This window comes from Bos indicus x Bos taurus, chromosome 29, assembly GCF_003369695.1.
Source record: "Bos indicus x Bos taurus breed Angus x Brahman F1 hybrid chromosome 29, Bos_hybrid_MaternalHap_v2.0, whole genome shotgun sequence".
NCBI classification, from domain to species: domain Eukaryota; kingdom Metazoa; phylum Chordata; class Mammalia; order Artiodactyla; family Bovidae; genus Bos; species Bos indicus x Bos taurus.
The window spans coordinates 13331001-13403089 of NC_040104.1; the positions used below are offsets into that span (position 1 = coordinate 13331001).

Consider the following 72089-nt stretch of genomic DNA (forward strand, 5'->3'; position numbering starts at 1 on the left):
GTGTTTCCTGTCTAGAGAAGATCCTTTAGCATTTGCCAAAGATCTGGTTTGTTGGTGCTGAATTCTCCCAGCTTTTGCTTGTCTGTAAAGCTTTTGATTTCTCCTTCATATTTGAATGAGATCCTTGCTGGGTACAGTAATCTGGGTTGAAGGTTTTTTCTCTTTCATCACTTTTAGTATGTTCTGCCATTCCCTTCTGGCATGAAGAGTTTCTACTGATAGATCAGCTGCTATCGTTATGGGAATCCCCTTGTGTTATTTGTTGTTTTTCCCTTGCTGCTTTTAATATTTGTTCTTTGTGTTTGATCTTTGTTAATTTGATTAATATATGTCTTGGGGTGTTTCGCCTTGGGTTTATCCTGTTTGGGACTCTCTGGGTTTCTTGGACTTGGGTGACTATTTCTTTTCCCATTTTAGGGAAGTTTTCAACTATTATCTCCTCTGGTATTTTCTCATGGCCTTTCTTTTTGTCTTCTTCTTCTTGGACTCTTATGATGAGAATGTTAGGGTGTTTGACATTGTCCCAGAGGTCCCTGAGGTTCTAATCATTTCTTTTCATTCTTTTTTTCTTTTTTCCTCTCTGCTTCATTTATTTCTACCATTCTATCTTCTACTGCACTTATCCTATCTTCTGCTTAGTTATTCTACTGTTGGTTCCCTCCAGACTGCTTTTTATCTCATGTATTGCATTATTCATTATTAATTGACTCTTTTTGTTTCTTCTAAGTGCTTGTTTATCGTTTCTTTCATCTTCTCAATCCTTGTCTCCAGGCTATTTATCTGTAACTCCATTTTTTTTTTTTTTTTATCTGTAACTCCATTTTGTTTTCAAGATTTTGGATCATTTTTACTATCATTATTCTGAATTCTTTTTCAGATGGACTCCCTATCTCCTCCTCCTTTGTTTGGTTTGGTGGGCATTTATCATGTTCCTTTACCTGCTGAATATTTCTCTGCCTTTTCATCTTGTTTAGGTTGCTGTGCTTGGGGTGGCCTTTATGTATTCTGGCAGTTTGTGCTTTCTCTTAATTGTGGATGTTTCTTCCTGTGTGTGGGGTTGGACAAGTGGCTTGTCAAGTTTTCCTGATTAGGGAAGCTTGCATCGGTGTTCTGGTGGGTGGAGCTGGATTTCTCCTCTCTGGTGTGCACTGCAGTGTCCAGTAGTGAGTTCTGAGATGTCTGTGGGTTTGGTGTGACTTAGACAGCCTGTATATTAAATCTCAGGTCTATGTTCCTGCATTGCTGGAGCATTTGCATGGTATGTCTTGCTCTGGAACTTGTTGGCTCTTGGGTGGAGCTTGGTTTCAGTGTAGGTATGAAGGCTTTGGATGAGCTCTTATCATGTAATGTTCCCTGTAGTCAGGGGTTCTCTGGTGTTGTCAGGTTTTGGACTTAGGCCTCGTGCCTCTGGTTTTCAGTCTTATTCTTACAGTAACCTCAAGACTTCTCCATCCATACAGCACTGATGATAAAACATCTAGGTTAATGGATAAAGGATTCTCCACATTGAGGGACACCCAGAAAAATTCACTGAGTTACATGGAGAAGAAAAGAGGGAGGAGGTAGATAGAGGTGACCAGGAGGAGAAAAGGGGGAATCAAAAGAGAAAGAATAATCTAGCCAGTAATCAAATCCCTATGTGCTCTCCACAGCCTGGACACCCAGAGCGGTTCATGGAGTTACATAGAGAAAAGAAGGGGGAGGAAGGAGATGGAAGAGACCAGGAGGAGAAGAGAGGGTGTCAAAAGGAGAGAGACAGATCTAGCCAGTAATCAGTTCCCTAAATGTTCTTGCACAGCCCAGAATACCCAAAGAGATTCACAGATTTGGGTAGAGAAGGGAAGGGGGAGGGAAGAGATAGAGGTGACCTAGGGGGAAAAAAGGAGATTCAAAAGGGGGAGAGGGCAATCAAGCCAGTAATCACACCCCTAAGTAAAAATGTGCACTGGAGACTTGATTCTTAAAGGTAAAAAATTGATTACAAATACCAAAAAGCAAAGATTAAAAATCTAGAGTAGAGGTTAGACTCTCAAAAGTACAATTAAAAAAAAAAAAAAAGAAAACAAATTCACAAAAATTATAACTATATAGGAAGTTTGCTTTAAAAATAGGGTCTTTTTTTGCAAGGTAATAGTAGGTTATAAAAATGAAAATTAAAGGAGTAATAGAGGACTTAAAAATGAAAAAAATAAGAAAAAATTTTTGAATGATAGTAGTAAAAATATATCTAGGAATTTCTCTGGAGCTGTTGCGGGCAGTGTGAGGTCAGTTCAATTTCACATAGTTCCTTGTTTCAGCTATACTTCTCAAGATCTATAGGCCCCTTCCAATGTAGTCGATGCTAACTACAGGGTTTTAATCTCTTGCACCTGTCACTTCCAAAGCAGTTCCCTCTGTTTATTTTGGCTTCTTCTATTTGCAAGTCTCTTCAGTGTCTAATTTCTACCCTGACACAAGGGGGTGAAGGTGATCACTTATTTAGGCTCACTTGTTCAGTCGTGCTGTGGGGAGGAAGGAACACTGCAAATAAGTATCACTGGCATGAGTGGGGAGTGCTCACAGTGTCTTGGCCACGTTGAGTTTGCCCCCACTCACGGTGCATGTGCTTTCCCAGTCTACACTGCTCAGTCTCCAGGTTGCTCTGCAGGGGAACTGTCTAAAGAGGTCCCTGGGTTGCATGCATTTCCCTGGTCTAAGCCACTCAGATTCATGTTCTCGGGTACTCCACAAAGGTGCAGACTCAGTTGGGCCTACTTTTTGTATCTGTCCCAGGTCCAAACAGCTCAGGTGACCAGGTGCTTGGCATGCACACACTCTCCAGGTGCAGTGCATCTTATCGCCTCCCCTGTCCCAGCTTCTCAGTTTCCTGAGTGCACAGCGGGAGCGCAGTTTCAGGTGTGACATGTGTCTCTTCTGGGGAGCTGATCTCTGGCTGCAAACCTCCAGGCAGATGTCAATAGTCCAGGATCCCAGGAAGACTTGGTTAGCAACTGGGAGCCTGCTCACAGTTTGGTAGAGGATGCCGTCTCTGGGGCCAAGATTGCCCCTTTCCAGCTCTGGCTGTCGCCCGCCTGCCTCCCTGTCTCTGACAGGGGATGGGCTGTTCTACAGCCGGCTAGCTCTCCTATGGTATTCCTTCAGTCCCTTGTTCTGTGAGTGGGCCCGGCAGTGCCTTAGGTTAGGGCTTTACACGAGAAAGTTCTCTCTCTCTCTTTTTTTTCTCTCTCTCTGGCTAACCCACAGTTTGAGTTGCTATCTCATATTAGCTCCCTCAGATTGTCCTCAGGGCATTCAGGCCTGGTCCTTACCATAAACAATGCAGCCCCTGCCTCCCTGTTCAGCCCCTGCTTGCTGGTGGTGGACCCAAGTGTCTGGGCTACTTCTCTGCTGGGAGTTGCCATTAGGCACATAATCTGTGGTTTTATTTATTTATTTTACCTCCTGATGATGATGCCCACTGAGATTCCAAAACTCCCCACAGACCCGCCGGTGAGAGGATTTCCTGGTGTTTGGATACCTCTCCTCTTTTATGACTCCCCACCCCCACCCCAGGACCGATCTCTGTCCCTAACACTTTTGTCTCTCTTTTTATCTTTTATCCTTTGTCCTATCTCCTTTCAAAGACAATGGGCTTCCTTTCTGGGTGTCTGCTGTCCTCTGCCAGCGTTCAGAAGTTGTTTTGTGGAATTTGCTCAGCATTCAAATGTTCTTTTGATAAATTTGTAGGGGGGGAAGTGGTCTCCCCGTCCTATTCCTCTGCCATCTTAGGACCACTGCCCTAAATATAGCTTTTAATTTATTATATGAGCAGTTTATTTACATGATTGTATTAATATTAGTTGTATGGGAAATTAATTCCCTTATAGATAAACATGTATCCATTCTTTCTTAGGTTCTTTTCCCATACAAGTTATTACAGACTACTGAGCAGAATTCCTGTGCTGTAAAGTAGGTCTTTGTTGATTATCTATTAAATAAAGTAGTATACAGATATTAATCTCAAACTCTCAATTTATCTCTCTCCCACCTCTCCACTTTGGTAACTATAATTATGGTACTGATGGAGGGAAGTGTCTATAGGCACTTTTTGGATCAGGGTCTGTGCTTGTGAGAGTGCAGCGGCCAGGGAAAGTTAGCCTGAGAGAGACTTATTTGAGATGATGCTAAGTGTTGAGAAGGCCCCAGCCATGCAAAAAGCTTGGAGAAAAACATTCTAGATGTGAGAAGTAGACACTGATAAGGACCAAGGTAACCAAGCTTTATAAATGGCTACCCTTCCACTGCCATCCTTCCTTCCATGCTTGGAACTTGGTCTACAGGTCAACCAACATGACCTCATCACATACTTCAGTTGTGAGTTAACAGCAATGAGCCATGTCAGCCTCCCCAAGAAGGGAGACCTGGGGCTCTCACAAGGCTGAATAGGCTCTGGTATTAGGAATGTGTACAAAAACTGGTTATCACCTGGAGCATCAGGTGCAGGGGCACCACCAATACCTCTAACTATCTCTATGTACTTGTCCTCAGGGGTAGAAACTCCAAGGAACTGATAGAGCAAAGAAACAAGTAATCACTCTTGTTTCATCTCACCCCATGTGATTCCCATGACCCTTTGACCACACTGCTCTCTGCTCAAAATCTCTTTCCTCTTTTGCTTCTTCAAAGGTGGCTTGTGAATAACATCAACACCTGACTCTGAAGCCTGGTGTCTGGAACTCAACTGACAATCAGCTGGGATCCAGAGATGTCCAGCCTTGTCCTGAGTTTCTGTCCTTTTTCTCCAACCAGATTCATAAAGCAAAGTCCCTAAAGAACTTAAATGTGTTTATAAACCTCTCAAAGCCTTTGAAACTCCAAGGCCTATTTTAAGCGTTAAAGAGGGAACACATCCCTTGCATCCAGGCTAGTCTCAGACCCCTCAGCCAGGGGTTCACTGAGGAAAGAGTAAGATACTGTATCTAGGTTGCCAGAGGCTGAGAAGAGAATGCTTCTCACAGTGATGCAGGTCCATGTTATCCAGTCACCCAAGTTTCTGTGTTGTGTGAATGAGGAGTGGGAACTTTGGGGATGCTGGCTTGGGAATGAGTCAGTCACCACCTGCATGACTGCCTCCTGGGGTCAATACAGCTGGGGCTCCCCGACTGTGCCTGGAACCCAGAAGAAACAGTCCTCAATATTGTTTTCCTGCTGCTACAAGAAAGCAGGTCTGATGATAAAATCAGAACCAGACTTGACGGGCAACGGGAAAGGAACTTCCACTCTAGTGCCTGCAGACGTCTAAGAAGTTGCCCAGCATGGATACAATAGAGCTTTCTCTCATCTTTCCTTTCCTGGAAGTCTCTTAGCCTGAGAGCCAGTTCCTGGGTCCCAAGTCTTCACTAATCTACCTGCAGCTTAAAGTGAGTCATACACCCCAGGGTTCAGTTTGCCATATGTTGGATGACGGAGACTGGACTTGGTCCAGAACACTTGTTCCAGACTGAAGCTCAGTGCCAATCAGTGGACAAGTGGCTCAGAGGTGTGTGTTTCTGAGGTTGCTGAGTCTGCCTCTGGTGGCAGGGGGCCATAACTGCCAGGTGATGTCCATGGATCTTGGGCTCAGGACTGGGAGTAGTAGACGACATGGCACACAGTGCTGTGACACTGAAGACCTTAGAGCCATTGCCCACTGGAACATTTCACCACTTGGGTTCCATGGGATGAGATCAGGTAGTTATAAGTCAGAAGTTACCCATGGGGAAGTTTGTAAATTCCTCAGCAGAAACCCAAATTAAGCTGATGAATCATCTCTCCTAAAAAACTCTGGGCACAAGATATGCCATGACTCTTAGACAAATTTTGTAGTATTTTAAATACTATTTAAAGTAGGCCATCTTTTGGATGACCAGACATTTGCTCTCTGGCCTGGGATGATGCCCACAATTAGTGTGGAATCAAAGGGCTCCTGGGGGAGGCTGTCCATCTCCCTGTGACTCATTAGGAGTGAGTACAGCTCTCACCCCTTCACATCTGGAGCAGGAATTTCAGCAGGAAGGATGTGACCTCCAAGTTTAAACAGAAGACTCAGATATGTCTGGCCCTCAGGTAGTCACTATTCTTTTCCCAGTGCTTCTTCCTTCCCTCCTGGATCCTGAGCAAGATGCTTACCTCCTCATTACTGGGTTCTGAATTCCTCCTCCCTTCTCTTGCAAATATCCCTGCAGTCCCACTTGTGGCTTCCTCTCTACCCAGGGCCTCCCTCACCTGCAGATGGCACTAAAGAAGGGAAAACCAAGGAGGGGTCTGCCCAGTTCATTCTCTCTAAAAATGTGTGCATTCCTTATGCTTCCAGTCAGTCAGTCAGTTCAGTCACTCAGTCGTGTCTGACTCTTTGTGACCCCATGAATTGCAGCACACCAGGCCTCCCTGTCCATCACCAACTCCCAGAGTTTACTCAAACTCATGTCCATCGAGTCGGTGATGCCACCCAGCCGTCTCATCCTCTGCCGTCCCCTTCTCCTCCTGCCCCCAAGCCCTCCCAGAATCAGGGCCTTTTCCAGTGAGTCAACTTTTGGATCAGGTGGCCTAAGTATTGGAGTTTCAGCTTTAACATCAGTCCTTCCAAACAACACCCAGGGCTGATCTCCTTCAGAATGGACTGGTTGGACCTCCTTGCAACCAAAAGGACTCTCAAGAGTCTTCTCCAACACCACAGTTCAAAAGCATCAGTTCTTCGGTGCTCAGCTTTCTTCATAGTCCAACTCTCACATCCATACATGACCACTGGAAAAACCATAGCCTTGACTAGACAGACCTTTGTTGGCAAAGTAATGTCTCTGCTTTTGAATATGCTATCTAGGTTGGTCATAACTTTCCTTCCAAGGAGTAAGTGTCTTTTAATTTCATGGCTGCAATCAACATCTGCAGTGATTTTGGAGCCCAAAGAAATAAAGCCTGACAGTTTCCACTGTTTCCCCATCTATCCCCCATGAAGTGATGGGACCAGATGCCATGATCTTAGTTTTCTGAATGTTGAGCTTTAAGCCAACTTTTTTAACTCTCCTCTTTCACTTTCATCAAGAGGCTTTTTAGTTCCTCTTCACTTTCTGCCATAAGGGTGGTGTCATCTGCATATCTGAGGTTATTGATATTTCTCCCAGCAATCTTAATTCCAGCTTGTGCTTCTTTGAGCCCAGCATTTCTCATGATGTACTCTGCATATAAGTTAAATAAGCAGGGTGACAATATACAGCCTTGATGTACTCTTTTTCCTATTTGGAAGCAGCCTGTTGTTCCATGTCCAGTTCTAACTGTTGCTTCCTGACCTGCGTATAGGTTTCTCAAGAGGCAGGTCAGGTGGTCTGGTATTCCCATCTCTTTCAGAATTTTCCACAGTTTCCAGTGATCCACACAGTTAAAGGCTTTGGCATAGTCAATAAAACAGAAATAGATGTTTTTCTGAAACTCTCTTGCTTTTTCAATGATCCAGTGGATGTTGGCAATTTGATCTCTGGTTCCTCTGCCTTTTCTAATACTACCTTGAACATATGGAAGTTTATGGTTCACATATTTCTGAAGCCTGGCTTGGAGAATTTTGAGCATTACTTTACCAGCATGTGAGATGAGTGCAATTGTGCGGTAGTTTGAGCATTCTTTGGCATTGGCTTTCTTTGGGATTGGAATGAAAACTGACCTTTTCCAGCCCTATGGCCACTGCTGAGTTTTCCAAATTTGCTGGGATATTGAGTGCAGCACTTTCACAGCATCGTCTTTCAGGATTTGAAATAGCTCAACTGGAATTCCATCACCTCCACTAGATTTGTTTGTAGTGATGCTTTCTAAGGCCCATTTGACTTCACATTCCAGGATGTCTGACTCTAGGTGAGTGATCACACCATTGTGATTATTTGGGTCAGGAAGCTCTTTTTTGTACAGTTCTTCTGTGTATTCTTACCACCTCTTCTTAATAGCTTCTGCTTCTTTTAGGGCCATACCATTTCTGTCCTTTATCGAGTCCATCTTTGCATGAAATGTTCCCTTGGTATCTCTGATTTTCTTGAAGAGATCTCTAGTCTTTCCCATTCTGTTGTTTTCCTCTATTTCTTTGCATTGATCGCTTAGGAAGGCTTTCTTATCTCTCCTTGCTATTCTTTGGAACTCTACAATCAAATGGTAATATCTTTCTTTTTCTCCTTTGCTTCTCACTTCTCTTCTTTTCACAGCTATTTGTAAGGCCTCCTCAGATAGCCATTTTACTCTTTTGCATTTCCTTTCCATAGGGATGGTCTTGATCCTTGTCTCCTGTACAATGTCATGAACCTCCATCCATAGTTCATCAGGCACTATGTCTATCAGATCTAGTACCTTAAATCTATTTCTCACTTCCACTGTATAATCATAAGGGATTTGATTTAGGTCATACCTGAATGGTCTAGTGGTTTTCCCTATTTTGTAAATCATCAAGATCACCAGCTAGATGACTCAGCAGCTTAGCAGGGGAGTAGAGATGCAGATAGGGGTGGTGGTAAGGTTCTCAGGTGTTTGGGGGATGGTTTTCAGATGACAAGAGATGAGTTGGAGTAAGGAGCATGTGGTCCTCCAACCACTCACTCATTGGGGACCTGCCTGAATCTGCTATCTTGGGCCCCTCAGGGTATCACTAAGACAGAAACTTCATTCTATAAACTTATTACTACAAAATGATTTCAAACAGAACAAATATAAGAAAGAAGAGTGTCATGAACTCTATATTTCATCATTTGGCATCAATAACTACAAAACTAACCTCTTAGTCCCACAGGTTGTCATAGACTGGAGACTATACAATATCAAAGTGGTGGACAATTGAGTTCCCGGTGAAGACATTCTTGACTTGCATCAGGTCTTTCTCTTCTTTCTATGTTCTCACATGTGATGGGGGAAGGGAAGGAGGAAGAGGGAGAATAATAAAGGAAAAGAGGGAGAGGCTAATCTCATCATGAGGGACCGCCATCAAAACCCCATGTCAAATTACATACTTCCCAAAGGCCCTACTTCCTACTACCATCACATTGGAAGTCAAGGGTAGACACTTTTCAATCCATAGCAGCTATGCTGATCTGTTTTTAAATCAAGACAGACCCAAATTTAATTATTTTTTTTACTCTATTCATTTTTCCTGAAGATTTAGGGAAGAGATGAACATTTCACAAAATCTACATAATAAGTATTTGGGGTAAATTGATATGACGTGAACAAAATGCTCCTCTGTTCCTAATAAAATTAACATCTAATATCCAGTCCATGTGCAAATTTCCCTGATTCTCAAAAAGCAGATGTCTTTTCACAGTTTATTAAAAGAATGTACTCATATCTTGCACTTGGATGTTCATCTTAAGACTAAATAACTGTTTCTCTCCCAATTTTAATGCCATTTATATGTTCAGAATCTGGGAGGAAGCAGGGTGGTTTGTCTTACAGAATGGCCCACTATTGGGTTTAGAGCAGGAGTCCACAATACCAGCACAGTGGGTCAGGACCAGTACCAGTCCTTGATCTATTAGGAACCAGACCTCCACAGCAGGAGGTGAGCTGCAGGCCAGTGAGGCTTCATCTGTATTATAGCTGCTCTCCATCACTCTCTCATCACCCCCAGAAGGGACAGTCTAGCTCCTTTTCCTGGAACTGTTTGTAGTTACATAACTTATGCTTAATAGAAACAAAAATAGCTTAAATATTGATGATTATTTTCCTTCCTCAGTGCTCAGAATGGTGAGTTGGTGCCCTAGCAATCTGTCACAGAAACAAATTAGATGTTGCCTATTAACATTTGGACACATTTGACCAGCTTAAAATTAAATATTAAAAAACTAAGATCATGGGATCCAGCCCCATCCTTCATGGAAAATAGGAGAAAATGTGGAAGCAGTGACAGATTTCTTCATCTTAGCCTCTAAAACCACTGTGGATGATGCCTGCAGCCATGAAATCAGAAGGCATTTGCTTCTTGGCAGGAAAGCTATGAGAAACATAAACAGTGTGTTGAGAAGCAGAAACATCATTCTGCCCAACAAACTTGTAGATATTTGGCTGTTTCATTTGGATTCCTAAAATTTCTGTCCAGTCCCCACTTGTCTTTGAAGTCCCTCAGGTTTCTGGTTCTTCAAGATTCCCAAGATTATTTTGTGCATTTCTTGACCCAGTCCTGAAATCAGCCATCTCTTTAAGAATCCATGGATTGTCTGGTGGGAAATGCATTTAGAAGCTACATGTTAGACCTCAGAATAGTCACTGTTATCAAGTTGTCATTGCTTCTAAGCTTTACAGTGGTCAGAGTAAGAAGTACACATTTACCCTAAAAAATAAAATAAAAAGGAATATAATTAGTTGGTACAAAATTATGGTTTCAGTTCAAGATTTAAGACAATAAGGTTTTAATTAAACTTCTTTATGTTATGTGTGAACCTCTTTTTCTAACCAATGAAAGTGATACTTCAGAACAATATTAGTTTTAATTATTGACTTGCTTTTACCTGTTAAGAGACATATGATTCTGTTACAATAACAGAAACAAAATCAGGAACAGCAGGTTGTTGAACATAGTTTCAGATTTATTTTCTTTTCATTTTCTTTGGTTTTCTTTTGGATCAGCAGTATTTTTGTTTGTTGTTAGAAGGTATTCCACTCTGAATGTAGAGTCATAATTTAAATTTTAAAGCCGCTTAATTAATGTGTTGTTACGTGCAGCTAGTCACCAACTTGATACAATTAGATTTATTATTCTTTCTTCTCTATTTCACTCATTCCTGTCCGACTCTTTGCAACCCCATTGACTGCAGCATGCCAGGCTTCCCTATCCATCACCAACTCCCAGCGCTTGCTCAAGCTCATGTCCACCAAGATGGTGATGCTATCCAACCATCTTATCATCTGTCTTCCTATTCTCCTCCTGCCTTCAATCTTTTCTAATATCAGGGTCTTTTCCAATGAGTCAGTTCTTCCAATCAGTTGGGCAAACAATTGGGGCTTCAGCTTCAGCATCAGTCCTTCCAGTGAATATTCAGGACTGATTTCCTTTAGGATGGACTGGTTTGATCCCCTAGCAGTCCAAGGGACTCTCAAGAGTCTTCTCCAACACCATAGTTCAAGGGGCATATACGTTTGTCATTTGTCAGTGATGTGATATTACCCCTGTGGGAATTTAACCACCAAAACTGAATTTAAACAATATGCAAAATTGAGGATTAAGACACAGTGCCCCATCTATACACATGTGGCAACCAGGAGAGGCTCCTGTTGTATTCAAGGGACAGGCATGGATAGATCTCATGCAGGAATAGGCCCTGAAAGTCCTGGATGAGTCATTAAACATGACTGTCTTTACTTTGGCTGCCACAGTTGTTTTGTGTTCTTTGATTGGTAAGACATTTCAAAATTATTTTTTGTATATTTGGTTTGGCAGGCAAAATCTTTCATGGCATAGACCCTACGGGAAAATTATATCCGAAATATCTCCATTTATCTTCAGCAGTTAAATTTGCTGGTTTGTATGTTCCTATCGATCTTTCTTTATAAATAGAAAGGAAACAAACATGTTTAGTATGCATTCAGTCTCTTTGGAAATCATCCAACTTGAATTACATACCTTCTTTCCCCAGGGCACTCCCAACTCTAGTCCAGAAATAAAAACCTGCAGAGACTGAAGGCTGATTCTAGCACATAGCTATGGAGATTTCATTCCCACTGCTTTTTCAGGGAAAAATAAAGCATTAGTTGCTAACATTAAAATCAGTATATTGTACATAAATATACAACCTGCTTTCCAGCATGGTTGAAGTGGAGGAAAGGCTGATCCCAGTGGTAAGGCCTGTGCTGCCTAGGGTTCAACATGGCAACCTAGTCCTAGTATCATTTCTCTTGCCTCCTGGGGCAATGAGTTTGTGAGAGCTAGACTGCTAGCTCACATAAGATAAACACTATTTTTGTCTTGATCAACTTTTACTTTGAAGCCTCTTACCCAGAACCTAGCACACAGTTCTTCCTTGAACATTTGTAGGATGATATAAAATATCTTGTGGATGCATATGATATATCTTCCAATACTGAAACCATGCAATTGAAGTACTGCTCTGCCCTAAATCTATGATACAGATTGGCATCATGGGTGCCCCTGACATCTGCCATTAGACCCACTACCTAAAGCCAGTTGTATGTCCCTGGGCTGCCCCTGAAGTCTTCCCTTTGCCATTTGACAACTTATCCTCCTAGCAATCTCCTCTCCAACGAAGACAGCAATGCATATCTCATGAAGTGGCTAGGAAGATGACATGAAACCAAGAATGTCAAGCATGGCCCCTAGTATCCATTTTCATGATGTTCTTCGCAGTTTTTTCTCCAAGTAGGCAAGGTTTTCCATCTTCTTAGATGTCCATGCAGATCAGTTTGATTTTCCAGCCCAGCTTCAAGGAAGAGATTACAGTTCAATTCTCTGTATTCTGAGAAGCTTCAAAGGCCACTCACCAAGGACACTGATGAAGGTAAAGATTTTACCAAGATCTTTATGTTTTTTTCAGATCTTTTAGTGGCCTAAAGGCAAAAACTCGGGTAGGTCAGAGCATATATAACTAGGGGCTCCTGGTCACCACTACATGCTAAGAACCCAAACTTCCCTGAGTACTTGGATGTAGGAAAGAAACATGAAGTGGCCTGTGCTCCTCGGGCTGGTGGCCTTCTCAGAGTGTATAGTCAAGTAAGTATGGGGACTGTAAGCAGCAGCATCTTCCTTTCTCGGATTTTCTTTTCATCTGATTATTCTTCCACCCATCAGGTTGAGAAGAGAATTGAATATTTCCCTGACAGTTTTAAATTCACTTCTTACTTATTGATAAATACCTTGCTATAGGAAGTTAGCAAGGGTCTTGGTGTAGATTAGCATGTTTGCACAACTCTTGGAGTCCAGTCATCTCATGATCTATTGAAAATGGAACTCCTTGCAATTGTTCAGTGCACAGTCAATGCAGATGTAGTTGTGGTCCCGTGGAATAGCACTTTTTCTACATTTTATTCAACATGTCCTCTTTGTTCTCTCTCTATTTCAGTATGTGTATGTCTATGTCTGCATCTCTGTTTCACTGTCATTTATCTTTCCATCTCTTTGGAAGTCTCTGTGAATGTGTTTCTCTCTGTGTTGTTTTCTTTTCTTTTAAATTTCATTTGACTCATCCTTCCTTCTCAAGCCTCTGAATTTCCCTAACTTGTTCCTTATCTCCTGGATTCTTCTTTCAACTGTCTCTTCTATTTCAACTTGGAGAACGAGTGGAAAAGCTACTTATACACTGTTTTATATCTGACAAGCAGTGTGACCACAGCCAACTCACAAACCTCTTGCATTTCAAATTTTTCCCTTGTAAAAGAGGATAGGAATCCCATTTCTACCTCCTTCCCTGAGCTTCTGTGAGAAGGATACAGTGGGATGGCAACAGCAATACTAATGGCTGTCATTGTTGAGATTTCCTATTTATCAGGTACCTTATATCCATCACTTCACTTATCCCCAAAATATTCTATTTGGAGGGTGGGAATTATTACATTCCACCTTTTTCCCAAGGGAGAGACTGAGACCCCACATGGTCATATGGCTTACCCAAGATTACAGAACAGAACCTATTTTCAAATCTATGTATTTCCCATGGTATATGCATAAAATTCTGATAATAATGTGACACTAATAAAAATGATTGGAAAATACACAGTGCCATTACAATGACATTTATACCTTAACAGATAGAGCTAATTGTTGCTTCTCCTTTGTTTTCTTTCCCCAATGATCGGTGAAAGAATACCTCTAACAAAAGTGAACGTCATGCGAGAAACCCTCAGTGAAAAACCTTGCTGAACAATTTCCTGAAGGAATATGCTTACAGACTGCCCCAGATTTCTAACAAAATAGTGTTTGCTTAGGCAATAATTTAGACTTACCTTATTTGTGATTATTATAGCGATTACTATAACTACAAGGTATAATTTTACTTTATTTAAATTTTATGAATTTGAATGTTTTTTACACTAACTTTTCCCAATAAAGTCCACTATGAAACCAAAAAAAAATTGGCTTCTGTACCCATGAGGAACTTCCTGGATGTGAGTCTATTGGGAGGGGCTCATCTGCAGGTGGCAGATCAGACGTTGGGGCTGTGGCAGGAGCAGAAGGCAGGGACACTGGGGAACAGGGACCCCATTCCTGGAGGAGAAGGCATTCTCATCCTCCACTCTTGGTCTGTGGTCACTAGGCCCTGCAATGACCAGGTAGCAGGTAAACATCCATTTTTGTGGCAGGTAAACGTCCATTTCTGTGTCAGAAATGTGTCATTAGTTTGAGGGAGATTGTTTTCTGAACTAAGTGAGGCACTCAGTTACAGATAAAGGACGAACCATCTCTGATCAAAAGGTAAAGCCAATTTCAAAGTAATTGTGAATCCTCAGGCAGAGGAATTCAACTTCCACAAGTGTAAGAACCACAGCAGTAAAAATTTACCAAACCCCTATTCTGTGTAATAGCATAAGAATCTAACTGTGATTATTTTTATTAGATTAGAATAGAAATCATTCTGCTTTCCCAGGCCAGCCTGGGAGCGAGGCAAAGAGTAAATACATGTCAAATGAAAGGGTCACCTGTGTGGTGTTGATTGGATGTGGTTTGAGTTTAGAGGGAGTGAGTGGTGTTGATCAAAGAGGACCTCCTGTAGATGGAGGTGCTCAGGTTGGGTTTGGAGAGACTAGAAAGCTTCTCAAATGAAGGCACCAGGACTTCCCTTGGGGTCCAATGGTCATGACTCTGGGCTTCGAATGCAGGAGGTACTTCTTCAATGCCTGGTCATAGATTTAATATCCTTCATGCTGTGTAGTGCAGGAAAAAATATCAAATGCAGGCACCTCTCTGAGAAAGATTGTGAACTTCATGGTGGTTGGAAAGTGATCTCAGGAGACATGTGACACCCAGAGGGAGGCAGCAGTGTGGAAATCGAGGGGAGCCAGATCTATACTAACCCACCCTTCCTGGTCCCCATAGATAGCATACGTGGGTAACATCACCACTAGAACACCCCCTCAGCAATTCCAGGTTGTTTGACATGGGCTCACCTGACTTGTGGGTGCCCTCCATCTTTTGCACCAGTCCTGCCTGTTATGAGTACAGACACCTCCCAACCCACCCATCTTTTACTTGTCTGATACCCCCCCTTTTTCATCATTGGCACCTGACACTCATCTGACAGTGTGTCTGACTTATCTGACAGTGTCACTCTCTGACATTCAACTCTTGTGTCTGCAGATACACACATTACCTTCAAGTATCGGGAGTCTTCCACCTACCAGCATACGACCAAGCCCTTTGAAATCATCTATGGATCTGGGAGAATAAAGGGATATCTTGTTTATGACACCATTCGGGTAGTGTGTAAACAGAAGCTGAGTCAGTACTGGGAATGGAGTGACCACAGCTACAAAACAGATGCAGGACCAGCTGGCAGGACCCATCCTACACTAACTCCCCTAGTGATTGGCCATCCTACCCACAGGGTCCTGTCCCTGGGCAGACAGCACCCGTGATGACATACAAACTCCCAGATTAGCTAACCCAGAGAGTACCTTGGGGTGTGGACTTGCAGCTCCTCTGCCCATGAGCAGTTCAAGGTTCATTTTGCTGGGAGCGAGAAGAGGGGGGGAAAAGCACCCACTTTTAAATTCTCAGAATGTTCTAGGCACTTTCGGGTAGTAACTGGTTTAATCCTGCAACAACCCTACACAGCAGGTACTTTGATTAGCTCATAATACAGATGAGGAAATTGAGGTGCAGACAGCAAGGGCCTTGCAGAGGTCACACATGTGGTAAGCAATGGAGCTGGGCTGGCTTTTCAGGATTGAAGTTGCCGTGGGGTATTTGGGGCAGAATCAAACTGATCTGGGGACCCTGGTGGCAGCCAAGTCCTTCCGATATCCAAGATGGAAAGAAGCAGTACAGAGATGTCAGAGGGGCCTGATAAATGAGTTCTCACTCTAGGGGGCCTTTGAGAGTCTAATAAAACTTATGACCTCCCTCCCTCAAAGTACCTGAGTAGTTCTCCTGTCTCTTTTATTCTCTTTCTCTCATAAACACTCACACAAACACACACACGTCTCCAAAAGTATATTTCCCAGGCAGTACCTTCATAGAACCCTGCAAGCAACATTGTATTTTCGGCTTCTGTCTTCCTGGGCAGATGCAGAGTCCACAGTACATTACAGTGAATTCAGTCCATTTCTGTCATCAGGTCATAGTGATGACAAAGAGAAGACTGTTCTGATCTCTACTCATATTGTCCCGAAGGGGGCACCATTGGGTCCTGTCCTGACTTTTTGTTGCCCCAACTGTACAGAAGACTTGAAGCCAATTTGACTCAAACAGATAATGTTTTTTCAGAGGGGCAGATGTTTTAAAGTCCACAACCCCTCACAAACGGAATCCAAATTCTCCTCAGTGTGGTCTAACCATCTGAGGTCCACCAAAGACACAGCCCAGCCTCAGTTCTTCTCTGAGGTTTTAATGACGATGCACCCCAGCCCAGTCCTAGCCCTACTTCACAAATCTGTAAGTGGGAACACTCTTCTCTCCCTCAGATTGGGAACCTTGTAAGTACTGACCAGCCGTTTGGTCTAAGCCTGGAGGAGTATGGATTTGACGGTTTACCCTTTGATGGCGTCTTGGGCTTGAACTACCCCAACAGGTCCATCATAACAGGTTCTTCACAACCTGAAGAAACAAGGTGCCATTTCTGACCCTGTCTTTTCCTTCTACTTGAGCAAGTAAGTCTGAGCTGGACAAGCCCTCTCTCCAAATTAGCTTAAGATGCTTCAGTTGCAAGAAAATTATAGAACACTTAATAAAGAAGTATCCTGAGAGATAATCTAACCCAGGAAAACTATGGCCCCAGGGCCCCACCTGGCTTCATTACTGGCCCTTATAAATAAAGTTTTATTGGAATACAACCATGCTCCTGGGTTCAAGAGCAGCAGTTTGGTGTAGGGGGTGAGTGGAGATGAAGACTAATGCAAGGTATCAGGATGTGAGTTGGAAGAAAAGGCAACAAGATTTACTGATGATTTTGAAATGTGTGGAAAGAGAGGGATGATGGAAATCTTTCCTTCCTCACTAACATTTCACTGGGAGCCCAGATCAGCTACACAATTTGCAGGAACCAGTGCAAAACAGAAGTGTGGGACCCAAAATGAAAGTGTGGGAATCCTTTTTCAACAAGTATTGGGATTTCAAGCCCGGGAGAGCAAAGGTCGGGTCCCCTACTGAGTGTGGGGCCCTATGGACAGCACAGGTCACAGGCTAGCAGTGCCAGCCCTGGGTGAGCTGAACTCACACCTTTAGCACTTTCAGGCCTTGATTTTTCTGGACTGAGACAAGGGGAAGCCAAAGCCTTCAGCACACTGTCTTCTGAGGGTATCTCTGAGCACTCAGGTCACAGGAGGTCCAGAACTCATCAGAAGCTTGGGTAGGTGGAGCCCAGGAAAGGTGGCCCAGCCTCTACCCTCCTCTGTGCCACTCATTATCCAGTAACTGACCTTGGTCTAGTTCACAGTTGCTCATAGCCTCAATTTCTGCATCTGTAAATAGGGACATCATCAGGGCCTTGATGGGTGGACAAGCACAGTCCTGACAGTGCTGTTGTTACTGTCGTCCAAGGATCACTCTCTTCCTTCTTTCTACAGATGCAGGGTGAACAGCAGCATGCTGATGTTGGGTGGCAGGGACAAAGCCTACTATAAGGGACAGCTCAACTGGATACCATTGTCCCGAGTAGGTGACTGGCATATAAACATAGACCAGTAAGCTTCTCCCTCTGAGGGTCACCCCAAGTGATGCTCCCACATCAGTACATGGACACAAAGCAGACACACACAAATACACTCACAGACATACACCAGACATATACACCATCCACAGTGACACATACAGACACACAGACACACACAAACACAAAGGCGGGCACATATAAACACATAAGCAGATACATACAAACACACACACAGACATACATTGCATAAGCAGACAGACACACAAGCAAACACACAGAGCCACATACAAATACACACACAAACACAGAAACACACAGATACAAAAACCACCCATGGATTCATAATTGCCCCAGGCCTCCTGACCAGGGCTCTGTCCAGGGTCCTTAACAGGGTCCATAAAGGCCTATGCAGCTGGGGGAGGGCTTCACCCCTGAGTGTGAGGTGGGGAACATGTTTAGAGGACCCTACAGTGTGGTGAAAAGAGAATCAGGGAGAATTTCCTCAGCCTGAACAGAGCTGTGATAAGATGACCAACTGTCCATGTTTACACAGGACTAAGGAAGCTCTCAGTTCATATAAATGTCAATTTAAACATAGGGAACATCCTGAACAAATGAGGGAAAACAGTCTCCTTAGGGAGAAGCTAGCCAGCAGTGGAGAGAGGTTGACCACAGTCTTGAAATCTGAAAGTGACTCATAATAAGACACCCCACTTAACCTAGCTACCTATTGTTTATCCTAAGCACACAGTGGAGAAGCTGCTGTAACTGAGAGAACAGGAAGGTGGGATCTAGGAATGGCTTGAGAACAAGGGGCAATAATTGATGAGATTCTGTGTAGTATCCTCAGACAAATGCTGACCTGTCCTTTGGAGGTCCCCTGGGCTACTCAGATATCGCCTGGCCAGGGCATCAGTGTCTGAGCTGGGTGAGTAAGCAGTGCTGGAGATACCCTTTCCCAGGGAAGCCGGTCTCCCCCACCCCATGAGAATCTGCTGCTTCAGGGAACCTCCATCTTCACTGTGTATTTGACCCATTTTTGTTCGACACCAGATACAGCTCTCTGGATGGTCCTCATTCATTATTTTCACAGTCTTCATTCACTCATTCAACAGACAATCATTGGGCATCCACTCTGAGCCAGGCACTTTAGGGATGTGATGAGAAAAAAACTTGCCCTCACATCTGAGAAGGCAAATGTACAAGAAATGCCTCACAGACATAGTGAATTGTCACATGGTACATGCTAGACATGAGGAAGGGTCTACAGAGAATGACCAAGACAGGCGACTAATGTACACCGAGGAAAAGACTTCACTGAAACCATGACAGTTAAGCTGGAATCTGGAAGAGGAAAAGAAATTTGCTAGTCAAAGGGGCGGGGGGTCTTCTAGGAAGGAAGGCCAGCTGTGTCAAGGTACAAAAGAGCCTGATGTATTCAAATATTGCATTCAAGGATGTCAAGGAAGGTGTCATGTCGAAAGCAAAGTAAAAGAGTCAGGGAAAGAGATGTTGCCTTACATCTCTGAAGGGCTGTTCAGGAGACAGGAAGGGGGCAGCTCTGGGGAGACTCAGAGTTACCTTGATGCTGTTTTTGTTCCACTGTCTCTCAGCATCTCGATGAAAGGAAAGCTTATTGGTTATTCTGGCGGCTGCGAGGCCCTTGTGGACACTGGGACATCACTGATCAACGGCCCAACAAGACTGGTCACTAACATTCAGAGGCTCATCTGTGCCACGCCCCTGGGTCCCAAGGTGAAGGGTCATGCCACAGGGTCACTCCCAGTCTCCACACACAACAAGGATCTCCAGGGCCAGCCTCTCTCCCTCTCTCTCTAACAGCACTACATTTCGTGTTCTACCATCAATACCCTGCCCTCTATTATCTTCACCATCAACGGCATCAACTGCCCACTGCCAGCTCGAGCCTACGTCCTCAAGGTGAGGAGACAACCCTGAGGGTTGGTTCTCAAATAGGAACTTGCAGAAACCCTTGAGTTGGTTCAGGGAGGAAGGTACCCTCTGCAGGCCATGTCACACCATGGCAGATGATCCTGAGCCCCTGTAGCTGGGCCAGTGCCTCCCACAAAACCAACCACTTGAGAGTAAAGGTCAGTCTGGGGCACTGATCTTCCTGAAATAGACATGGAGACACCACCCCATGCTGGCCTGGTATGAATCACAAGAAGAGGGGAACACTAAGGACCTCAGCCTCAGAGAATTTCTGTTCAATCAGAGCCCTCAGATGCATGAACACAGAAAGTCAGCTCTAGCAATCCCTGAAATAGGCCATGTGACAAGGAGAATGGCTGGGGTTAGTCCCAGTGTGCTATCCCACTAGAGGGATTAACAGTCTCCCTTCCCTTCTCAAAGTTTTCCTTGTTTGGATGATAAATTACATAGTTACCCTAGTCTCAGCTGCTTCTTTCTGTTGCTATGCCCATGTGCCCCCTTTGTGAGTTGGGATACCTAAGCCCTCTGTGGGTAAGTTGGATGCTAAGGTGACTAAAGGGTGCACAGTGTCTGTACAGCCCTGACACAGGGTGGAGGCTTCATGTCAGCTCCCTGTGGGAGTTCAGAGTAGGCTGATGGGCTCAAAGAAGGCTTTGAGGAAGAAAGGGAATTTCAGTAATTCTAACCCCGCAGACTCATAGCACAATAAGGGGGCTTGCTTGTCTATAGGCAAATCTACACTGGATTTCATGCAAATGGCACCAGAGGTGCTCTGCAAAGGAGCACTGGGGACTTACTAGGGATGATGAGGGCTACAGATCGACCAGTGTGGGTGGAGCATGAGAATGAATCACCCAGTCATTCCTGGAGTGGCCAAAGAAGGTTAGTGTGGCTCCAAGGAGTTTTCCCAGAGGGCCTGAGTGAAGACTTAAAGAACATGTTGTGAAAATCGCTATTAATGTATTTAACATGCATAACCAGCAATGAGCTACTGTATAGCACAGGGAAATCTGCTCAATGTTAGGTGGCAGCCGGGATGGGAGGGGTATCTTTGGGACAAGGATACATGTATATGTATGACTGAGTCACTTCATCACCCACCTGAAACTCAGAATATTGTTAACACCTATACTCGAATACAAAAATGAAGGTTTTTAATAAAGAACAGGTTGTGGGGACAAAGAAGAACCGGCAATCTCTGCAACAAAAACAAGAATCAGGAGTCAGTAGGAAAGAAACAAGAGAGTATGAAGAGAACTATGGGACTCTCGTTTTTTTCTAAAAAATTTGTATTGAAGTATGACTAATCTTCAATGTTGCCTTAAGTTCTGCTGCACAGCAAACTGACTCAGTTATACACATACAAAAATATTTTTTTTCTTATTCTTTTTCATTACAGTTTATCACTGGATATTGAATATATTTCCATGTGCTCTCAGTAGGACTTTGTTGTTTATCATTCCTCTGTATATTACTTTGCGTCTGATAATCCCCTACTCCCTGTCCTCCCCTCACCCACACCCTTCCTTCTGGCAACCACATGTTTTGGCCCTTTTTGTTTTGGATGAACCGTCAAATCCCCAGCTGCTGAGAAAATCACCTGATACTTACCAAAAGAGGTAATAAAACAAAGAAGTGTGCCGAGCCTGGATACTGGGGGGAGTTGCAGGTAAGGGCTCAGGCTGACTGGTGTCTCTGACTCCCCTAGGATTCTCAAGGCTGCTGCTTTAGCACCTTTAAAGGAGGCGCAGAAATTTTTAAACATGCAGAGACCTGAGTCCTGGGTGACGTCTTCCTGAGGCTGTATTTCTCAGTTTATGATTGAGGAAATAACAGGATTGGCCTGGCTCAGGCAGCGTAAATGCTTGGACTGGTTTAGGAATCAATCAGGCTGCTCCAAACACACACTGGCTCACACTTAGGGCACTCTTGCCCAGGGATGCTGGTGAACTGCATTTGGTGCTCTGCAAACCCTATTCTCAGTAAAGAATAAAAGGTTTCACTCTTAACGGTGCTAAAACAAATGGGTACCTCTGTTTGTGTCTGGGAGGTGCATAATGATCAAGAAGGATCTGGTACAAAGTCTGAGGCACACTTGAGAGGAGCCCAACTCCAACTGGCTTCAGAGAAAGGGGGAACTTATTGGATGGATTCTGGGGATCTGGGACATAGGAACCTGAGCAGATCCAAAGATCTCAGTGACTGGGCCCAAGAAATCAAAAGTCATTGGTTTTCTCCTTTTCATCCTCGCTCTTTCCCCTCTCTCTTCTTTGACTGTCTTAGCCTGACAGCTTTCTTCCCTAAGGCTTCTACACCTACTGAGGAACTCCAGAGCTACCTGCCTTAGGGTTTTATATCCTGAAGTCATCTAACCCATAAGAAAAGAAGCTCAGAGATATCAGGATTCTAGGGAGTGCTCTGAATGGCCCACCTCAGATCACATGTCCAACTGGAGACCAACCATCCTGGCAGTGCCATGGGGTGCTATGAGTGGCTTTACATGGTCATGTGGCCCTGACCCAGCAGCAAACATGATTGTCAATTTCCTGCAGAACCACATGACTGGAGCTGGGTAGTTGTAGCCTCAAAGATAGTGGCTAGGGGATGGTCTAGACCATGGAAGAGTTTATGACTCTTCCACCACCAACTCCACCATCTCCTCAATCAGAGGAATTATAAGGGGTAATGAAAATATTCTAATCATCCCATCTCAGGTGAACATTGGCAGTGGGCTTCTGCTCCAGGGGTTCTGTGTGAGTCCATCATACTGAAAGTGTTTGCTTTTGTCCCCACACTCCAGTCACCAGCCCTCTGCCACACACGCTTGCTGTGTCCTGTCCAGTCCCACTTGGCAAGTGATGGCCCCTGTGGATCCCTGAGCCATGCTCCTCCTGCAGGGCTCAAATGCCCCTTCCTTGGCCTCCAACTCTGCTGGGGAGAATGTAACTCATATATCAGGGCACCCAGGGTACACAGAGGCTTCAGCCTTTCTGAGCTTCCTCCAAGGGTGGTGCTACAAACCATTTGGTTAGAGCTGCCATGGTTAGGCACTTTTGGAGTGGAAGCATCAGTTCTTCCCACCTGAACACCCTCGACAGAGACCTCATCTGGGACAGCAGGGGTCAGAGATTGATTACCTTTAGGACTGACTACTTTCATTTCCTTGCTCTATAAGGGACTCTCAAGAATCTTCTCCAGCACCACTATTCAAAAACACCAATTCTTAGGTGCTCCCCATTCTATAATCTCACATCTGTATAAGACTACTGGAAAAAGCCATGGCTATGACACTACAGACCTTTGTCAGCCAAGTGATGTCTCTGCTTTTTAATACACTGTCCAGGTTTGTCATAGCTTTACTTCCAAGGAGCAAGTGTCTTTTAATTTCATGGCTGTGGTCAAGGCCCATTGTGATTTTGGAGCCCAAGAAAATAAAATCTGCCACTGTTTCCACTGTTCTTCCATCTACTATCATTAAATGCTGGGGCTGAGTGCCATGATCTTAGTTTTTTGAATGTTGAGTTTTTAAGGCAGCTTTTTCCTTTTCTCTTTCACCCTCATCAAGAGGCTCTTTAGTTCCTCTTCCCCTTCTGTCATTAGGGTGGTAACATCTTCATATCTGCTGTTGTTATTTCCCCTAGCAATCTTGATTCCAGCTTGGATTATCCAGCCCAGCACTTTGAATGATGTGTCCTCAGTTCAGTTCAGTGACTCATTTGTGTCCGACTCTTTGCAACCCCATGAACTGAAGCACTCCATGCTTGCCTGTCCATCACCAACTCCTGGAACCTACTAAAACTCATGTCCATCAAGTCACTGATGCTATCCAACTGTCTCATCCTCTGTCATCCCCTTCTCCTCCTGCCTTCACTCTTTCCCAGCATCAGGGTCTTTTCCAATGAATCAGTTATTCCCGTCATGTGGCCAAAATATTGGAGTTTCAGTATCAACATCAGTCCTTCCAATGAATATTCAGGATTGATTACATTTAGGAATGACTAGCTGGTCTCTTTGCAGTCCAAGGGACTCTCAAGAGTCTTCTCCCACACCACAGTTCAAAAGCATCAATTTTTCAGTGCTCAGCCTTTTTTATAGTCTCTCTCTCACATTCACACATGATTACTAGAAAAACCATAGTTTTGACTAGACAGACCTTTGTCGGCAATGTAATGTCTCTGCTTTTTAATATGCTGTCTAGGTTGGTCATAGCTTTTCTTTCAAGGGGTTCAGTTCAGTTCAGTAGCTCAGTCGTGTCCGACTCTTCACGAGCCCATGAATCGCAGCACGCCAGGCCTCCCTGTCCATCACCAACTCACAGAGTTTACTCAGACTCACGTCCATCGAGTCAGTGATGCCATCCAGCCATCTCATCCTCTGTCGTCCCCTTCTCCTCCTGCCCCCAATCCCTCCCAGTATCAGAGTCTTTTCCAATGAGTCAACTCTTCACATCAGGTGGCCAAAGTACTGGAGTTTCAGCTTCAGAATCATTCCCACCAAAGAAATCCCAGGGCTGATCTCCTTCAGAATGGACTGGTTGGATCTCCTTGCAGTCCAAGGGACTCTCAAGAGTCTTCTCCAACACCACAGTTCAAAACCATCAATTCTTTGGTGCTCAGTCTTCTTCACAGTCCAACTCTAACATCCATACATGACCACAGGAAAAATCATAGCCTTGACTAGATGGACCTTTGTTGGCAAAGTAATGTCTCTGCTTTTGAATATGCTATCTAGGTTGGTCATAACTTTCCTTCCAAGGAGTAAGCGTCTTTTAATTTCATGGCTGAAGTCACCATCTGCAGTGATTTTGGAGCCAAAAAAAAATAAAGTGTGACACTGTTTCCACTGTTTCCCCATCTATTTCCCATGAAGTGATGGGACCAGATGCCATGATCTTCATTTTCTGAATGTTGAGCCTTAAGCCAACTTTTTCACTCTCCACTTTCACTTTCATCAAGAGGCTTTTTAGGTCCTCCTCACTTTCTGCCATAAGGGTGGTGTCATCTGCATATCTGAGGTTATTGATATTTCTCCTGGCAATCTTGATTCCAGCTTGTGCTTCTTCCAGCCCAGCGTTTCTCATGATGTACTCTGCATATAAGTTAAATAAGCAGGGTGACAATATACAGCCTTGACATACTCCTTTTCCTATTTGGAACCAGTCTGTTGTTCCATGTCCAGTTCTAACTGTTGCTTCCTGACCTGCATACAAATTTCTCAAGAGGCAGATCAGGTGGTCTGGTATTCCCATAGGCTGGCACAGAAAAAAAAAAAACACAGGCACAGATAAACATGCATAGTCAGGCAGAGACACACAAGCATACACACAGAGCCACATAGGAATACACACACAAATAAGCACACAAACACAAGGATACACAAACCATCTGTGGATCCATAATCACTCCAGGCCTCCTGACCAGGGCTTTGAGCAGGGTCCTTCACAGGGTCCAGAGAGGTCTGTGCAGCTGGGGAAGAACTGCACCCCTGAGTGTGAGGTGGGGAGCATGGTTAGAGGACCCTACAGTGTGGTGAAAAAAGGATTAGGGAGAATTTCCTCAGCCCAAACAGAGTTATGATAAGATGACCAATTGTCCAGAGCTACATGGGACCAAGGAAGTGTTCAGTACATATAAATATCAGTTTAAAAACAGGGAAAGTCCTGAACAAATGGGGAAAACTGGTCTCCTTAGGGAGAAGCTAGCCAGCAACGGAAAGAGGTTGGCCACAGTCCTGAGACCTGAAAGCAACTCATAATAAAAAACACCCCACATAACCACAGCTACTTACTGCCTCCCTCAGGCACCCAGTGCAGAAAGTGCTGACTGAGAGAATCAGGAAGGTGGGATACAAAAATGACTTGAGGACAAGGGGCAATAATGGATGGGTTTCTGTGTAATACCCTCAGACAAATGCTGACCTGTCCTTTGGAGGTCCCCTGGACTAGTCAGTTATCACCTGGCCAGGGCCTCAGTGTCTGAGCTGGGTAAATGAACAGTGCTGGGAGACACCCTCTCCCAGGACAGCCAGTCTTCCCCATCCCTATTAGAATCTGCTGCCCCTGGGAACCTCCATCTTCACTGTGTGTTTGACCCATTTTTGTTTGACACTGGATACAGCTCTCTGGATGATCCTCATTCATTATTTTCACAGTCTTTGTTCACTCATTTAACAGACAAACATTGTGCATCCACTATTTGCCAGGCATTTTAGTGAGGCAATGAGAATAAAACTTTCCTTCACATCTAAGAAGGCAGATGTACAAGAAATGACTCAGTCACATAGTGAATTGTCACTTAGGTCTAGCATATACCTAAGTTTATGTGGGTATACAGAGGGTTTACAGAGAGTGACCAAAACAGGAGCCTGATACACACTGTGGATATACATCCACAAACCATGACAGTTAAGCTGGAATCTGGAAGATGAGAAGAAATTAGCTACTCAAAGATGAGGAGGGTCTTCCAGGAAGGAAGACCAGCTTGTGTCAAGGTACTAAAGAGCCTGGTGTATTCAAATACTGTATTCAAGGATGTCAAGGAAGGTGCTGTGATCAGAGCAAAGGTAAAGTCAAGGCAAGAGATGAAGAGATGTTCAGGAAACAGTCTGGGAGGAGGCAATTCTGGGGAGATTCAGAGAAACCTTGACACCTGCTTTGTCCTGATGTCTCAGCATCTCCATGAAAAGTAAGGTTATTGCTTGTTCTGGAGGATGTCATGCCATTGTGGACACTGTGACATCACTGATCGTCAGACCAACAACGCTGGTAATAATATCCAGAAGCTCATCGGGGCCACACCACGGGGTTCCAAGGAGAAGGGTCACGCCAATGGGTCACTCCCAGTCTTCACACACAACAAGGATCTCCAGGGCCAACCTCTCTCCCTCTCTCACTAACAGCACTACATTTCATGTTTTACCATCAATACCCTGCCCTCTATTATTTTCACCATCAACGGCATCAAGTATCCAGTGCCAGCTCAAGCCTACATCCTCAAGGTGAGGGGACAACCCTGAGGGTTGGTTCTCAAATAGGAATTTGCAGGAACCCCTGGGCTACTGCTGGAAGGAGGCTGCCCTCTGCAGGCCATGTCACACCATTGCAGATGCTGCTGAGCCCTGTGGCTGGGCCAGTGCCTGCCAGAAAAAAAAAAAAAAACCACTTGAGAGTAAAGGGACGTCTGGGACACTGATCATCCTGAAATAAATGTGGAGACACCACCCGATGCTGGCATGGTGGAAGTCACAAAGAGAGGGGAACACTAAGGTCCTCAGTCCTCAAAGAGCTTCTATTCAATCAGAGCCCTCAGATGCATGAACACAGAATGTCAGCTCTAGCAGTCCCTGAAATAAGCCATGTGACAAGGAGATGGCTGCAGACAGTCCCAGTGTGCTGTCCCAGCATAAATTAACACTCTCCCTTCCCTTCTCAAAGTTTTCCTGCTTTGAGTGATAAGTTACTTGGTTACCTTAGTTCTTGGCTGCAACTTCCCCTTGCTAAGCCCAGTTCCCCCTCTGTGAGTTAGAGTACAAGTCCCCTCGGTGGGAAAGTTGGATGCTAAGGTGAATAAAGGGTGCACAGTGACTGCTCAGCCCCGGCACAGGGTGGAGGCTTCATGTCAGCTCCCAGTGGGAGTTCAGATCAGGCTGATGGGCTCAAAGAAGGCTTTGAGGAAGAGAGGGAATTTCAGTAATTCTAACCCCGCAGTTCATGGAGCCATAAGGAGACCTGCTTGGGTCTAGGCTAATTTACACTGGATTCCATGGAAATGGCATCCCAAGGTCCTCTCAAATGGGCCTTGGGAGCAGATTAGTGGTGATGAATATTACAGAGCAACCGGTGTGGGTGGAGCACCAGAGTAATTCATGCATCCAAGCCTGGAGTGGCCAAAGAGGGTGAGTGTGGGTCCAAGGAATCTCCCCAGAGGGCCTGAGCAAAGTCTTAAAGAATGTGTTATGAGCACTGCTATGAATGTATTTAAGGTGGATAACAAACAACAAGCTACTGAGTAGTACAGGGAACTCTGCTCAATGTTATGTGGCAGCCTGGATGGGAGGGGTGTCTTTGGAACAAGAATACATGGATACAATGACTGAGTCCCTTTACTGTCCACCTGAAACCCAAAATATTGTTAATTAGCTATACTCCAAAACAAAATTAAAAGTTAAAAAAAAAAAAAGATTGTGGGGATTCAGGAGAAGAACTGGCATTCTCTGGGGAGAAAACAAGGGCCAGGATTCAGAAGTAAAGAAACAGAGTGTGAGGAGAAACATGGGACACTCTTGTTCTTTTCTAAAAAATTGTATTGAAGTATGGCTGATCTTCAGTGTTGCCTTAAGTTCTGTTGCACAGCAAACTGACTCAGTTACACACATACAAAAATATATATTCTTTTTCTTATTCTTTTCATTACAGTTCATCAAAGAATATTGAATATAGTTCCCTGTGCTATACATTAGGACTTTGTTGTTTATCCAGTCCTCTGTATATTGCTTTGCTTCTGATAATCCCAAATTTCTCATCCTCTCATCCCCAACTCCACTACTATATGACAACCACATGTCTTGGCCCTTTTCATTTTTGGATGAACCCTCACGTCCCCAGCTGCTGAGAAAACCACCTGATACTTTACCAAAAGAGGGAAATAAAACCAAGAAGTGTGGCAGGTATGGATATTGAGGGCAGTTGCAGGTAAGGACTCAGGCTGACTGGTGTGTGTCTCTGACTCCCCCAGGATTCTCGAGGCCACTGCTTTAGCACCTTTCAAACAGAAGCAAAAGATATTAAGAAGAGGTGGCAAGAGTATACAGAAGAACTGTACAAAAAAGATCTTCACGACCAAGATAATCACAATGGTGTGATCACTCACCTAGAGCCAGACATCCTGGAATGTGAAGTCAAATGGGCCTTAGAAAGCATTACTATGAACAAAGCCAGTGGAAGTGATGGAATTCCAGTTGAGCTATTTCAAATCCTGAAATACGATGCTGTGAAAGTGCTGCACTCAATGTGCCAGCAAATTTGGAAAACTCAGCAGTGGCCACCGGACTGGAAAAGGTCAGTTTTCATTCCAATCCCAAAGAAAGCCAATGCCAAAGAATGCTCAAACTACTGTACAATTGCACTCATCTCACATGCTAGTAAAATAATGCTCAAAATTCTCCAAGCCAGGCTTCAGAAATACATGAACCATGAACTTCCAGATGTTCAAGCTGGTTTTAGAAAAGGCAGAGGAACCAGAGATCAAATTGCCAACATCTGTTGGGATCATTGAAAAAGCAAGAGAGTTCCAGAAAAACATCTATTTCTGCTTTATTGACTATGTCAAAGGCTTTGACTGTGTGGATTACAATAAACTGTGGAAAATTCTGAAAGAGATGGGAATACCAGACCACCTGACCTGCCTCTTGAGAGCCTGTATGCAGGTCAGGAAGCAACAGTTAGAACTGGACATGGAACAACAGACTGGTTTCAAATAGGAAAAGGAGTACGTCAAGGCTGTATATTGTCACCCTGCTTATTTAACTTATATGCAGAGTACATCATGAGAAATGCTGGGCTCGAAGAAGCACAAGCTGGAATCAAGATTGCCAGTATAAATATCAATAATGTCAGATATGCGGATGACACCACCCTTATGTCAGAAAGTGAAGAGGAACTAGAAAGCCTCTTGATGAAAGTGAAAGAAGAGAGTGAAAAAGTTGGCTTAAAGCTCAACATTCAGAAAACTACGATCATAGCATCTGATCACATCACTTCATGGCAAATAGATGGGGAAACAGTGTGAGACTTTATTTTGCGGGGCTCCAAAATCATTGCAGATTGTGATTGCAGCCATGAAATTAAAAGACACTTACTTCTTGGAAGGAAAGTTATGATCAACCTAGACAGCATATTCAAAAGCAGAGACATTACTTTGCCAACAAAGGCCCGTCTAGTCAAGGCTATGGTTTTTCCAGTAGTCACGTATGGATGGGAGAGTTGGACTGTGAAGAAAGCTGAGTGCTAAAGAATTGATGCTTTTGAACTGTGGTGTTGGAAAAGACTCTTGAGAGTCCCTTGAACTGCAAGGAGATCCAACCAGTCCATTCTAAAGGAGATCCGTCCTGGATGTTCTTTGGAAGGACTGATGCTAAAGCTGAAACTCCAATACTTTGGCCACCTCATGTGAAGAGTTGACTCATTGGAAAAGTCTCTGATGCTCGGAGGGATTGGGGGCAGGAGAAGAAGCGGAGGACAGAGAATAAGATGGCTGGATGGCATCACCAACTCGAAGGACATGAGTTTGGGTGAACTCCAGGAGTTGGTGATGGACAGGGAGTCCTGGCGTGCTGCAATTCATGAGGTTGCAAAGAGTCGGACACAACTAAGTGACTGAACTGAACTGAACTGAAGGGGGCACAGAGGAAGATAACAACTCAGAGACCTGGATCCTGGGTGACGTCTTCCTGAGGCTGTATTTCTCTGTTTATGATTGAGGAAATGACAGAATTGGCCTAGTTCAGGCAGTGTAAATGCTTGGACTGGTTCAAGAATTAATCAGGCTGCTCCTAAAACACACTTGCTCACACTTAGGGAACTCCTGCCCAGGAATGCTGGTGAACTGCATTTGGTGCTCTGCAAACCCTATTCTCAGTAAAGAATAAAGGGTTTCACTCCTAATGGTGTTAAAATAAATGGGTGTCTCAGTTTGGCTCTGGGATGTATAATGCATAATGATCATGAAGGATCTGGTACCAAGTCTGAATCATGAATGAGAGGAGTCCAACTCCAACTGGCTTCAAAGAAAGGGGGTACTTATTGGAAGGATTCTGGGGATCTGAGACACAGGAACCAGAGCAGATCCAAAGATCCCAGTGAGTGGACCCAACAAATCAGAAGTCATCAGTTCTCTCTTTCTCATCCTCACTCTTTCCCCACTCTCTTCATTGTCTTAGCCTGACAGCTTTGTTCCTTAAGGCTTCTATACCTAGTGAGGGAATCCAAAGCTACCTGCCTTAGGGTTTTATATCCCTAAGGCATCTAACCTGTAAGGAAAGAAGCTCAGAGACATCATGGTTCAAGGGAGTGCTCTGAATGGCCCACCACAGATCACATGTCCAGCTGGAGGTCAACCATACTGGCAGTGCCATGGGGTCCTATGAGTGGCTTTACATGGTTATGTAGCCCTGATCCAGCAGCAATCATGATTGTCAGTTTCCTGCAGAACCACATGAGTGGAGCTGGGTAGATGGAGCTGGGTAGATGTAGCCTCAAAGATAGTGGCTAGGGGATGGTCTAGACCATGAAAGAGTTTATGACTCTTCCACCACCAACTCCACCACCTCCTTAATCAGAGGGATTATAAGGGGTAATGAAAATATTCAATCATCACATCTCAGATGAACATTGGCAGTGGGCTTCTGCTCCAGGGACTCTAGGTGAGCTTTTTCATACTAAGAGCGTTCTTTTTTGTCCCCCCACCCAAGTCACCAGCTCTCTGCCACACACACCTGCTGTGTCCTTTCCAGTTTCACTTGGCAAGTGACGGCCCCTGTGGATCCCTGAGCCATTATCCTCCTCCAGGGCCCAGAATGCGCCTTCTTTGGCCTCCAACTCTGATGGGGAGACTGCAACTCAAGAATTAGGGGACTCAGGGTCTGCAGAATCTTAAACCTTTCTCAACTTCCTCCAGGGGTAGTACTACAAAACATTTGGTTCGAATTGCCATGGTTAGGCAGTTTTGGAGTGGAAGCATCAGTTCTTTCCACATGAACACCTTCAGTAGAGGTCTAAGATGGTACAGCAGGGGTCACAGTTTGATTTCCTTTAGGACTGACTGGTTTGATTTCATTGCTGTACAAGGGATTCTCAAGAATCTTCTCCAGCACCACTATTCAAAAACATCAATTCTTAGGTGTTCCCCATTCTTTATAGTCCAAATCTCACATCTGTACAAGACTACAGGAAAAGCCATAGCTTTGACACTACAGACTTTTGTCAGCCAAGTGATGTCTCTGCTTTTTAATACACTGTCCAGGTTTGTCATAGCTTTACTTCCAAGGAGCAAGTGTCTTTTAATTTCATGGCTGTAGTCAAGGTCCATTGTGATTTTGGAGCCCAAGAAAATAAAATCTGCCACTGTTTCCACTTTTCCTGCATCTATTTGCCATGAAGTGATGGGACTGAGTGTCATGATCTTAGTTTTTTGAATGTTGACTTTTAAGGCAGACTTTTCCTCTTCTCTTTCACCCTCATCAAGAGGTTCTTTAGTTCCTTTTCCTTTTCTGCCATTAGTGTGGTAACATCTTCATATATCTGCTGTTGTTATTTCTCCCAGTAATCTTGATTCCTGCTTGGGATTATCCAGCCCAGCATGTTGAATGATGTGTCTTACATATAGGTTAAATAAGCAGAGTAACAATATATACCTTCTTGTGCTCATTTCCCAATTTTGAATCATTCAGCTGTTCCACCTGGCTCTGTCACTTTTTAAACTGCATATAGATTTTTCAAGAGACAGATACAGTGATCTGGGACTACCATTTCTTTAAGACTATTCCACAGTTGGTTGTGGTCCACACAGTGGAAGGCTTTAGTATAGTCAGTGAAGCAGATGCAAATGTGTTTTTTCTGGAATTCCCTTATTCTCTGTATGATTCAACGGATGTTGGCAATTTGAACTCTGGTACATCCACCTTTTCTAATTCCAACTTCTACATCTGGAATCTGTCAGTTCATGTACTGTTGAAGCTTAGTTTGATGAATTTTGAGCATTACCTTCTAGCATGTGAGATGAGTGCAGTTTTTGATAGTTTGAATATTCTTTGGAATTGCCCTTCTTAGGAATTGGAATGAACACTGACATTTTCCAGTCCTGTGGCCACTGCTGAGTTTTCCAAATTTGCTGAGGTATTGAGTGCAGCACTTTTACAGCATCATCTCTTAGGACTTTTAGCAGCTCAGCTGGAATTCCATCACTTCCACTAATATTTCCTTAGGCCACTTGACTTCATACTCCAGGATGTCTTGCTTTACATAAGTGACCCCAACATCATGTCTATCCAGGTCATTGTGACCTTTTTTGTATAATTCTGTGTATTGCTACCTCTTCTTAATCTCTCCTGCTTCTGTTACATCCTTGCCTTTTCTGTCCTTTATTGTGTCCATCATTGTATGAAATGTTCCTATGGTATCTCCAATTTTATTGAAGAGATATACAGTCTTTACAATACTACTGTTATCCTCTATTCCTTTCAGTATTCACTTAAGATTTTCTTATCTCTGCTTACTATTCTCTGGAAATCTACATTCCATTGGGTATATCTTTCCCTTTCTCATTTGACTTTGGCTTCTCTTTGCTCAGCTGTTTGTAAGGCCTCCTCAGACAACCACTTTGACTCCTGGCATTTCTTTTTCTCGGGGGTGGTTTTGGTCACCACCTCCTGTACAATGTTAGGAAACTTCATCCACAGTTCTTCAGGCACTCTGCCTACCAGATCTAATCCCTTGAATCTATTTGTCACCTCCACTGTATAATCATAAGGTGTTCGATTGAGGTCATAGCTGAATGTTCTAGTAGTTTTCCTTAGTTTCTTCCTTTTAAGTCTGAATATTTCTTACTTCTGCCTAAACAATTAGTGATAGATCATGACCCTTCACCCCTGGTGGGTGCAGAGCAAAAATACACAATTTGAGGACTGTTGTTGCCCTGGGTTTGTGCTTGACTTTATACGTGCTTAGCTGTGTGACCTTGATCAAGTCCCTTAACCTCAGTTTCCTCATCTGGAATATGGGCATCATGATGATAATTCCACCTTTGAGATTGCATGCGTGCCTGCAAGGAGCAAGTGGCCCTAAGAGGACTTTCTGAGTTCCTGATTCTGGATCAAATATGAATTATTATGCATCCTGGGAGGAGGCAATCTTCTGTTCAGAGGTTATGGCTGCCACCTCCAAGGCTAAATATTGAGTCAAGCAAAATCACATGTATTTTTGAATGATGACACAGAACGCTGACTGAGCCGATGTTTCTGTTTTTCATGCTGAAACAGGAGCTAAAGGACTGGCTCAGATTACTCCCTTCCTCAGCCTTACCAGTAGGCCTTTCCTTGCCAACTATTTCTAGCCTGAAATCACACTGCAAGGAGAGTTGTAAAGGCTGTTGGTCTCTTGTCAGTTTCCCACATCTCTGCTGCTGCTGCTGCTGCTAAGTTGCTTCAGTCATGTCCGACTCTGTGCAACCCCATAGACAGAAGCCCACCAGGCTCCCCTGTCCCTGGGATTCTCCAGGCAAGAACACTGGAGTGGGTTGCCATTTCCTTCTCTAATGCATGAAAGTGAAAAGTGAAAGGGAAGTCGCTCAGTCGTGTCTGACTCTTAGCAACCCCATGGACTACAGCCTACCAGGCTCCTCCATTCATGGGATTTTCCAGGCAAGAGTACTGGAGTGGGGTGCCGTTGCCTTCTCTGCCCACATCTCTAGCGTAACACAAAAAGCTGTAACTATGGCCACCTGCACAGTCCAATATCAACCTCTTAAATGGAACTACCTCATTTGGTCCCTCATGTCTAAAACATCTGCAATTGCCTTATAAATCTCCTATGCTTGTGGTTTAATGAAGAAATATGTGTGGATCTGATCTAGCTTTCTTTCCCAAGGATGATTCCAGCCATGGAATGAAGTAACCAGACTTTCAGTCATCTAACTGCCCAAGGAGTTGACCAAAGCAAACCACCCATCATGCATTTCTTACCTGCCTCAATACACCATTGAAGTGATCTGCCGCAACAACCTCATACATTAGTAAGTACACTCCAGAAGGGAGACTTTTTCTCTGGACTCCTTTTCCACCTAGTGCAGAATGTCTACCATGAGCTTGGCCATCCAGCAGCTGGTCACCTGGTTTCTGCAGATTCAGCCCGCCCCAAGTCTCTCCCACATCCCTCAACAAAATCTAGAGAACAAACTTAGTCAAAGCTCTCACTCCTGCAGAAAACAGTTGATTTCTTTTTTTAACCTTTGATACACATTCAAAACCTTGTGCTCCTTAGCTTGCAAATGAAGGACTTGCACCGGTGCCCAACAGTCTCCTCTTTCTTCTAAACCTTTCTCCACTCCCACCCAAACACCAGCTTCTCTAGATACTATGTTCTTGTTGCTCTTCAGTTGCTAAGTCCAAATCTTTGTGATTATTTGACCTGCAGTAAGCCAGGCTTCCTTGTCCTTCATCACTTCCCAGAGTTTCCTCAAACTCATGTCCATCAAGTCAGTGATACTCAAGCAAAACCCCAAGGAAGACATTACAGTAGAATTCTCTATTTTGGGAGGATTTTCAAAGTCCACTCCCCAAGGTCACTGATGGAGGTAAAGATTATTGAAAACTTCGTGTTATTATAAAAAATTAGTGCCTAAAGGGGACAATTAGGGCAGGTCAGAGCATATATCACTAGAAGTTACTGGTCACCACTGCATGATAACAACTGAAGCTTCCCTGAGTACTTGAAGCCAGGAAAGAAGCATGAAGTAGCTTGGGCACCCTGGGCTGGTGTCCCTCTCAGAGTGCATAGTCATGTAAGTATGGGGACTGTAAGTGGCATTATATTCCTTTCTGAGATGCTTCTTTTCATCTGATTATTCTTTCACCAATCAGAGTTAGAAGGAAATGTAATCATTCACGAGAGTCTTAAAGTTCAACTCCTATTTATTGATAAGTACCTTGCTAGAGGAACTGTGGGTCTCAAGGGTCTTGTGTAGGTTTGCATGGTTGCAGAACTCTTGGGGCCTCGTCATGTCATGACCTATTGAAAATGGAACTCCTTGCAATTGTTCAGTTCAGAAAATAATAGCAAATGAAGCAACCGACAAACAACTAATCTCAAAAATATACAAGCAACTCCTACAGCTCAACTCCAGAAAAATAAATGACCCAATCAAAAAATGGGCCAAAGAACTAAATAGACATTTCTCCAAAGAAGACACAGATGGCTAACAAACACATGAAAAGATGCTCAACATCACTCATTATCAGAGAAATGCAAATCAAAACCACTATGAGGTACCATTTCACACCAGTCAGAATGGCTGCGATCCAAAAGTCTACAAATAATAAATGCTGGAGAGGGTGTGGAGAAAAGGGAATCCTCTTACACTGTTGGTGGGAATGCAAACTAGTACAGCCACTATGGAGAACAGTGTGGAGATTCCTTAAAAAACTGGAAATAGAACTGCCTTATGATCCAGCAACCCCACTGCTGGGCATACACACTGAGGAAACCAGAAGGGAAAGAGACACGTGTACCCCAATGTTCATCGCAGCACTGTTTATAATAGCCAAGACATGGAAGCAACCTAGATGTCCATCAGCAGATGAATGGATAAGAAAGCTATGGTACATATACACAATGGAGTATTACTCAGCCATTAAAAAGAATACATTTGAATCAGTTCTAATGAGGTGGATGAAACTGGAACCTATTATACAGAGTGAAGTAAGCCAGAAGGAAAAACATAAATACAGTATACTAACGCATATATATGGAATTTAGAAAGATGGTAACAATAACCCGCTGTACGAGACAGCAAAAGAGACACTGATGTATAGAACAGTCTTATGGACTCTGTGGGAGAGGGAGAGGGTGGGAAGATTTGGGAGAATGGCAATGAAACATGTAAAATATCATGTAGGAAACGAGTTGCCAGTCCAGGTTCGATGCATGATGCTGGATGCTTGGGGCTGGTGCACTGGGATGGCCCAGAGGGATGGTATGGGGAGGGAGGAGGGAGGAGGGTTCAGGATGGGGAACACATGTATACCTGTGGTGGATTCATTTTGATATTTGGCAAAACTAATACAATTATGTAAAGTTTAAAAATAAAATAAAATTAGAAAAAAAAAAAAAAAAGAACTGAAGAGGTAGGTGTGGTCCTAGGAACAGCAGTTTTCCACAGTTTTTTCTAGATCTCTTCTCTGTTCTCTCTCTACTTCAGTGTGTATATGTCTATGTCTGCATCTCTGTATCTCCCTCACTTATGTCTCCCTCTTTTTGGAAGTCTCTGTGAGTGCAGATCTCTGTGTATTGTTTTTCTTTTCTTTTAATTTTTCAGTTTTGACTCTTTCTTGCTTCTCGAGCCTCTTAATCTCCCTAAATTGTTCTTTATCTCCTGGATTCTTCTTTCAACGCTCTCTTCACTTTCAACTTGGAGAAAAATTGGGAGAGCTAGTTATATACTGTTTACATCTGACAAGCAGTGTGACCACAGCCAACTCAAACACTTCCTGCATTTCAAATTCCTCCCCTGTAGAAAGAGGATAGGAATCCCCCTTCTACCTCCCTACCTAAGCTTCCTTGAGAAGGATACAGTGGGATGTCAAAAGCAATGCTAATGGCTGTCATTATTGAGACTTCCTATTTATCAGGTACATTATATCCATCATTTTACCTATCCCCAGAATATTCAATTTGGAGGGTGGAAATTATTACATTCCACCTTTTTTACTGAGATGGAAACCGAGACCCCGACATGGTCATATGGCTTACCCAAGATTATAAAACAGAATCTGAATTGAAACCTATGTCTTTGTCATGGTATATGCATAAAATTCTGATAATAGGTGACACTCATAAAAATGATTGGAAAATACACAGTGTCATTACAATGACAGCTATACCTGAACACTGACAGCTAATTGTTGCTTTTTCTTTGTTTTCTTTCCCCAATGCTCAGTGAAAGAATACCTCTAACGAAAGTGAAGACCCTGCAAGAAATGCTCAGTGAAAAAAAAAAACTTGCTGAACAATATCTTGGAGTAACATGCTTACAGAATGTCCCAGATTTCTACTTATGATTCAAATATAACATCTGTACCCATGAGGAACTTCCTGGATGTGAGTGTGTTCGGAGGATGGCGGTCCACAGCATTCCCTGGTGGTCTAGGGCCTAGTACTGGGTCTCATCCAGAGGTGGCAGGTTAGATGTTGGGGCTGGGGCTCCTGCAGAAGGCAGGGACACTGGGGAACAAGGACCCCATTCCAGAGGAGAAGACACTCTCATCCTCAACTCTCGGTCTGTGGTGACTGGGCCCAGCATTACCAGGTGGCAGGTAAACAACCATTTCTGTGTCAAAGATGTGTCATTAGTTTGAGGGAGATTGTTCCTTCTGAACTAAGTGAGCCACTCAGTTACAGATGAAGGGTGAGCCATCTCCAGTCAAAAAATAAAGCCAACTGCAAAGCAATTGTGAATCCCCAGGCAGAGGAATTCAGCTTCAACAGATGCAAGGATAATAGCAGTAAGTTGTGTAGTAAAATTGTTCAGTAGAGTTACTAAACTGCTCTTCTTTTATTAGAGTTTTTTTTTTAAATAAAGGCTCAATTTGTCTTCAAGAATGCCCAGGCTAGCATGAGAAATAGGCAAAGAGTAAATACATGTCAAATGAAAGGGTCACCTGTGTGGTGTTGATTGGATATGGTTTGAGTTTAGAGGGAGTGGCTGGGGTTGATCAAGGTGGACCTTCTGGGGAAGGGGGTGCTCAGGCTGAATTTGAAGAGGAGACTAGAGAGCTCCTCAAATGAAGGTACTAGGACTTCCCTGGGGTCAAGTGCTTATAGCTCTGGGCTTCCAATGCAGGAGGTACTGTTTCAAAGCCTGATCATAGAACTAATATCCCATATGCCGCATAGTACAGCAAAAAAAATCAAATGCAGGCATTTCTGTGAGCTATGGCTGTGAGCTGCACAGTGGTTGGAAAGTGATCTCAGGAGACATGTGACACCCAGAGAGAGGCAGCAGTGTGGGAATCGAAGGGAGCAAAGTCTGCGCTAACCAACCCCCTTTTGGTCCCCACAGTTGTCCTCTGTGGGTAACATCACCATTGGAACACCCCCTCAGGAGTTTCAGGTCATCTTTGATACAGGCTTATCTGACTTGTGGGTGCCCTTCATCTTTTGCACTAGTCCATCCTGTTGTGAGTATAAGCACCTCTCAATCCACCCATCTTTTACTTGCCCGCCACCTTTGGCACTTGTCTGACCTTCATGTCTTGTGTCTGCAGATACACACAATACCTTCAAGTATCATGAGTCTTCCACCTATTGGAATACCAATAAGCCTTTGAACATCATCTATGAAACTGGAATAATGAAGTTTGCTTATGACACCACTTGGGTAATGTGGAAACAGAAGCTGAGTCAGGACTGACTATGGAGTGACTGCTGCTTACAAAACAGATGCAGGACCAGCTGGCAGAACCCATCCTTTCCTAACTCCCATAGATATTGGCCATCTTACCTACAGGATCCTGTCCCTGGGGAGACAGCGCCTGTGTTGACACACAAACTCCCAGATTAGCTAACCCAGAGAGTGCCTTGAGGTGTGGACTTGCAGCTCCACTGCCCATGAGCAGCTCAAGGTTCATTTTGAAGGGAGCAAGAAGAAGGGGGAAAAGAGCATGCACTTTTATATTCTCTGACTGTTCCAGGCACTTTGATGGTAATAACTTGTTTAATCCTGCAACAACCCACGCAGCAGGTACTTTGATAAGCTTATGATACAGATGAGGAAACTGAGGTGCAGACAGCAAGGGCCTTGCTGAGGTCACATATGTGGTATGCGGTGGAGGTGGACTGGCTTGTCGGGACTGAAGCTGCTGTAAGATGTTTGGGGACAGGATAAAACTAATCTGGGGACTCTGGGGGCAGTCAAGCACTTCAGATATCCAAGTTGAGAAAGAAGGAGGCCAGAGATGTTGTGGGGCCTAATAAATGGTTTCTCACCTCAGGGGCCTTTGAGAGTCTAATAAAACCTTCAGCCTGCCTCCCCCAAATTACCTCCGGAGTTGCCCTCCCTCTTTTACTCTCTCTCTCTCATACACACTCACACAAAGACACACATATCCCCAATGTGTATTTCCCAGGAGGTAATTTCATAAGAACCTTGCCAGCAACATTGCGTAATTGGCTTCTGCCATCCTGGCAGATGCAGAATCCAAAATACATTGCAATCAATTCAGTCCATTTTTGTCTTCAGTCATAGTGTCGCCAATAGAAGGCTCTCCTGCTCTCTACTCTTTTTGTCCTGAAGGGGGCACCACTGGGTCCTGACCTGAGTCTCTTGGTTGCCCCACTGGAAAGAAGGCTTGAGGCCAATTTGACAGAGGGGCAGATGTTTTAAAATCCACAGCCCCACACAAATGGAACCCAAATTTCCCTCCCATCTTGGTCTAGCCATCTGAGGTCCATCAAAGACACAGCTTAGCGTCAGTTCTTCTCTGAGGATCTAATGGCAATGCACATCAGCCTAGTCCCAGCCCCACTTCCTAAATCTTTATGTGGGAATACTCTTCTCTCCACAGACTGGGGACCTTGTTAGCACTGACCAGCCATTTGGCCTAAGCTTGGAGCTAAACAAGTTTGATAATACACCTTTTGATGGCCTCCTGGGCTTGAACTACCCCCACATGTCCGCCATAGGAACCATCCCCATCTTTGACAACCTGAAGAAACAAGGTGCCATTTCTGAGCCTGTCTTTGCCTTCTTCTTGAGCAAGTAAGTCTGAGCTGGACAAGCCCTCTATCCAAATTAGCTGTAAGATGCTTTCCATTGCACAAAAATTATCGAACACTTGATACAGAAGTATCCTGAGAGATAATCTAACCCAAGATAACTATGGCCCCAGCCCTCACCTGGCTTCACCACTGGCTTTTATAAATAAAGTTTTATTGGAACACAACCATGCTCCTAGGCTCAAAAGAAGCAGCTTTGTCTAGGGGTGAGGAAAGGGGAAGACCAATGGAAGGTGTCAGGATACAAGTTGGAGGAAAAGACAACAGGATTTGCTGATGGATTTGATATGGAAGGAAGGAGAGGGATGGCAGAAATCTTTCCTTCCTCACTATGAGTTCACTGGGAACCAAACAACAGCTACCCAATTTTCAGGAGCCAGTGAAAAATGAAAGTGTGGGAGCCATTGTTCACCAAGTATTGGAAATTTCAAGACAGGGACAACAGAGGCGGTGGGCCCAGCTGATGGGAGGCCCTATAGATAGCACAGGTCATGGCCAATGAAGCCAATATGGGTGACCGGAAGCCACACTCTTAGTGCTTTCAGTCCTTGATTTTTCTGAAAAATGACAAGTTGGACAAGCAGAAGGCCAAAACCCTTCAGCATACTGTCCTCTGAGGGTATATCTGAGCACTCAGGTCTCAGGAGGTCCAGGGTCTCTTCAGAAGCCTGGGTGGGTGGAGCCCGGCCAGGTGACTCAGCTTCTAACCTCTGTCCACTCATTAGCCAGTTACTGGCCTCAACCAGGTTCTCAAGCCCTCTTGGGCTCAATCTCTGCTTCTGTAAATAGGGAGCTTATTAGGGCCTTGATGGGTGGACAAGCACAGCCCTAATAGTACTATTTACTGTCCTCCAAGGATCCCCATCTTTATTCTCTCTACAGATGCAGGGTAAGTGGCTGTGTGGTGATGTTTGGTGGTGTGGACAAAGACTACTACCAGGGAGAACTCAACTGGGTACCATTGAACGAAATTGCTTACTGGTGGATAAACATGGGCCAGCAAGCCTCTCCCTCTGAGGGCTACCTCAAGTGATGCTCCCACATGTGTACATTGACACAGGCAGACACACAGAAATGCACTCACAGACACACAGTCAACAGACATATACACCACCCACAGTGACACATACAGAAACAAAGCACACATAAACACACAAGCGGGCACATGTCAGCATGTCAGCAGGCACATAGAAACACATGCAGGCACAGATAAACATGCATAGCCAGTCAGAGACACACAAGCACACACAAAGAGCCACATAGGAATACACACACAAATAAACACACAAACACAAAGATACACAAACCATCCGTGGATCCATAATCACCCCAGGCCTCCTGACCAGGGCTTTGACCAGGGTCCTTCACAGGGTCCAGAGAGGCCTGTGCAGCTGGGGGAGGACTGCACCCCTGAGTGTGAGGTGGGGAGCACAGTTAGAGGACCCTACAGTCTGGTGAAAAAAGGTTTAGGGAGAATTTCCTCAGCCTGAACAGAGTTATGATAAGATGACCAACTGTCCAGGTTTACCCAGGACAGAGTAAGTTCTCATTACAGATCAATGTCAGTTTAAAAACAGGGAAAGTGCTGAACAAATGGCGAAAACTGGTCTCCTTAGGGAGAAGCTAGCCAGCAGTGGAGAGAGGCTGGCCACAGTATTGAGATCTGAAAGCAACTCATAATAAAAGACACCCCACATAACTATAGCTATCTACCCCGGGCACACAGTGCAGCAGGTGTTATAACAGAGAATCAGGAAGGTGGGATCCAGAAATGAGAACAAGGGGCAATAATGGATGAGATTATGTGTAGTATCCTCAGACAATGCTGACCTGTCCTTTGGGGGTCCCCTGGGCTAGTCAGTTATCATCTGGCCAGGGCCTCAGTATCTCAGCTGGGTGAGTGAGCAGTGCAGGGAGACACCCTCTCCCAGGGTAGCCGGTCTCCCTTGCCCCTGTGAGAATCTGTTACCCCTGGGAACCTCCATGTTCACTGTGCATTTGACCTGTTTTTGTTCGACACTGGATACAGTTCTCTGGATGGTCCTTATTCATTATTTTCACAGTCTTCATTCACTCATTCAACAGACTAACATCGTTCATCCACTGTGTGCCAGGCATTTTAGGGACGTGATGAGAACAAAACTTCCCCTTACATAAGAAGGCAGATGTAAAGAAATGACTCACACACAGAGTGAATTGTCACTTTGGTACATACTAGACATGAGGAAGGGTCTACAGAAAGTGACCAAGACAAGAGACTGATATATACCATGGGAAAGACTTTCCTGAAACCATGACAGTTAAGCTGGAATCTGGAAGATGAGAAGTTAGCTAGTCAAAGGGGAGGAGGGTCTTTTATAAAGGAAGACCAACTTGTGTCAAGGTACAAAAGAGCCTGGTGTAGTCAAGTACTGCATTCAAGGATGTCAAGGAAGGTGTCATGTCCAGAGCAAAGGAAAAGAGTCAGGGCAGGAGATGAAGGGCTGTTCAGGAAATACTCGGGGAAGGGGCAGCTCTGGGGACATTCAGATAAACCTTGACACCTGCTTTGTCCTGATGTCCCAGCATCTCCATGAAAAGAAAGGTTATTGCTTGTTCTCGTGGATGTCATGTCATTATGGACACTGGGACACCAGTGACCGTTGGCCCAACAAGACTGGTAAATAACATCCAGAAGCTAATCACACCAGGCCACAGGGTTCCGAAGTGAGGGGTCATACCACAGGGTCACTCCCAGTCTCCCCACACAACAAGGATCTCCAGGGCCAACCTCTCTCCTTCTCTCTCTAACAGCACTACGTTTCATGTTTTGCCATCAATACCCTGCCCTCAATTCTCTTCACCATCAATGGCATCAACTACCCAATGCCAGCTCGAGCTTACATCCTCAAAGTGAGGGGAGACCCCTGAGGGTTGGTTCTCAAATAGGAACTTGCAGGAACCTTTTGCTGCTGCTGGGAGGAGGCTGCCCTCTGCAGACCATGTCACACCATTGCAGATGCTGCTGAGCCCCTGTGACTGGGCCAGAGCCTTCCACAAGACCAACCACTTGAGAGTAAAGGGCAGTCTGGGACACTGATCATCCTGAAATAAATGTGGAGACACCACCCAATGCTGGCATGGTGGGAGTCACAAGGAGAGGGGAACACTAAGATCCTCAGTCCTCAGAGAGCTTCAATCAATCAGAGCCCTCAGATACATGAACACAAAAAGTCAGCTTTAGCATTCCATGAAATATGCCATGTGACAAGAAGAATGGCTAGGGACAGTCTCAGTGTGCTGTCCCACCATAAAGTAACTGTTTCCCTTCACTTCTCAAAGTTTTCCTGGTTTGAATGATAAGTTCTTGGTTACCATAGTTCTCGGCTGCAACTTGCCCTTGCTAAGCCCAGTTCCCCCTCTGGGAGTTGGGGTATCAGTCCTCTCTGTGGGGAAGTTGGATGCTAAGGTGAATAAAGGGTGCACAGTGACTGCTCAGCCCCGGCACAGGGTGGAGGCTTCATGTCAGCTCCCAGTGGGAGTTCAGATCAGGCTGATGGGCTCAAAGAAGGCTTTGAGGAAGAGAGGGAATTTCAGTAATTCTAACCCCGCAGTTCATGGAGCCATAAGGAGACCTGCTTTCGTCTAGGCTAATTTACACTAAATTCCATGAAAATGGCATCCCAAGGTGCTCTTAAAGGGGCACTGGGGACAGATTAGTGGTGATGAGGGCTACGGACCAACCGGTGGGGGTGGAGCACCAGAGTAAGTCACCCAACCTAACCTGGAGTGGCCAAAGAGGGTGAGTGTGGGTCCAAGGAATCTCCCCAGAGGGCCTGAGCAAAGTCTTAAAGAATCTGTTGTGTGTACTACTATTAATGTATCTAAGATGGCTAACCAACAACAAGCTCCTGAGGAGTACAGGGAACTCTGCTAAAGTTATGTGGCAGCCTGGATGGAGGCGGGGGGTGTCTTTGGGACAAGGATACATGGATACATATGACTGAGTCCCTTTACTGTCCACCTGAAATTCATAATATTGTTAATTGGCTATACTCCGAAACAAAATTAGAAGCTTAAAAAAAAAATAGGTTGTGCGGATGCAGGAGAAAAACAGGTATTCTCTGCATCGAAGCAAGGAGCAGGAGTCAGAGGAAAGAAACAAAGTGTGAGGAGAACTATGGGACACTCTTCTTCTTTTCTAAAAAAACGTATTGAAGTATGGCTGATCTTCAGTGTTGCATTAAGTTCTGTTGCACAGCAAAATGACTCAGTTACAAACATACAAAAATATTCTTTTTCTTATTCTTTTCATTACAACTCATCAATGAATATTGAATATAGTTCCTTGTGCTATACACTAGGACTTTGTTTTTTATCAGTCCTCGGTATATTGCTTTGCTTCTGATAATCCCAAATTCCCTATCCTCCCCTCCCCAACTCTCCTGCCATATGGCAACCACATATCTTTGCCTTTTTCATTTTTGAATGAACCCTCACATCTGCAGCTGCTGAGAAAACCACCTGATACTTACCAAAAGAGGGAAATAAAACCAAAAAGTGTGCTGAGTCTGGATATTGACTGCAGCTGCAGGTAAGAGCTCCAGAGAAGGCAATGGCACCCCACTCCAGTCCTCTTGCCTGGAAAATCCCATGGATGGAGGAGCCTGGTAGGCTGCAGTCCATGGGGTCTCGAAGAATTGGACACAACTGAGTGACTTCACTTTCACTTTTCATTTTCATACATTGGAGAAGGAAATGGCAACCCACTCCAGTGTTCTTGCCTGGAGAATCCCAGGGACGGGGGAGCCTGGTGGGCTGCCATCTATGGGGTCACACAGATTCGGACATGACTGAAGTGACTTAGCAGCAGCAGCAGCAGCAGGTAAGGGCTCAGGCTGACTGGTGTGTGTCTCTGACTCCCCCAGGATTCTCAAGGCCACTGCTTTGGCACCTTTAAAGAGAACAGAGTGAGTACATCTACAGAGACCTGGATCCTGGGTGACGTCTTCCTGAGGCTGTATTTCTCTGTTTATGATTGAGGAAATGACAGGATTGGCCTGGCTCCAGCAGTGTAACTGCTTGGACTGGTTCAGGAATCAATCAGGCCGCTCCTAACACACACTAGCTCACACTAGGGCACTCCTGCCCAGCGATGCTGGTGAACTGTGTTTGGTGCTCTGCAAACCCTATTCTCAGTAAAGAATAAAAAGTTTCACTCTTTTAAATACACTGGCTATGTTTGTCATAGCTTTCCTTCCAAGGAGCACGCTCTTTTACTTTCATGGCTGCAGTCACCATCTGCAGTGATTTTGGAGCCCAAGAAAATAAAATCTGTCATTGCTCCCACGTTAACCCCTTCTATCTGCCATGAAGTGATGGGACCAGATGCCATGATCTTAGCTTTCTAAATGTTGAGTTTTAAGTCAGCTTTTTCACTCTCCTCTTTCACCCTCATCAGGAGGCTCTTAAGTTCCTCTTCACTTCCTGCCATTAGAGTGGTATCATCTGCACATCTGAGGTTGTTGATATTTCATCACTTTGTCAACAAAGATTTTTATACTCAAAGCTATGGTTTATCCACTAGTCATGTACGGATGTGAGAGTTGGACCATAAAGAAGGTTGAGCACCAAAGAATTGATGCTTTTGAACTGTGGTGCTGGAAAAGATTCTTGAGAGTCCCTTGGACTGCAAGAAGATTAAACCAGTCAATCCTAAAGGAAGTCAACCTTGAATATTCACTGGAAGGACTGATGCTGAAGCTAAAGTTTCAATACTTTGGACACCTGATGTGAAGAGCCCTGGAAAAGACCCTGATGCTGGGAAATACTGAAAGCAAAAGAAGGTGGCAACAGAGGATGAGATAGTTGTATGGCATCACTGACTCAATGGACGTGAGTTTGAGCAAATTCTGGGAGATTGTGAAGTCAGGGAAGTCTGACTTGCAGTTCATAGGGTTGCCAAGAGTTGGACACAACTTAGTGACTGACCAATAACAAACAGGACAACAATATTGACCTTTTCTGACCTCAGTCAACTAAAGCTTGGATTTTGTCTGCAGCCAAGCCCCTTCATGACTGTGTTTGTACCCTTAGCTTAAAACTTCAGTTTTGCTGTTCCAGGAGACACTGCTTTGGGAAAGACCCCTGGTGTTCTTCTTACTCATCATATGTAATAAATGTTCATTCTCCAAAAAAATAAGTTTCACTCTTAATGGTGCTAAAACAAATGGGTGCCTCTGTTTGGGTCTGGGAGGTGCATAATAATCAGTGAGGATTTAAAACCAAGTCTGAACCACTAGTGAGAGGAGCCCAACTCAACTGATTTCAATAATTGCAAGCTCTAAAGGTGCCCATGAAAAGCACAGAGGGAAATGCAGTCAGTGTCTGTGGGCTCTTTGAATGGATCAGGCTCTGTGCTTGTGAGATTGGAGTGGCCAAGGAAGGCCTGTCTGAGGGAGACACATTTGAGATGATGCTAAACATTGAGAAGAAGCCAGCAAAGCAAAAAGCTGGAAGAACATTCTGATGTGAGAAATAGTCACTGTAAAGGCCCAAGGTAACCAAGCGTAATAAATAGCTACTTTTCCAGTTCCAATATTGGTTTCATGCTTGGAACTTGACCACAGGTCACCAACCAGGACCTCATTACATACTTCACTTGTGAGTTACCAGCAATGAACCATCTCATGCTCCCCAGAAGGGAGATCCTGGTGCTGTCACAGGGCTGAGTCAGCCCTGGGCCCAGGGCCGTGTACACAAGCTGGTTATCACCAGGGGCATCAGGTGCCAGGGGCATCACCAGTGACTCTGGCTATCTCTGTGTGCTTGTCCTCAGGGGTGGAAACTCCAGGGAACTGATAGAGCCAAGAGACAAAAGCTCTTGTCCCATCTTGCCTTGTGTGATCCCATGGCCGGCTGACTACACTGCTCTCTGGGCAAAATCTCCTTCCTCTCTTCCTTCTCCAAAGGTGGCTTGTGAATAAGATCAGCACCTGACCCTGAAGTCTGGTGGCTGGAACTCAACTCACAACCAGCTGAGACCCAGAGATGTCCAGCATTGTCCTGAGTGTCTGTCCTTTTTCTCCAACCAGTTCCCTAAAGCAAAGTCCCCAAAGAACATGAATGGTTCACCCCCTCTCAAGGCATTCAAAGCTCCAAGATCTTTTTTGAGCATCAAAGAAGGAACAAGTCCCTTGATTACAGGCTTGTCTCAATCCAAACCTTGCTCAGGCAGGGGTTCCCTGAGGAAAGAGTAACACTCTGCGTCTAAGTTCTCAGGGGGCTGAACATGGAATGCTCCTTCTTGTGAATGCAGGTCCATGTGACCCAGTGTCTCAAGGGTCTGTGTTGTGTGAATGAGGAGTGGAAGCTCTGGGCCTGCTGAGCTGGGAGTCAGTCAGGCACCACCTGCATGACTGCTTCCTGGGGACACTCCAGCTGGGGCTCCCCCACTGTGCCTGGAACCCAGCAGGACCAGCTCCAGATAGTGCTTTCCTGCTGCTACAAGAAGGCAGATCTGATAGAATTGCAGCCAGACTTGAGGGACAATGGGAAAGGAACTTCCACTCTGGTACCTGCAGACCTCTGAGAGCTGCCCAGCAGTGAATGCAATTGAACTTTCTCTCATCTTTCACTTCCTGGAGTTCTCCTAGCCTGAGAACCAGAGGTCCTGGTTCCCAGGTTTTCATTAACTTACCTGAAGCCTTGGAGTGAGTCATAAACCCTATGGTTCAGTTTCCCATCTCTTGGATGAGGGAGACTGTACTTGCTCCAGAACAGTTGTTCCTGACTGAAGTTCAATGTCAATAAGTGGACAAGTGGCTCAGAGGTATCTGTTACTGAGAATGCTAGGGCTGCATCTAGTGGGCAGGGGGCCATGACTGCCTGCTGATGTCCATGAATCCTGGGCTCAGGACTGGGAGTGGAAGACAACTTAGCACACAGCTGCTGTGAGATGGAGGACCTTAGAGGCCTTGCCCATTGGAACTTACCTCCATTTGGGTTCTGTGGGATGAGTTCAGGTAGCTATAAGTCAGAAGTTACCAACTGGGAAGGTTGTAGTTTCCTCTGCAGAAACCCAAGTTGGGCTGATGAATTAACTCTCTGAAAGGAACTCTGGGCATAAGACCTGCCAGGACGCTTAGATAAATTAGGAAGTATTTTAAATGCTTGGATGACCTGCCATTTTGCTGCCCAGCTTGGGATGATGCCCATAGTTAGAGTGGAATCAAAGGGCCCCTGGGGGAAGCTGTCCCTCTCCCCATGACTCATTAACAGTGAGTATGGCTCTATCCCCTTCATGTCCAGAGCAGGAATTCCAGCAAGAAGAACATGACCTCCAGTAAGGTTAACCAGAAGACTTGGGTGGATTTGGCTCTCTGGTTGGCACCATTCCTTTCCTAGTGTTTCTTCCTTCCCTCCTGGATCCTGAGCAATCTGCCCACGTCTTGGCTCCTGGTTATGAATTCCTCCTCCCTTTCCTTCCAAATGTCCCCAGAGCCCCACTAGTGGCTCCCTCCATACCCAGGCCCTCTCTCTCACCTGCTGCTGCTAAGTCGCTTCAGTTGTGTCACTGAAGTCGTGACACTAAAGAAGAGAAAACCAGGGAGGGGGCTGCCCAGTTCATTCTTTCTAAAAATGTCCCCATCCCTTCTCCTGCCAGGCCCTGATCTGGCTCATTAGAGTCTCCAGCTGGATGAACAAGCAAGTTAGCAGCGGGGGTGCAGATGGGGGTGAGGGTGGGGTCTTCGGGTGTGGGGGATGGTGATCAGAGGACAGAAGAGCTGGATAGAGAGCAGGTGGGTCTCCAACCACTCAGTCTTTGGGGGGCCTACCTGAATCTGCTTTTCTTGGGCCCTGCAGGGTACCACTAAGATAGAGACTTCAAAATGGACATTTTGGTAATTTATTACAAAATAATGTCAAACAAAACAGAAATAAGAAAGAACAGTATCATGAACCCTGTATTTCATCATTCGGCATCAATAACTACAAAACTACTCTCTGAGTACCATAGGTTGTCATAGAGCAGAGACTAGAAGTGCAAGTCAGTTGGTGGACAATCAGTTCCTGGTGATGACAATCTTCTTGACTTGCATCAGTTCTCTTCTTTCTATATTCTCATGTGTGGTAGGGGAGGGAACGGAGAAAGAGGGAGAATAAGAGAGAAAGGGGGGGGCAAGAGTTTAAACTCATCATCATGAGGGCCCCACCATCAAAAACCCATATCAAGTTTACCTCGCAAAGACCCTACCTCATAATACCATCACATCGGGAGTTAAGGATTCAAGGTCTGAATTGCAGGGAACAAAACTCAATCTATAGCGGCTATGCAGATCTCTTTTCAAATCAAGACAGAGCCTCATTTAATTTCTTTTTTCTTTTACTATTTATTCATCTCTGCTGAAGTATTTTAAGGAAAAGGTTCAGTTCAGTTCAGTCCAGTAGCTCAGTCATGTCCGACTCTTTGCAACCCCATGTATTGCAGGACGCCAGGCCTCCCTGTCCATCACCAACTCCCGGAGGTCACCCAAACTCATGTCCATCAAGTCGGTGATGCCATCCAGCCATCTCATCCTCTGTTGTCCCCTTCTCCTCCTGCCCCCAATCCCTCCCAGCATCAGAGTCTTTTCCAATGTCAACTCTTCTCATGAGGTGGCCAAAGTACTGGAGTTTCAGCTTCAGCATCAGTCCTTCCGATGAACACCCAGGAATGATCTCCTTCAGAATGGACTGGTTGGATGTCCTTGCAGTCCAAGGGACTCTCAAGAGTCTTCTCCAATACCACAGTTCAAAAGCATCAATTTTTGGTGCTCAGCCTTCTTTACAGTCCAACTCTAACATCCATACATGACCACAGGAAAAATCATAGCCTTGACTAGACAGACCTTTGTTGGCAAGGTAATGTCTCTGCTTTTGAAGATGCTGTCTAGGTTGGTCATAACTTTCCTTCCAAGGAGTAAGTGTCTTTTAATTTCATGACTACAGTCACCATCTGCAGTGATTTTGGAGCCCAAAGAAATAAAGTCTGACACTGTTTCCACTGTTTCCCCATCTATTTCCCATGAAGTGATGGGTTCAGATGCCATGATCTTAGTTTTCTGAATGTTGAGCTTTAAGGCAACTTTTTCACTCTCCTCTTTCACTTTCATCAAGAGGATTTTTGTTCCTCTTCACTTTCTGCCATAAGGGTGGTGTCATCTGCAAATCTGAGGTTATTGATATTTCTCCTGGCAATCTTGATTCCAGCTTGTGCTTCTTCCAGCCCAGTGTTTCTCATGATGTACTCTGCATATAAATTAAATAAGCAAGGAAAAGGTTACCATCTCACAAAATATAGATAACCAAAATGTATTTTGTTGCAAATAAAATTAACATCTAATATTCAGTCCATGTTCAAATTTCCCTGATTCTCTAAAAACAGATGTCTTTTCACAGTTTATTGAAAGAATGTACTCATATGTTTCACTTTTAAGTTGTTCTCTTTTAAGACTAAATAACTGTCTCTTTCCCAATTTTAAAGCCATTTGTTTGTTCAAAAACTGGGAGGAAGTGGCATGATTTGTCTTATAGAATGTCTCAAGTATTGGGTTAGAGCAGGAATCCACAACACTGGCACCAGGACCAATACCATTCCTTGGTCTATTGAGAACCAGGTTGCAGAGCAGGAGGTGAGCAGCAGGCCAGTGAGTGAGGCTTCATCTGTATTTACAGCTGCTCCCCATCACTCTCTCATCACCCAGAGATGGGTCAGTCTCATTTTAGGAAAAGAAGATCTGGGCTCCCACCAATTCTGCATTATGATGATCTGTATAATTATTTCATTACATATCCCAATGTAATAATAAAAGAAATAAAGTGCACAATAAGTGAAATATCCTTCAATCATCCCAAAATCATCTCCCTTTGAAAAAACTGTCTTCCAGGAAACCAGCCCCTTGTGACAAAAGTTGGGGGATTGCTTCTCTGTAGCTTTATCTGTGTTTTTCCCTGGAGACTGGCAGGTAGATCTATACTTGAGTTCAAAATTTTTTATTGGGATATTTCATATGCAGATATATATTTCTTATGGTGCTACTTAAAGAGTCTCACTATTTCTAGTTGCCTCACTTTGAGAGATGCTGAAATGCAGTGGATCCTGATGTTGCCAGCTTCATGCATCCATTGTATACTCCCTTTTTTATTTCCACTTATGGTTTCAGCATCCATTGATGACCTTTGCCCAGATCCATCGTTTCATGAGGATGCTGCAAAATAGTGCTTTCCTGTTTCTACCACTCCTTCTGTTTTAATTTCTGGAATTCTTCAATAAAAATAAGATTCCTTAAACTGTTTGTGGTTACATGGAATCTGCTACATACAAAAAAACAAGGCATAAATATTGATGATTATTTTCCTTTCTCAGCTCTCAGAATGGTGTTAGGGCCCTAGAAATCTGTCACAATGACAAATGAGATGTTGTCTATTAGTACTTTGAATTTCTGACTTTTTATATATTTAATTTGTTCTAATTAATGGATGTAATGCTAAAATTATCCCAGTTTTGGCTTCTGCATATGGATTCCTAAGCTTTTCTTAGACCCACTACCTAAAACCACTCATATGTCCCTGGGCTGCCTCTGAAGTCTACACTTTTCCTTTTGACCTCTTTGCCTCCTAGCAATCAGCTCTCAAACGAAGACAGCAAACCATGTAGTAGCTAGGCAGACCACATGAGATCATGAATGTCTAGCATGGCCCCTCGTATTCACTTTTATGGTGTCCTTAGCAGTTATTTTCTCCAAGTTGGCAAGTTTCTCCATGCCTTAGATGTCCATGCGCTTCACTTTGGTTTTCAAGCCAAGCCTCAAGGAAGAGATCACAGTAGAATTCTCTGAATTCTGAGAATTTTCTAAGACCATTCACCAAAGACAGGGATGGAGATAAAAATTTTATTGAGAGCTTTGTACTTTTATCAGATCCATTAGTGCCCTATAGCGGACAATTAGGGCAGGTTAGAGTACATATAACTAGAAGCTCCTGGTCACCACTGCATGTCAAGGAACTAAAGCTTCCCTGAGTACTTGGAGCCAGGAAAGAAGCATGAAGTGGCTTGTGCTCCTCGGGCTGGTGGCCCTCTCAGAGTGCGTAGTCATGTAAGTATGGGGACTGTAAGTGGCATCATCTTCCTTTCTGGGTTAGAAAGAAATGGAATATTTCCCTGATAGTCTTAAGGTTCAACTCTTACTTACTGATAAGCACCTTCTATAGGTACTTATTCTTGCTTCTTTAGCCTTGGGCTTCGCAGGTAGTGCGAAGTGGTAAAGGACCCACGTGCAAATACAGGAGATGTAAGAGATGCAGGTTCAGTTCCTAGGTCGGGAATATCCCCTGGAGAAGGACATGGCAACCCACTCCAATATTTTTGCCTGGAGAATCCCACAGGCAGAGGAGCCTGGCAGGCTGTGGTCCATAGGGTCATATAGAGTTGGACATGACTGAAGGGGCTTAGCACGCATGCAGGCACCTTGCTATAGAAACTGTGGGTCCCAAGGATCGAGATGTAGGTTTCCATGGTTGCATAACTCTTGGGACCCCATCATGTGGTGACCTGCTGAAAATGGAAGACCTTGCAATTGTTTAGTGCACAACCTGTACAAATGTATGTGTGGTCCTGTGGAATAGCATTTTTCTACATTTTATTCTAGGTGTCCTCTCCGTTCTTTCTCTACTTCAGTGTGTATATGTCTATATGTCTATGTCTGCATCTCGGCATCTCTCTCATTTATCTCTCCATCTCTTTGGAAGTCCCTGTGAGTGCAGATTTCTCCGTGTTGTTTTCTCTTCTTTTAATTTTTCAGTTTTGACTCATCCTTGCTTCTTTAGCCTCTTAATTTCCCTAATTTGTTTCCTATCTTCTGGATTCTTCTCTCAACCCTCTGTTCCATTTCTATTTGGAGAAAGATTGGGAGAGCTACTTCTACATTGTTTTACATCTGAAAAGCAGTGTGAACACAGCCAAGTGACAAACTCCTTGAATTTCAGATTCTTTCCCCATAAAATTAGGATAATGATCCCCTTCTACAACCTTCCTCCCTGATCTTCCTTAAGAACAATACAGTGGGATGGCAATAGGAATACTAACAGCTGTCATTGTTGAGATTCACTATACATCAGATACATTATATCATCACTTCACTTATGTCCCAAATTTTCTATATGGAGGGTGGTAATCATTACATTCCACCTTTTTACCCAGGGGTAAGCTGAGAATCCAAATGGTCTTACCCAATGTTACACAACAGAACCTGTATTCAAACCTACACCCTTGCCATGGTATTTGCATGGCATTCCGATAATAAGGTGACATTCATAAAAATGCTTGGAAAATACACAGTGTATTACAATGACAGTTATACCTTAACACAGACAGCTAATGGTATCTTCTCCTTTGTTTCTTTTCCTAATCCTCGGTGAAAGTTTGCCTCTAAAGAAAATGAAGACCTTGCGAGAAACCCTGAGGGAAAAAAACTTGCTGAACAATTTCCTGGAGGAACAAGCTTACAGACTGTCCAAGAATGACTCCAAAATAACTATTCACCCGCTGAGGAACTATCTGGATGTGAGTTTGTAGGGAGGATGGCTCTCACAGCGCCCCCTGGTGCTCTGGCCTAGCACTGAGGTTCTTCTGGAGGTGGCAGATGGGAAGTTGGGGCTGGGGCTCCTGCAGGAGGCAGAAACACTGGGGAACAGGAACCCCATTCCAGAGGAGAAGGCATTCTCATCCACAACTCTTGGTCTGTGGTGACTGGGCCCAGCAATGACCAGGTGGCAGGTAAACATCCATTTCTGTGTCAAAGATGTGTCATTAGTTTGAGGGAGATTGTTCTTTCTGAACTAAGTGAGCCACTCAGTTATAGATGAAGGGTGAGCCATCTCTAGTCAAAAGATAAAGCCAACTGCAAAGCAATTGTGAATTCCCCAGGCAGAAGAATTCAACTTCCACAGATGCAAGAATAACAGCAGGAAAAAGTTACCGAATCCCTATTCTGTGTAAGGCCATAAGAATCTAACACTGTGGATGTTGTTATTAGATTAGAGAAAAGAGCACATTTTGTCTTCAAGATTGTGCAGGCAGCCTGAGGGATAGGCAAAGAGTAAATATATGACAAATGAAAGGGTCACCTGTGCAGTGTTTATGGGATGTGGTCTGAGTTTAGAGGGAGTGGCTGGGATTGATCAAGGAGACCCTCCTGGAGAAGGGTGTGCACAGATGAGTTTGAAGAGGAGACTAGAGAGCTTCTCAAATGAAGGCACCAGGACTTCCCTGGAGGTCCAGTGCTTATGACTCTGGGCTTCGAATGCAGGAGGTACTTTTTCAACCCCTGGTCATAGAGTGAATATCCCACACACCACGTGGTGCAAGAAAAAATATCAAATGCAGGCACCTCTGAGAACAAAGGCTGTGAGCTGCATGGTGATTGGAAAGTGATCTCAGAAGACAAGTGACACCCAGAGGGAGGCAGCAGTGTGGGAATCGAGGGGAGCCAGATCTGCACTAACCCACCCATCTTGGTCCCCACAGACTGCCTATGTGGGTAACATCACCATTGGAACACCCCCTCAGGAGTTCCGGGTCGTCTTTGACACAGGCTCAGCTAACTTGTGGGTGCCTTGCATCACCTGTACCAGTCCAGCCTGTTGTGAGTACAAACACCCTCCAACCCACCCATCTTTTACTTGCCCTCAACTCCCTTCTCCACCCTTGGCACCTGACTGACACTCATCTCTTGTGTCTGCAGATACACACAACACCTTCAATCCTCAAAATTCTTCAAGCTTCCGGGAAGTAGGCTCGCCTATCACCATCTTCTATGGATCTGGGATAATTCAGGGATTTCTTGGCTCTGACACCATTCGGGTAACGTGGAAACAAAAGCTGAGTCAGGACTGACTATGGAGTGACCACTGCTTACAAAACAGATACAGTACCAGCTGGCAGGACCATCCTACCCTAACTCCCATAGATACTGGCCATCTTACCCACAGGATCCTGTCCCTGGGGAGACAGTCTCCGTAGTGACACACAAACAAATGGATTAGCTAACCCAGAGAGTTGCTTGGGCTGTGGACTTGCAGCTCCTCTGCCCATGAGCAGCTCAGGGTTCATTTTGCTGGGAGCCAGAAGAGGGGGGAAAAAAGCAGCTACTTTTATATTCTCAGACTGTGCCAGGCACTGCCATGGTAATAACTTGCTTAAACCTGCAACAACCCCACACAGCAGGTGCATTAATTAGCTAATGATACAGATGAGGATACACTGGCTTCCTTGGTAACTCAGAGGTTAAAGCGTCTGCCAGCAACGCAGGAGACCTGGGTTTGATCCCTGGGTTGGGAAGATCCCCTGGAGAAGGAAATGGCAACCCACTCCAATATTCTTGCCTGGAGAATCCCATGGATGGAGGAGCCTGGTGGGCTACAGTCCATGGGGTTGCAAAGAGTCGGACATGACTGAGCGACTTCACAGATGAGGAAACTGAGGTGCAGACAGCAAGGGCCTTCCTGAGGTCACACGTGTGGTAAGCGATGGAGCTGGGCTGGATTGGTGAAGCTGGTGGTGGGTGTTTGGGGAAAGGATCAGGGGACCCTGAGGGAAATCAAGCACTTCAGATATCCAGAGTGGATAAGAAGGAGGACTGAGATGTAGGGGGGCCTGATAAGTATGTTCTCAATGTATGGGGCCTTTGGGAGTCTAATAAAACCTATAGCCTCACTCCCGCAAAGTACCTGAGTAGTTCGCCTCTCTCTCTTACTCTCTGTCTCATACACACTCACACAAACACACACATACCCCCAAAAGGGTATTTCCCAGGCAGTAATTTCATAAGAACCCTGCCAGCAACATTGTATAATGGACTTCTGTCTTTCTGGGCAGATGCAGAACCCAAAATACATTACCGTCAATTCAGTCCATTTCTCTCATCAGTTCATAGAGACGCCAGAGAAGGCTTTCCTGCTCTTTACTCATTTTGTCCATAAGGGGACAGCGTTGGATCCTGGCCTGACTCTTGGTTGCCCCACCTGTACGGAAGCCATGAGGCCAGTTTGACTCATTCAGAAGGTGTTTTTCAGAGGGGCAGATGTTTTAAAATATACAGACGCACCTAAATGGAACCCAAATTCCCATCCAGTCTCGGTCTAACCATCTGAGATCTACCTAGGACATAGAAAGACCTCAGTTCTTCTCTGCAGAGCTACTGCAATCTCTTCCTCAGCCCAAGCCTAGACCCACTTGCTGCTGCTGCTAAGTCACTTCAGTCGTGTCCGACTCTGTGCGACCCCATAGACGGCAGCCTACCAGGCTCCCCCGTCCGTGGGATTCTCCAGGCAAGAACACTGGAGTGGGTTGCCATTTCCTTCTCCAGTGCATGAAAATGAAAAGTGAAAGTCAAGTCGCTCAGTCGTATCTGACTTTTAGCGACCCCATGGACTGCAGCCTACCAGGCTTCTCCATCCATAGGATTTTCCAGGCAAAAGTACTGGAGTGGGGTGCCATAGGCCCACTTAACAAACATTTATGTGGGAACACTCTTCTCGCCCACAGATCGGGAACCTTGTTAGCCTTAAACAGTCGTTTGGCCTAAGCCAGGAGGAATACGGGTTTGATGGTGCACCCTTTGATGGCGTCCTGGGCTTGGCCTTCCCCTCCATCAGCACCAAAGGTGCCATCCCCATCTTTGACAACTTGTGGTCGCAAGGTGCCTTTTCTGAGCCTGTCTTTGCCTTCTACTTGAGCAAGTAAGTCTGAGCTGGACAATCTGGCTCCAAATTAGTTGTAAGATGCTTTCAGTTGCATGAAAATTATGTGACAATTGATACAAAAGTATCCTGAGAGATAATCTAACCCAAGATAACTATGGCCCCAGGGCCCCACCTGGCTTCACCACTGGCTTTTATAATAAAGTTTTATTAGAACACAACCATGCTCCTGGGCACAAGAGCTGGGGCTTGGTGTAGGGGGTGAGCCAAAAGGAAGACTAATGCAAGGTGTCAGGATACGAGTTGTAAGAAAAGGCAACAGGATTTGCTGATGAATTTGACATGGAAGGGAAGAGAGGGAAGGTGGAAATCTTTCCCTTCTCACTAACATTTCACTGAGCACCCAGGACCAGCTACACAAAGAAAGGTAGGACCCAAAACAAAAGTGTGGGACTCCTTTTTCAACAAGTATTGGGAATTTTAAGACAGGGAGAGCAGAGGTGGGGGCCCTGCTGAGTGTGGGGCCCAATGGACAACACAGGTCATGGGCCAGTGAAGCCAACCCTGGGTGACTTGAATCCACACCCTAGTGCTTCAGGCCTTGATTTTTCTGAAAAAAATACAGGCTGGACAAGGGGGAAGCCAAAACCCTTCAGCACACTGACCTCTGAGGGTATCTCTGAGCACTCAGGTTACAGGAGGTCCAGGGCTTCTTCTGAAAACTGAATGGATAGAGCCTTGCCAGGTGGCCAGGCTTCTAACCTCCTTTGTGCCACTCATTAGCCAGCAACCGACCTCAGTCTGGTTCTCAATTGCTCCTAGCCTCGAATTCTGCATCTGTAGATGGAGACCTTATTAGGGCCTTGATGAGTAGACAAGCACAGCTCTCAGACAGAATCTCTTCCAAAGATCTCCCCCTCTCTTCTCTCTACAGATACAAGCCGGAGGGCAGTGTGGTGATGTTTGGTGGGGTGGACCACCGCTACTACAAGGGAGAGCTCAACTGGATACCAGTGTCCCAACCTCACCACTGGCTGATAAGCATGAACCAGTAAGCCTCTCTCTCTAAGGGTCACCACAAGTGATGCTCCCACAGCTGTACACAGACACAGACAGACACACAAATCCACTCCCAGGCAGTCAACAGACATACACATCAACCACTATGACACAGACAGCCACAAGGCACTCATGCAAACATATAAGCAGGCACATATAAACATGAATAGCCAGCCAGAGACACACAAGTACACACAGAGCCATATATGAACACACATAAACAAACACAGAAACACATAAATACACAAACCACCCAGGGGTTCATAATCACCCCAGGCCTCCTGACCAGGGCTCTGAATAGGGTCCATCACAAGGTCCAGAAAGGCCTGTGCAGCTGCAGGAGGACTGCACCCCTGAGTGTGAGGTGGGGAGCATGGTTATAGGACTTTACAGTGTGGTGAAAAGACAATCAGGGAGAATTACCTCAGCCTGAACAAAGCTGTGGTAAGATGACCCACTGTCCAGGGCTACAAAGGACCAAGGAAGTTCTCAGCAAGATAAATGTCAGTTAAAAACAGGGAAAGTCCTGAAGAAATGGGGAAAACTGGTCTCCTTAGGGAGAAGCTAGCCAGCAGTGGAGAGAGGTTGGCCACGGTCTTGGGACCTGAAAATGACTCATAAAAAGAGACACCCCACACCCCTGGGCACACAGTGGGGCGGGGGTTATAACTGAAAGAATCGGGAAGGTGAGATCCAGGAGTAGCTTGAGAAGAAGAGGCAATAATTGATGAGATTCTGTGTTTGACCCTCAGATAAAAGCTTACCTGTCCTTTGAGGTTCTGTGTCTAGTCAGGTATCTCCTGGTCAGGGTCTCAGTGTCTGAGCCCAATGAGGAGGTGCTGCTCAGAGACACCGTCTCCCAGGGCAGCCAGTCTCCCCCACCCCTATGAGAATCTGCTGCCCACAGGGACTTCCATCTTCACAGTGTGTTTGTCCCATTGTTGGTGAGACATCAGATATACCTCTCTGGATGGTCTTCATTACTTTCACAGTCTTCATTCACTCATTCAACAGACAAGCATTGTGCATCCACTGTGTGCCAAGCAATTTAGGAAGGCAATGAGAATAAAGCTTGCCCTCACATCTAAGAAGGTAAATGTACAAGAAATGATACACACACAGAGTGAACTGTCACCTTGGTACATGCTAGACATGAGGAAGGGTCTACAGAGAGTGACCAAGACAGGAGACTGATATACACCGGGAGAAAGATTTCCCTGAAACCATGACAGTTAAGCTGAAATCTGGAAAATGAGGAGAAATTAGCTAGTCAAAGGCGAGGGGACGCTTCTAGCAAGGAAGCCCAGCATGTGGCAAGGTATAAAAGAGCCAAGGTACAAAAGGTGTATTCAAGTACTGCTCAAGGATGTCAAGGAAGGTGCTGTGATCAAAGCAAAAGAAAAGTCAGGGCAAGAGATGACTCACTGTTCTAGAGACAGTCAGGGAGGGGGCAGCTGTGGGGGAGGGAGCTCACAGTCCCTCAAGGAGGGAGCCTTCCACATGACCCTGAGGCCCGCTTTGTCTACTGTCTCTCAGCATCAGCATGAATGGGAATATTGTTGCTTGTTCTCATGGATGTCAAGCCTTTGTGGACACCGGGACATCATTGATCTACGGCCCAACAGACCTAGTCACCAACATCAACAAGCTCATGAACGCCAGGCTTGAGAATTCTGAGGTGAAGGGTCATGCCACAAGGTCACTCCCAGTCTCCCCACATAATAAGGATTCTCTGGGCCAACCTCTCTCCTTCTCTCTAACAGTATGCAGTTTTATGTGATGCCGTCAAGACCCTGCCTCCTGTCATCTTCAACATCAATGGCATCGACTATCCACTGCCCCCTCAAGCCTACATCACCAAGGTGAGGGGCCATCCCTGAGGGTTTGTTCTCTAAATTGGGGTTTTCAGGAACCCTTGGGCTACTGCTGGGAGGAGGGCATGCTCCTCAGGCCAAGCCACAACTTGCAGATGCTGCTGAGCCCCTGTGGCTGGGCCAGCGCCTCCCACAAAATCAACCACTTGAGAGTAGAGGACAATCTGGGACATCCATCCTCCTGAAATAAATGTGGAGACACCACTCCATGATGACATGGTGGGAGTCACAAGGAGAGGGGAACACTAAGGGCCTCTGCCCTCATAGATCTTCAGTTCAACTAGACCCCTCAGATGCAGAAATACAGGAAGTCAGCTCTAGGGATCCTTAAAATAGGACATGTGACAAGGGGGGTTGGCTGGTGGCAGTCCCTGTGTGCTCCCACCATAATGATTAACAGTCTCCCTTTCCTTATTGAAATTGTCCCGGTTACAATAAATTACATGGCTACCTTAGACCTTGACTGCAACTTCCCCTTGCTAAGTCCCAGTTTTCCCCCCTGTGAGTCAGGCTACCTGACCCCTCTATGGGGAGGTTGGATGCTAAGGTGATTAAAGGGTGCACAGTGACTGCTCAGCCCTGACACAGGGTGGAGGCTTCACGTCAGCTCCCTGTGGGAGTTCAGAGCAGGCTGTTGGGCTCAAAGAAGGCTTTGAGGAAGAGAGGGAATTGCAGTAATTCTAAAACCCCTGACTCATGGCACCATAGGGAGGTCTGCTTGGGTCTAGGCAAATCTGCCCTGGGTTCCATGCAAATGGCACCCCACAGTGCTCTGCAAAGGGACCCTGGGACTTATTAGGGGTGATGAGGGCTGTGGACCGACAGGTGGGGATGGAGACCAGAATAAGTCACCCAGCCAAGCCTGGAGTGGCCAAAGGCTGAGTGTGGGTCCAAACAGGCTTCTCAGAGGGCCTGAGCGAAGTCTTAAAGAACATGTTGTGAGCACTGTTTTGAATGTATTTAACATGCATAACCAACAGTGAGCTACTGTATAGCACAGGGAACACTGCTCAACATAAGGTGGCAGCCTGGATGGAAAGGATGTCTTTGGGACAAGGATACGTGTATATGTATGACTGAGTCCCTTTACTGTCCACCTGAAACTTCAAATACTGTTAATCAGCTATACTCCAAAACAAAATTAAAAGTTTAAAAAAAGAGCTGGTTTTGGGAACCCAGGAGAAGAACAGGCATTCTCTGCAGAGAAAACAAGGAGCAGGAGTCAGAAGGAAAGAAACAGAGAGTGGGAGGAGAACCAAGGGACACTCTTGTTCTTTTCTAAAAAACTGTATTGCAGTATAACTGATCTTCAGTGTTGCCTTAAGTTATGCTGCACAGCTAAGTGATTTAGCTGTACATATTTAAATATATTTTTATTAGTTAATCAGTAAATATTGAATATAGTTCCTTGTACTATAAGTAGGACTTTGTTACTTTTCTGTATATTATTTTGCATCTGATAACTCCAAACTTCCAATCCTCCCCTCCCCACGTTCCCGAATATGTCAGTCACACGACTTGGCCCTTTTTGGTTTTGGATGAACCCTCATATCCCCAGCTGCTGAGAAAATCACCTGATACTTACAAAAAAAGGGAAATAAAATGAAGAAGTGTGTCAGGTCTGGATATTGAGGAGGGAGTAGCAGGTAAGCACACAGGCTGACTGGTGTATGTCTCTAACTCCCCCAGGATAAAAACTCCTGCATGAGCATCTTTCAAGGGGGCCTAGAAAATCTCTCTCCAGACAACTGGCTCCTGGGTGACGTCTTTCTGAGGCAGTACTTCTCAGTTTTTGATCGAAAAAATGAAAGGATTGGCCTGGCTCCGGCAGTGTAAATGCTTGGACTGTTTCAGGAATCAAGCAGGCGACTCCTAACACACACTCGCTCACACTAGGGCACTCCTGCCCAGCGATGCTGGTGAACTGTGTTTGGTGCTCTGCAAACTCTATTCTCAGTAAAGAATAAAATGTTTCACTCTTAATGGTGCTAAAACAAATGGGTGCCTCTTTTTGGGTCTGGGAGGTGCATCATAATCAGGGAGGATCTAGAACCAAGTCTGAACCACTAGGGAGAGGAGCTCAACTCCAACTGATTTCAAGGAAAGGGGAGACTTTTCATAAGAACACTGGAGATCGTGTACATAGGAACCAGAGAAGACAGAGAGATCTCAGTGACTGGACCCAAGAAATCAGAAGTCATCAGTTCTCTCTTTCTCACCCTCGCTCTTTCCCCTCTTTCCTTTGTATGTCTAGCCTGACAGCTTTCTTCCTTAAGGCTTCTACACCTAGTGAGGGAGACCAGAGCTACATGCCTTAGGGTTTTTATCCCTAAGGCGTCTAACCCATAAGGAAAGAAGCTCATAGTCTTGAGGGTTCAAGGGAGTGCTCTGACTAGTCCACCTCAGATCACATGTCTGTATGGTATCTCCAATTGTCTTGAAGAGATGTCTTGTCTTTGCAATTCTATTGTTTACCTCTATTTCTTGCACTGTTCACTTAAGAAGGCTTTCTTATCTCTCCTTGCTCTTCTCTGGAAGTCTGCATTCCTTTGATTTTAACTTTCTCCTTTGCATTTGCTTTCACTTCTCTTCTTTTCTCAGCTATTTGTAGCCATCCCCAGATAACCACTTTGCCTTCTTGCATTTCTGTTTCTTGGAGATGGTTTGATCACCACCTTCTGTACAATGTTAGAAATCTCCATCATTAGTTCTTCAGGCACCCTGTCTACCAGATTTAATCCCTTGAATCTATTTGTCACCTCTGCTGTATAATCATAAGGGGTTTGATTTAGGTGATACTTGAACGGTCTAGTTGTTTTCTCTCCTTTCATCATTTTAGCCTGGATATTGCTTGCTTCTGCCTACACAATTAGTGGCAGGTCACCACCCTCCGTCCCTGGTGGGAGCAGAGCAAAACCACACAATTTGGGATCTGATGTCCTGAGTTTGCACTTTGGCTCCTCATATCCCTAGTTGTGTGAGCTTGATCAAGTCCCTTAACCTCAGTTTCCTCATTAGGAAAGTGAGCATCATGATGATAATTCCACCTTGGAGACTGTATGTGTGCCTGGGAGGAGCAAGTAGCCCTGAGAAGGCTTTTTGAATTCCTGAGTCTGGAGCAAATGTGAATTATTCTGCCTCTTCAGGTGGCAATCTTCTGTTTAGAGACAACTCTCGCCACGCTTAGGGCTCAATATGAGTCAAGCAAAATGACTTCTGTTTCTGAACCATGACAAGGAACTCTGACTGAGCAGCACTTCTTTTTCCTGGATCCACCAGGAGCTAAAGAGCTGGCTTCACTTACTCCCCTCCTCACACTTATCAGCCAACCTTTCCTTACCAAATACTTCTAGCCTAAAATCACACTGCAGGGAGAGTTGTAAAGGCTTTTGGTCTCTTGTCAGTTCCCCGCATCTCCTCGGTAGCACAGGAATCTGTTACTATGGCAACCTGCACAGTCCAATCTCAACCTGTTAAATGGAACTGTCCCCATTCGGCCCCTCATGTCTAGAACACCGGCAGTTGCCTTAGAAACCTTCCTATGCCTGCTATTTAGTGAGGAAATACATGTGAACCTGAACTAGCTTTCTTTTCCAAGGGTGATTCCAACCATGCAAAGAAGTAACCAGATGTTTAGTCATCTAACTACCCACGGGACTTAACAAAATCAAAGCACCCATCACTCATTTGTGACTTGCCTCAAAACACCATTGAAGTGATCTGCTGCAAAAATCTGCTGCAACATTGGCATGTACACTTCAGAAGGAAGACGTTTCAGATTTCTTTCTTTCTAAGCAGTTTCTGGGGATGAGATTGCAGTAGGAGATCTCACCACCCCTCAGTCCTAAATAGTTAACATGGCATGAAAGAAAGAATTGCTTTCAAGGCTTAAGAACCCATATTCTGGATTGAAATCCCAGGTTGACCTTTTACTAGCTACAGGACCTTGGACAAATTATTCATCCTCTTAATTTGTTTCTTATTGATAAAATGGGATTAATTCTGTAACAGAGTTCGCTCTTTCACAGACCTTAGCAGGTGGTCATTGCTGTGCACCATTGGCCCTTACCGTGTTACCAGGCAACTGTTACCCCAAGACCATTAGTGATCTTGCTCTGCCATTGATTGGTGCTGCAAGTGGCCCCTTCCTGAAACAACCAGCTGTCTATGAGCATCACTTAGAGGCCCATTCAGCCTACAGTAGGTGGAGAGTTGGTTCTCAGGCTAAAGTGAAATAAGAGTTGAATCCCATTTTTTTACCTGGGGCCCTCCAGCTTAGCTGGCCTTGGGCCAATGGGTTAGCTGGCATACACAGGGAACCAGCTTGGGGGCATCCTACAGGGCTCCAGAGCCCTCACCAAGGTCACCCCTGGTCCTGAGTCTGGCCATAAGACAGTGGTGAACATCTCCCCACTTCCTGCCTCGGGAAGAGCAGTGCCAGTCTGCCTGGGTCCCAGTCTGCAGGACTTGCCCATCCTGCAGTGGGCAGGCTGTGGAGCTTGAGGGGCAGTTGGGTCCTGGGACCCTGGCTCTGTCAGCAGTAAAGGCTGGGCAAGGTATGGGGATGTAGCCCTGAAGGAGCAGAAAATTAAGATCTTGTTCCCCTTAACTAAGACCAGGACCTTAGAAGGAGAAAACTGCGCCTTGGGACCTTGCCCTTTCTTGTCAGAACAGAGAAAATTTGTTTGGCAGAGATTTATAGGGACATCATTACCTTACCAAGACCTGATCTCAAGAACAAAAGATGTGACACCAAGAAGTTTGTAACAACTAATCACACCACAGAAAACAAGAAGCCAGGCCAGACTTTCCTCAAATCTACTTGTGATTCTGGCAGGAATCTACAGAGGCCATCACCACACAGGTGAAATGTGGCAGTTCACTTTTACTGCCGCAGTGAGCTCTGGATTCATTTCCTTCCTAGTGCAGAATGTCCACCAGGAGCCAGGCCCTCCAGCAGCTGCCTGCCTGGTTTTTGCAGACTCAGCCCTCTCCAGGTCTCTTCCACATTCCCCAGTAAAGTCTAAAGAACAAACACAGTCAAAACTCTCATATCCTGCTGCAAGCAGTTTGTTGGTTTGTTTGTTTGTTAAACAGCCTTTGGTAACATGTTCAAAATCTTGAGTTCTTTGTCTTGGGACTGAAGGATCTGCACCAGAGAATCAGGAACCTCCCCTTCCAGCTAAATCTTTCTCCATTCCCACATGAACCACAGGCTTCACTGGACCCTCTCTTCTCATTGTTGCTGTTCATTCACTAAGCCATGTCGAACTCATTGTGATTCCATGGACTGCAGCATGCCAAGCTTCTCTGTCCTTCACTATCTCCCAGTTTCCTCAGACTCATACCCATTGAACTGGTGAATCCATCCAACCATCTCATCCTGTCACCCCCTTCTCCTTCTGCTCTCAATCTTTCCCAGCATCAGGGTCTCTTCCAATGAGCTGGCTCATGCATCAGGTGGCCAAAGCACTGGAGCTTCATCTTCAGCATCAGTCCTTCCACTGAATATTGTTCTACAACTCCGAAAACAGAAATCATGTTTCCAATCACCTAACAAACATTAAACATTGATAAAGATGAATAGAAATGGGATCTTGTCCTCTGGGAACTCCCAACACTACTGCTCCTGCCTTTACTATTGCCATTCCATTCCTTGGCCTAGAATTTCTTCCTGGTACATTCTTCAGGTTGAAATGGCCTGCTGACCCATCCCTGTTAGCTATCCAGGAATTGTTCCTTCCTCATTCCCCACAGACTTCTTCCTGCTCCCTGATGGTCCTCTGTGCATACCACATTCCGATTACTATGTAAGAATCAGCATGTTTCTCCAGAAAGACAGGGGCTCCCCAAGGACCCAACACACGTTCCCCATCATGTCTGCACCCCTGCATGGAGGTCAGTGCCTAGCATGCACAAGGAACTCAGTGAGTGCTGACTGCAAGGGGACCTCCATTTTGGCAGACTTACAGGAGCAAAGACCATATTTATCCTCCTGCCTCAAACAACTCCAAACCAGACAAAATAAATGAAGCATTAGCTTTTGTACATCAAACATCAGGCACCAGAGAATGGATTCCTGAGAGGGGGAAGGAACGGAGGTGAGCCTTACAATTGTTCCAACTCTAGACAGAGTTTCTAACACATGGCACAGGGAGGGGGCATCCAGGAAGAGCCAAACAATCTCCCCAGATTTGGAAAGAAAGAGCTGTGACTCTATTAGTTAGAGTTCACATGGAGAGCTACACATAGAGAACAGTATGAGTTTGTAGGATACAGCTCTCCAGTTTTCAACTGACTGTTGATAGTACAGTGAACTTAAAGCAATAGCAACAAAAATCATGCAAAACAAACCATAAATTTATTTTAAAAGACGGTGGAAAAAAAATAATTGTCTGTCAGAGAGCTTTGAAACAACTTTCAGTTCAGTTCAGGCCAGTCACTCAGTCGTGTCCGACTCCTTGTGACCCCATGAATCACAACAAGCCAGGCCTCCCTGTCCAACACCAACTCCCAGAGTTCACCCAAACTCATATGCATCCAGTTGGTGATGCCATCCAGCCATCTCATCATCTGTCATCACCTTCTCCTCCTGCCCCCAATTCCTCCCAGCATCAGGGTTTTTTCCAGTGAGTCAACACTTCGCATGAGGTGGCCCAAGTATTGGAGTTTCAGCTTCAGCATCAGTCCTTCCAATGAACACCCAGGACTGATCTCCTTTAGGATGGACTGGTTGGATCTCCTTGCAGGCAAAGGGACTCTCAAGAGTCTTCTCCAACACCACAGTTCAAAAGCATCAATTCTTCGGCGCTCAGCTTTATTCACAGCCCAACTCTCATATCTATACATGACCACTGGAAAAACCATAGCCTTGACTAGATGGACCTTTGTTGCAAAGTAATGTCTCTGCTTTTAAATATGCTATCTAGGTTGGTCATAACTTTCCTTCCAAGGAGTAAGCATCTTTTAATTTCATGGCTACAATCACCATCTGCAGTGATTTTGGAGCCCAAAAAAATAAAGTCTGACACTGATTCCACTGTTTCCCCATCTATTTCCCATGAAGTGATGGGACCGGATGCCATGATCTTAGTTTTCTGAATGTTAAGCTTTAAGCCAACTTTTTCACTCTCCTCTTTCACTTTCATCAACAGGCTTTTTATTTCCTCTTTGCTTTCTGCATTAAGGGTGCTGTCATCTGCATATCTGAGGTTATTGATATTTCTCCCAGCAATCTTAATTCCAGCTTGTGCTGATTCCAGCCCAGCGTTTCTCATGTTGTATTCTGTATATAAGTTAAATAAGCAGGGTGACCATATACAGCCTTGACGTACTCCTTTTCCTATTTGGAACCAGTCTGTTGTTCCATGTCCAGTTCTAACTCTTGCTTCCTGACCTGCATATAGATTTCTCAAGAGGCAGGTCAGGTGGTCTGGTATTCCCATCTCTTTCAGAATTTTCCACAGTTTATTGTGATCCACACAGTCAAAAGCTTTGGCATAGTCAATAAAGCAGAAATACATGCTTTTCTGGAACTCTCTTGCTTTTTCCATGATCCAGCAGATGTTGGCAATTTAATCTCCGGTTTGTCTGCCTTTTCTAAAACCAGCTTGAACATCAAGAAGTTCACTGTTCACATATTGCTGAAGCCTGGCTTGGAGAATTTTCAGCATTACTTTACTAGTGTGTGAGTTGAGTGCAATTGTGCAGTAGTTTGAGCATTCTTTGGCATTGCCTTTCTTTGGGATCGGAATGAAAACTGACCTTTTCCAGTCCTGTGGCCACTGCTGAGTTTTCCAAATTTGCTGGCATATTGAATGCAGCACTTTCACAGCATCATCTTACAAGATTTGAAATAGCTCAACTGGAATTCCATCACCTCCACTGGCTTTGTTCATAGTGATGCTTTCAAAGGCCCACTTGACTTCACATTCCAGGATATCTGGCTCTAGGTTAGTGATCACAGCATCGTGATTATCTGGGAGGTGAAGATTTTTTGGTACAGTTCTTCTGTGTATTCTTGCCACCTCTTCTTGATATCTTCTGCTTCTGTTAGGTCCATACCATTTCTGTCCTTTATTGAGCCCATCTTTGCATGAAATGTTCCCTTTATATCTCTAATTTTCTTGAAGAGATCTCTAGTCTTTCCCATTCTGTTGTTTTCCTCTATTTCTTTGCAATCATCACTGAGGAAGGCTTTCTTATCTCTTCTTGCTATTCTTTGGAACTCTGCATTTGACCGTGTGGATCACCACAATCTGTGGAAAATTCTTCAAGAGATGGAATTACCAGATCACTTGACCTGCCTCTTGAGAAATGTGTATGCAGGTCAGGAAGCAACAGTTAGAACTGGACATTAAACAACAGACTGGTTCAAACAGGGAAGGAGAACAACAAGGCTGTATATTGTCACCCTGCTTACTTAACTTCTATGCAGAGGACATCATGAAAAACACTGGGCTGGAAGAAGCACAAGCTGGAATCAAGATTGCTGGGAGAAACATCAATAACCTCAGATATGCAGATGACACCACCCTTATGGCAGAAAGTAGTAGACCTAAAGAGCCTCTTGATGAAAAGGAAAAAGTTGGCTTAAAGCTCAACATTCAGAAAACTAAGGTCATGGCATCTGGTCCCATCACTTCATGGCAAATAGATGGGGAAACAGTGGAAACAGTGTCAGACTTTATTTTGGGGGGCTCCAAAAAACTGCAGATGGTGATTGCAGCCATGAAATTAAAAGACGCTTACTCCTTGGAAGGAAAGTTATGACCAACCTAGATAGCATATTTAAAAGCAGAGACATTACTTTGCAACAAAGGTCCATCTAGTCAGGCTATGGTTTTCCCAGTAGTCATGTATGGTAGGGAGAGATGAACTGTGAAGAAAGCTGAGCGCCGAAGAATTGATGCTTTTGAACTGTGGTGTTGGAGAAGACTCTTGAGAGTCCCTTTGACTGCAAAGAGATCCAACCAGTCCATCCTAAAGGAGATCAGTCCTGGGTGTTCAGTGGAAGGACTGATGCTGAAGCTGAAACTCCAATACTTGGGCCACCTCATGCGAAGAGTTGACTCATTGGAAAAGATCCTAATGCTGGGAAGGATTGGGGGCAGGAGGAGAAGGGAATGACAGATGATGAGATGGCTGGATGGCATTACCGACTTGATGGACATGGGTTTAGGTAGACTCCAGGAGTTGGTGATGGACAGAGAGGCCTGGTGTGCTGTGATTCATGGGGTCGCAAAGAGTCATACACGACCGAGCAACTGAACTTAACTGAACTGAACTCAAGGCTATGGTTTTTCCAGTATTCATGTATGGATGTGAGAGTTTGATTATAAAGAAAGCTTAGCACTGAAGAATTGATGCTTTTGAACTGTGATGTTGAAGACTCCTGATAGTCCTTTGGACTGCAAGGAGGTCCAATCACTCCATCCTAAAGGAAATCAGTCCTGAATATTCATTGGAAGGACTGATACCGAAGCTGAAATGCCAACACTTTGGCCACCTGATGCAAAGAACCAACTAATTGGAAAAGACCCTGATACTGGAAAGATTGAAGTCGGGAGGGGAAAGGGATGACCAAGGATGAGATGGTTGGATGGCATCACTGACACATTGGATATGAGTTTGATTAGGCTCCGGGAGTTGGTGATGGTAGGGAAGACTGGCATGCGGCAGTCCATGGGGTCTCAAAGAGGCAGACACGACTGAGAGACTGAACTGAACTGAACTGAGCCATCAGATGAATAGCATGAATGTTAAAACTACCATCAAAAAAAAGTTACAGCTAATTAACTGATAAAGTATATAAAAGTATACGAGGAACTTCCCAGGTGACTCAGTGGTAAAAATCTGCCTGCCAATGTTGGATACGTGGGCTCCATCCCTGATCCTCGTAGATCCCACCTGCAGTGGAGCAGTTAAACCCATTTACCACAGCTATTGAGCCTCTGCTCTAGAGTCTGGGAACTGCAACTACTGAGTTCACATACCCTAGAGCCCATGGTTCCCAACAGGAAAAGCCAAAGCAATAAGAAGTTTGCATGCTGCAATGGAGAGTAGCCCTGGCTCATTGCAACTCGAGAAGACAAAAATAAGTATATAAAATTATTTTAAGAAATGCATAGATTATGGACTCTGTGGGAGAGGGAGAGGGTGGGAAGATTTGGGAGAATGGCATTGAAACATGTAAAATATCATGTATGAAACGAGATGCCAGTCCAGGTTCGATGCACGACACTGGATGCTTGGGGCTAGAGCACTGGGACGACCCAGAGGGATGGTAGGGGGAGGGAGGAGGGAGGAGGGTTCAGGATGGGGAACACATGTATACCTGTGGCGGATTCATTTTGATATTTGGCAAAACTAATACAATTACATAAAGTTTAAAAATAAAATAAAATTTAAAAAAATTGTAATGAAGAACATATTAAAAAAAAAGAAATGCATAGAAAATAAAAAGTATGCTGCATGGAAAGAACAGCAGATTAGACACTATAGAAGAAAAAAAAAATCAGTGTACTTGAAGAAGTAGCAGCAGAAACTATGCAAAATCAACCCCAAATTAAAAGAAAAATTGATGGGGTGGAAAATAAATTGTGCGTCAAGAGAGCTTTGAAATAATTTTAATGCTAAACTACATGTAACTGGAGCCCCACAGAAACATCATTTCTGTTCTTTTTAATTTCTTTAGAAAATAATTGTAAGACATCACGCACAATATGATTACATTTTGTAAACATATATATATATATTTCTAGGTGAAGTATACATATAGAAAAAAGACTGAGAGAATATAAATTAAAATGTTAATAACAATCTTTTGAGGTTGGGTGGATTATAAGAGTTTTTTTTTTTCCTCCAACTGTCTACAATAAACATGTTTTAATTTTGTTTAAAAGAAGAAAAGAAAAGAATTGACTGTTTAAAGCAAAAATTGTAACAATATATCATGCGATTTATAATGGATGTAGAAGTGACATGTGTGACAATAACAGCAAAAAGGCCAGGCAGGAGGGAATGAGAGTATAGCATGGTTAGGTTCTTATTCTACATGTAAAGCAATAGAAGATCACTTGATGGTCAACTAGCAAGGTAAAGATGCATACCATGACTCTTAATACAGCCACTTTATAAAAAAGAGTTACAGCTAATAAACTGACAAGGGATATAAAAGGGAATCATAAAAACTACTCAAAGCAAAGAAGTCAGAGGAAAAATGGAAAAGGGGAAGAAAGAACATGGGACAGATTGAAAACAAACAGCAAGGTAATAGAATAAAACCCAACTAAAGTTAACCCCACACATGTGAACGCAGATTGAAGACATAACGCAGGCTGCAGATGAGAGCAGATCCCCATATGCTGCCCTCTACAGCGGAAATAGAACCTGCCAGGCTCCGGGGCCCATGTGCCTGGGCACAGAGCAGCCCCAAAAGTTTATATGGAACAATACGTTAGAAGGACTCAATCATACAAAGTATATTCTCTGTTTATAAAGAAATTAGAAATCAATGTTCACTGGACAGCAGAGTAATAAGGTGATAGCATAGTGCCGACCTTCCCTCTTTTACTACTTTAATTCTGCCCAGGAGGGAGCAGATAAATTGGCAAGACTTACATGTCTCCAGTACTAGACATACCTGATTGGTGTTATTTGTTTAATTTTCACGTTTCAGTCTCCTTTCTCCTCTCCTGTCTGCCCCATCTTAAGCCACAGGGTCTTCTAAGCCACAGTTATGTCGCTACAAACAAATCTGTATGGTGTTTGCTGAGTTTCCAGTAAACCGGTGAACCTTGCTTCTTCCTATTTTGTACTTTTGGTTCTTTTCTGCCAACTCTGGCTCTTGTCCCACCTCCTGGGATCCTGGTCCTCTGTCACTTGCAGCTATGTTCCTATACACCAGGCCTCCATCACACCCAGTGGCATTTCTTTTCAGAGTGGCCATAATACATGCAAAAAGTGAAAGAGCAGGCAGCTCCTTACTCTCTTCTCTTGTTCCTTCATGACATACATTCACTGAAAGCCTGTGTAGCAAGTCTGTTACTTACACACCTTCAAGTTGAGAACTTTCAAAGATGTAAAAGTGCATTTGCATATCCAAACACATCAGTTAGTTCACAGGTCTGACACACATCATTT

The 72089-nt window shown here is 44.6% G+C and overlaps 1 protein-coding gene and 2 pseudogenes across 1 annotated transcript; all 3 read left to right on the forward strand.

Moving 5' to 3' along the window:
• Positions 1-12653: 12653 nt before the first annotated feature.
• Positions 12654-30707, forward strand: LOC113886007 (annotated as a pseudogene).
• Positions 30708-35249: 4542 nt separating this feature from the next.
• Positions 35250-45350, forward strand: LOC113886402 (annotated as a pseudogene).
• A 6935-nt stretch (positions 45351-52285) lies between these two features.
• On the forward strand, positions 52286-61943 carry LOC113886401 (pregnancy-associated glycoprotein 2-like). Its single transcript, XM_027532577.1, has 9 exons — positions 52286-52409; positions 53734-53875; positions 54839-54956; positions 55056-55174; positions 56858-57051; positions 57947-58063; positions 59608-59749; positions 59835-59933; positions 61635-61943. The coding sequence occupies exons 1-9, from the start codon at positions 52357-52359 to the stop codon at positions 61779-61781; spliced, it is 1131 nt and encodes a 376-aa protein (XP_027388378.1). The 5' UTR covers positions 52286-52356; the 3' UTR covers positions 61782-61943.
• The last annotated feature ends 10146 nt before the right edge of the window (positions 61944-72089 follow it).

Excerpts from the sequence above, each read along its gene's own strand:
- LOC113886401 (XM_027532577.1), top strand. The coding sequence starts at position 52,357 with ATGAAGTGGCTTGTGCTCCTCGGGCTGGTGGCCCTCTCAGAGTGCGTA. Across the intron at positions 53,876-54,838 it reads CGCTGAGGAACTATCTGGAT|ACTGCCTATGTGGGTAACAT; the intron begins GTGAGTTTGTAG and ends TGGTCCCCACAG. Across the intron at positions 58,064-59,607 it reads TGGCTGATAAGCATGAACCA|CATCAGCATGAATGGGAATA; the intron begins GTAAGCCTCTCT and ends ACTGTCTCTCAG.